At 36.5% G+C, this 72,089-nt stretch overlaps 1 long non-coding RNA gene and 2 pseudogenes across 1 annotated transcript; 2 read left to right on the top strand and 1 right to left on the bottom strand.

The window, feature by feature from the left end:
• The first annotated feature begins 22,856 nt into the window (after positions 1–22,856).
• On the top strand, positions 22,857–53,079 carry LOC120224842. Its single transcript, XR_005526678.1, has 3 exons — positions 22,857–22,999; positions 40,378–40,417; positions 52,879–53,079. It is a non-coding gene; the product is annotated as an uncharacterized LOC120224842 (long non-coding RNA).
• On the bottom strand, positions 40,577–41,515 carry LOC120224840 (annotated as a pseudogene).
• LOC120224841 lies at positions 51,641–52,516 on the top strand (annotated as a pseudogene).
• Positions 53,080–72,089: the final 19,010 nt, after the last annotated feature.

Here is a 72,089-nt window from a genome sequence, read left to right as displayed (position 1 = left end):
CCTCTCCCCTCAGCCTATGTTTTTATTTCAAAAGGCTTTAAGCTAGCTGTATCCACTATGTAAAAAGGCAGAAAGATGGACATTATGAGAAGATACTCAGTGTCAGTAGTTATAACAACAAATTCTCTGATTATTCTTCAGTTATCGAGAGAATTAAGGAAAGCAGTATTCACATTTCCCAAATACCCTACAACCTAGTTAACAGATTTTACTAGCAAATGGAGAGTCATTCCATAAAATTTCTGCGACTTTGCCACTTACTAGTTGTGTTATGTGAACAAATATTTAACCTTTCTGAGACTTAGTTTCCCTATCTATAAGTGAAAATTATGGTATCTACCTGTAATAATCCCAAAGATTAATAATGTAATTAGACAATATGTATAAACTGCTTTGTCCAGAGTAGACACTCAATAAATGGTAGCTATTTTTATATTATCACTATCACATTACTTTTGCCTTCTATTTTTAGAATCTGGAAGAATGGTGTAAAAAGTTGTCATTCAGTTTTTAAGACTAGCCAAGAAAAATAGGACATTGCTAAGTAAGCAGGAAAATCTATGTCTCTGTTTCATGCCTACATTAGCAATAATGTAAAATAGCTACAAAATTAAGTCTCTTTTATGGTAACTCCATGCTATCTATCTTTCTACCAATGATTTTCTATATTCTCGTGTTTTAAAGATTCTATCTGAATGATAAAACCAGTGAGGTATATCAGCAGAAGTTATAAAGTCCTAAGGGAGAGAATGTTCTTTAGTCACATGCAGATTCAGCATGCCTTTTCTATAACAGAGCAACCAAGCTTTACTGGGTTAGCTGCACATTTGACTGCAGATACTGCCCCTAAAGCTAGATTTTTACCAACCATGATAATGGTGTCTATTTCTGTTGCACCATTGCCATTCAAATATATATATATTTGCAATATATATATATGTATATATTTGCACACATAATCAATGGCCTAAAAGTCTTAAGTATGCAAAGTAGGCAGCCAGGAATGATAGAGTGGGAGGATGCTGAAGGAAGATTAAGATGGAAACATGGCACGACTCTGTTTTATCAGCTTTTCTTAGGCAAAGCTCTTTGGGTTTTTTTTTTTTTCTTCCAGTGACTGATTAAATGTTCGTGCCTATGGCAATGGGGATTCTTAAAAATAACTGAATACTGTAAAGTACAGAGTTTTTCATAACCATGCAGCATAGTCTTGAATTAATCTTTTATTTTTCTCATAATAGGTATCAGTATAAAAATAATGTCTTACATCAGCACAGTGCTCAAGGCTTTGCAAAGTGTTTTCATGTGCATTACCTCATTTTATCCTCCTAACAAAATAGTGATGGTAGAGTTCACATGCATCTCCCATTCTACGTTAAGATCGTACAGTTTGAGGCTTAATGTTATTACGTATTTTGCCAAAGGTCACAAAACTAGTAAGTGGCATATCTGGGATAGATTTTGGGGCCTAAGTGCAGTGCCATTTGGGCTACACCAGATTTCAAGGGTTGTTCAGTGCTCATTTGTCTATTTTATTTGTTTTAAAGCTCTGAATTAGAATATCCTCTTTGTATTAAGAAAGTCTTATTTCTTGGATGAATGCAAGAGAACTGCTTTGTTTCCATCCAAGTGAAGGAAGAGAATCAATTTACTTTCCTACCAGATCTGGCTCCTGTAAGATACTGGTTTGCCTCATCATCTTTTAATAAGCAGAGAGTGGCTATTTGGGAAGTATCAATAGCTGGCTTATAGCACATTCACTACTCCCTTACCAACTAAAGTCCTCATTTAAATTATACATCATAGGGGCAAGAGACTATGCAGCAAATCTAGCACATTCTTGAGGCATGTGTTTTAGAGCATTTGTGAGTTAGAAAATCCTATGAAAAGTTTTCCTGCCGTAAATTATTTAAGACCTATAAAATGGGTGAGAGAGAATATGTGCCACATACACATTATTTCTTTATTCATTTTTTCTTCTTTCTTCTCCTACTAGGTAGTGATAAGAACTGGATGAAAAGATACTGTGCTGAACTGGAATGTCTAGAAAAAATTGTCTGAACTAGGGGTGGTGGGTTGAAAATAGAAATACTAATAATTTTCTTAACCAAGTTCTTTTTGTCAATAAAGTGTCTTCCATTTTGTTATCTGCCTGATTTCTCCAACCACAGAATATTATTAGCTGCTACCTAATAGCAAATCCAGCCTATTATTCCAAGACCAAACAGTCCAAAGAGACTACAAACTCACTTTATTATTTTTTTTTTTTTTTTACAAACTCACTTTAAACAAGTGAAGGGCATTCCAGTCCATCTCAGTTCACCTGAGTGTGCTTGTTCCAGCTCTGTTATTGTTAACCTGGTTCATGTGGAAATCACAAGTCCTAAAAAAAGAAATGAAAATGCAAGAGATGTGCGAGATGTGGTGAGAAGAGCTAACATTTGCATGATTTCAATTTCAGAAAGGGAGAAGGGAGAGGATGAGGCAGAAGGAATATGTACAGATACAACAACGGTGAATTCTCCTAAGGAAACACTACCGAATTCAGATAAATTCATGTTATATTAAAATGGCCGAACATTAATGAGAGACTTGAGGGAAATAAAGGATTAGGGAACCATTGATAAGCAGAACTGGTTTCTAATAAGGAACATTCACTGTTCTTAGAGTTGTGGGCCTGACGACATGTCTTTGGCAGAACTGCATAATTGTTATGGACCCATGACTGCTATGTGCCTCTGTTCCTCTCTTTTTGGAATCCAAGTATCTTGTTGAAGTTACACTTTCCCTATCACACCAATGTATGTTGTATGTGTGGGCCTAAATAACAACTTTTTTAGTTCCCAAATCCATTGTTTAAGAGGTACTGCTCCTGAAGAGGGGCACTTGAGAAATTTCACCTGTGAAGCCTTATTTGCATCAGGATCTCATAGATCCTGGACTTTGAGCCTTACACAGTAATTGGATGATACTTTGGGGGTTCTTGGAAGGGACTAAGTACATCTTGCATATGGGAAAGGTGTGAATATGTGGAACCAAAAGAAGGACTAGAAGAGATTTTTACAATAATGTTCCCCAATGAATCAAACCTCCCAGCATCCACTTATATATATTTTCCTCCCAATTGATTCTGAGATTGGCTGTATGGCTTCTGGCCAATGAGGTATCAGCAAACATGATGCCAGCAGAGGCCCTATGAGAGCTTCTCCACTGAAGCTTGCCCTCTTGTAATACTTTGCTGATGGAGCCCAGGTGGAGACTTGGGGAAAGATTGGTTCAGCAATCACACCTGTCATAGCAATCACACCATCCTTAGGTTTCTTTTCTTTTTTTTTTTTTAATGTTTTTTTTTTTTTTTTTATTTCTAGGCGAGAGAGAGAGACAGCGTGAGCAGGGGAGGGTCAGAGAGAGAGGGAGTCACAGACTGAAACAGGCTCCAGGCTCTGAGCTGGCAGTCAGCACAGAGCCTGACGCAGGGCTCAAACCCACGAACCGCGAGATCATGACCCAAGCGAAAGTCGGACGCTTAACCAACTAAGCCACTCAAGCGCCCCCATCCTTAGGTTTCTTACCAGCTGAATCCAGCCATGTAAGTAATGTCAGACCAGACCAGAAGAAGAATCAATCAACCAACCTGTAATCTTAAGAAAAAAAATAAACTGTTGTGGTTTAAGTCATTAAGTTTTAGGGTAGTTAATCAGCAATATATAACTGAAACAATATGCAGTGAAAAAAAGCTCACTCAAAAAATTCCTTTAATGGAAGAAATTGTCATAACTTATCAGGAATGGTATCTTTTCCAACTATGTCTTGAGCAAAAGTTATCACAAATCTACTTTCATGGCTGAAATTTGTTAATTGTATAAAATTCTCATGAACTGTGTCAGTTCTGTAGGTTTCAGAGATCTTGCCTTTCCGCAGCTACTCTATCTACTCTAAGAAATCTTAGTTATCACTTAATATGAAATAAGAAAAACTCCTAGAAAATGCTTTACTGTTACCTTAATTGTTTAGCTTTTTTTTTTTTTTTTTGTCCCTGCCAATAAAATCACTAGTATGATCCCTCACAATAGGGCCCAAGGGTAACAATCAAGACTGGTTAGGGGCTCTTGGGTGGCTCAGTTCATTAAGCACTGACTTTTGATTTCAGCTCAGGTCATGATCTCATGGTTTGTGATATCAAGCCCCCACATCAGGCTGTGTGCTGACAGCATGGAGCCTCCTTGAGATTCTCTCTCTCTCTCTCTCTCTCTCTCTCTCTCTCTGCCCTTTCCCCGCTCATGCTTTCCCTCACTCTCTCAAAATAAATAAGTAAACTTTTAAAAAGGCTGATTAGATTAATAAACGCTTCTATAAAATGTACGGAAGATTTCTCTCTCTCTTCCTTTTTGTTTTTTTTTTTTTAATTTAGTTTAAGAGAGAGACAGAATCCCAAACAGACTCCGTGTCAGCAAGGAGCCTGATGGCCTGATGTGGGGCTCCATCCCGTGAACCGGGAGATCTAGACCTGAACCAAAACCAAGAGTCAGACACTTAACCAACTGAGCCACCCAGGGACCCATGGATGGCTTCTCTTTAATAAATTGTGGAATTGCATTTTTTCTAAGGTACCAAACCAATAGCAGGATGCAGACCCAAAGAAAATTATGGCCAAGGAACAATTAAGATCACTTTAAGACAGTTTGTAGCATTTTTCAAATAAATTGTATATGTTTCTTTTCAAAAAAAAAGAATACAGGCCTTGTTTAGCTTAGGTTCCTTGGATTTTCATGCTTTCTTAGAGTTAGTACAAAACATATAGTTAGTAACAACAGTCTTGTGACAAATTTATTTTAAACATAAAGAATGTTAAAAGTAAAGAGACGGAAGAAGGTAAAACAAGCTAGCACTCATCAACAGAAAGATGGAAAAGCTACCTTAATATCATACAAAGTAGATTTCAGAACAAGGAAGGTCATTAGTGATACTGAGGAACATCACATAATGATAATATGAGTCCATTCTCTAAGAAGATATAACAATTCTAAACTACTATGAACCTAAAAACAGACCATCAAAATTCATGAGGCAAATACTAATGCAACTGTAAGGAAAAATGGGCATGTCTACCATTATAGTTGGTAAAACATCTGTAGAAGTATACACAAGTTAATTAAGTTGTCATTTGGGAGGGAAACTGCATCTGGGGATAGATTGGAAGGAAACTTACTTTTATGACTTTTTTTTACCCTTTTTCACTGTACTATGTACATCTATTATGTATTCAAAAATGAATAAATTTAAAAAAATAAAGAAATCTTTGGAATTAGTTCTAGATTCAAATAGTGTGTCAGTTAATTAGTGCCTTAGTTTTCTCATCTGTGAAATGTGGATAATAGTACAATTCTTCCATAATTGGTGTGAGGATTGATTGAGATATGTCTCAAAGTGTGAATACAGTGGCAGATACTTGATGAGCCACATTTAATAACTCCTATTTTTTGTCTTCAGTATAATTTATTTAAAACTTGACTGTGGTTGTTCACCTTGCGAAGTCTGAGTAAGACCTCTGATATTCATTCTAAAGTTCTCTAAGTTTGGTAATTTCTATAGCATATGGTAATTCCTTTACTTTCTGCCACTCAAGTTCAATATTTTAGGAATTTATTCCTATGTCTCCAACTGACGTCACTACATTAGGCAACTGGAGCACAAATTATTTTGAGTCATCATAATTCTTTTAATTTTTTAAAATGTGTATTAATTTTTGAGGGGGTAAAGGGGCAGAGAGAGAGGGTGACACAGAATTCAAAGCAGGCTCCAGGCTCTGAGATGCCAGCACAGCACTTGACATGGGGCTTGAATGCACGAACTGTGAGATCATGACCTGAACCTAAATCCGGGACACTTAATGGACTGAGCCACCCAGGTACCTCTGAATCATCTTAATTCTTGGTTGGCTTCGTTGCCTCAATTCACTAAGACCCTATTGCTTCTGCAACCTGCCTGGCACAACTCTTAGTAGTGAGAAGCAGATGCCCTGTCCTTGGATTCCTTTTCTGCTCAAGCTTTCCATGGCCAAGTTTAGAAGAGCAAAACTCAATAGAAGCAAGGAGTGTACGCAGAAAAGAAAGGGCAAAAAGATCAGACAGATTTTCTTGCGGGCTCATATATTTTTTTCTGAGATCAATTCCAAAATCATTTGATTGATGTTTTAGGTGTTACAGGTCAATATTTGTTTACAATTGGCATTGTAGTCATTTAATCAATGTATAAATCACTTTTTAGTCTCCTCACTTTATCCTTTATAAGAAGTATAAGAGAGTTAATGAAAGATAAGATAGTTAGCTGTAATATTCACAGTCACTATCAAAAGGCACAGTGCAGATTTGACCATGAGAAGGAATGACATCATTTTGATTAAACTTTCAAAGCCTTTTGACATTTTGATGCTAAGAATTCATAAAAGGTCAAAGGATCAAAAATTAATTCTAAATAAAGGTTGATTCATGCATTTTAAGGTAGGTCAGCCTTATATAACATGTGCTATGATGCTGCTAGTGCTATGGAATGCAATGGCTTAAAAGGAAGACCTTTGTATTCTGTTGATTCAGAATCATTCATAATGTGCTAGGTCTTGCTTTTCTCCCCTAATCCCTGTGTCTTCATATTGCCCTTGTATTCTACAAAGTGGCACTTTAAAATGAGGTTTGTGTTTATATTTGTCAATCTTCTTATTCCAACATATTTAAAATAGCCATGCTTTCAGTTAAAAATCAGGAGGAGGTTATACTTTGATCAAGATATAGTGACAGGGACTGGGTCTACTCTCTGGCATGAAACTACAACTACAAAAAATGTACCAAATATATTGAAACAATAGTTTTCAAGGCTTTGTACATTAGATAATAAAGCACATTAGATTGTACATTAGATAACCTCTGAGAGAGAGCAAATGAATAAGATGAGTCATATGATTACCCTTCTTAAGCCTTTAGGATGCTTCCAGGTTGTGGTTTGGGGAGGGAAACCCAGGCAGAACCCAGTGAACTCCCTGAGTTGAGGAGACAATGCTGAGAGTCCAGGGAAAGTTTATTAGAATTTGCTGGACAGAATATTGAACAGAAGAGGTCTATACAGATGAAGAACTCTGAAGGTGCTCCTTGGGAATTAGGAGAGTCCTGATCAGCATACTCAAGTAAGCAAACTACTTGAGGTCCAGAAAATAACCTCCTGAAAAGATTTCAGGTAGTAGTGTCTGCACTTACACAAGGCCAGAAACAGCACCAGTGTCTACCTACCAGACTGGAAAGTTTCATAATTAGTAGGGTGTTGGGTAGAGTACACAAAGGCTTTCCTTCAGTTTTAGGTATAATTAGCTTTAGACTGAGCACTGCTCCAGTCCTGCCTAAACAATCTTAAAACCTAGATTTGAAAGAGTCAAACTGCTTGCAAGTAACGTTACTGCATCTTAGAACAAAAGCCAAGAATATCTACAAAACTATTCAGCACTCATTAAGGTAAAACTCATAATGTCTTGCATCCAATAAAAATTACAATGCATGCAAAGAAGCATGTAATTATGACCCATGATGAGGGTTATGTATGGATTTCTTAGTACACAAAATAGTGATAAATTCAACTTCATCAAAATTAAAAACTCCTGCTGTTTTAAAGACACCACTAAGAGATCAAAAGGAAAAGCCACAGATGCAGAGAAAATATTTGTAAATCTGCTAAAAGTCTTAGATTCAGATTTTATAAAGGACTCTCAAAACTCAGTATTAGAAAAACAACCAATTAAACAATTGGCAAAATGCTTGAACACACATTTCAGCAAATAAGGTATAAGGATGCTAAGTAAGCACAAAAAATAATGCTCAACGTCAGTGGGACTAGGAATTCTGTGCTGAGCAGGTGAAAAACAGAATAAACAAGATTGAATATTAATACTAATGTGGCCTCATTCTTATTCATGCATCGTTGAGGCCTAGGCATATTCAAGTTACACGAGAATCAAGCGAGAAAATAAATGTAAAAGGCTTATACTAGCCCAACTGTACTAGGTAGTCATTTTCTTTCTTGCTTACTCTTTTACATATATAAGAGCAAGATACATATTATTATATACATATATTCTCATATTCTAATCACTATTTTTTCAAGAGAAATAAAATATGGCGTAAAAGTTATTGAAATACTAGAAAGTCACATGAAAGAATGTATTCACTTCTAAATTAGATTTTTATCACATTTTGTCATATTTTATCATAAAAGCTCCATGAAGAAATGCTTTTTAGTAAGTTTAATACATGTATCTGATATTCCTTCAATAATTAATAATAGAAGAAGCCTTGCTAAATTTGGTATAATGTCCAAATAGATTTATTACTTTCAAATGTGAATAAGAATATTCAGTTCTTTAATTACTTTTCTCAAATAGACGGTAGAAACTACATTAATGTGGAACAGAATGATTTTCAACCTGTATTACACAGAGCCTGAGGGTTCCCTCAAAAAGGTGGCTCAAGGGCACAAGGTCTCTGAGGGTTGATAGGAGCCAAAGATCCTTTCTAACTTTTTCTGAATTCCAAGTAAGATTTCATGAAAAAATGATTCTGCTATTAGAAAAAAGGAAAACCAAAAGGAGGAGGAATAAAATCCACAGTCATAATAGAATTATAATGAACTGGAAATCAAGACACTTGGTGTAATGGTTAGTTTTATGTGTCAACTTGACTGGGCCAAGGGATGACCAGAAGGTTGGATAAACATGACTTCTAGGTGTGTGTGAGGGGGTTGCTGAATGAGAATAGCATTTGAATCAGTAGATTGAGTAAAGCAGATTACACTCCCCAGTGTGGGTGGGCATCATCCAATCTGTTGAGGGCCTGAATAGAACAAAAAGACAGAGGAAGGTTGAAGTCACTCTCTGCCTGATTGCATGAGCTGGAACATTAATCAGCTCTTGCTCTTGGCACTCCTGGTCCTTGGGCCTTCAGACTGGGACTGGAATCTATACCACTGGCCGTTGGGCTTTCAGACTTTTGAACTAGACCACCAGACTTCCTAGGTCTCCAGCTTGGAGAGGGCAGATTGTGGGACTTCTCAGGATCCATAATCACTTGAGTCATTACCCTATAACATATGTATACATGTATATATCTCCTGTTGGTTCTGTTTCTCTGGAGAACCCTGACCAATACATTGAGATTTTATCTAGTTATGTGATTTTGCACAAATATATACTTTTTGAATTTGGACCTGCAAAGTTACTATGAATAATGTAGTTTATTTAGCAATCAATAAGTAACTCTAGAGTAGGTCAACAGATGTTGCTGCTTTCACTTAAAAAAAAAAGTTGATTATCTGCATTTCAATACCCTAGTTATGTTCACATGACTTTTATTAAAACATTTTCTCTTAGACCAAATGTTTGTTTTAAAAATTATGCTGATACCATTACGTTCCTATCAATAAATTTACCATTTATCAAAGCATCATTTTATTTAATTGAATCCTTCCAACAAATGTTAAGAGTTGGTATTCTCTCTGTTTTACTATGGAGGATAGTGAAGCACAGAGATGTCCAATGACTTGCCAAAATGGCATGGTTCTTGGGGCCGCCCCAAGTTCTGTCTTTCTGCCCCACAGACAGCCTTGTTTTAGGATAGCTTTGAGGCAGTGATGGGGTTATTTGTGGGATCAATACCTGAGTATCAGGGATACTTCAGGGTTCTATTGTTTAATGAATCATTGTCTACTTGAGTCAAAATCTGGATAAGACCAATGACATGGTAATCGTGTGATCAAGATTTTTTGAGCAGACTGAATTGTAAGTACTTTCCCCGTTTTGTTCATTAAAGTGGTATTTCATTAAATACAGCTTCCCTAGCTCGGTGAGTGGCAGAGCTAGGATTTGATCCTAGTAGGTTCACTGTGACAGCCATGCTGTTATACCTTCCAGATACTTTTCATTCAGTGACTTTCAACACGCTCTGCAATTAACACTTTGATTTCAAACTCGTAATCCAGTTATGAAAATCCAACCTAAAAGAATCTTTACGACAATGAGCTTCCTCCTCTTTCCCTTTCAGCACTCAACTCATTTAAATGCTGCATCATTAATCCAAACAGAGATTCTGTGTCTGAACAGTTTCAAAAATAGTGTCTGTATTAATCCACTCCATAAATTAGTAGTGTCTGGATTAATGAGGTGTACTTATATGTACACATAGAGTTATGTAGAAACGGTGCATCAGTAAAATACATTTATACAGTTTATTAGGCATTCCCACTCTTGGGTTATTTAGTGATTGCTACATAAACTACATTAAATGATGGCTTTAATTATTGACAACCTGAAACAATGGGAAAATGTACACCTCTATTCGAATCGTAGTTCAAAGTTATAACACTCAATTATACCAGTTTAATGATTGTTACTTTAATTTTGCTTCTGAGGTGGAAAGTTATTTTTCCTGGCTGTTAAACTAATATTACAGCTGGATCTAAACTATCACAGATCCCTTGAGCCTAAATATTTAATATTTTAGGCTGGTTAAAATGCAGAGAGGCTGAGCTACAGACTTCAAGCCTAAGGCTGCAGATCGGATTTTCTTTCTTTCTTTTTTCCCTATAAATTAAATATTACAACAAGAGCCTGTTAACATTGGTTATTACTGGCTGTGAGATCTTTGTTTTCATGGAAAGAGAAGCTCTGCACATCACTAGGTGTATGGCAAACAAGATTGCTTGATGGCTATAATGAAACATTTTATAATAGGGGTTGTATTTATAACATTCAAAACTGACATAGGAAGAACTAGAGTATAGGATTGTACCCTCAAAATTCAGACTTGTATTAGTTACTAGTGCCACTAGAAATCCTGTTCTTATTCATGTCCAAAACAATTGTAATTTTATAATGTTATGGCAGCTCTCCTTGAAGAGCCCAAGGCACTTTGCACAGAGTAATTTTCCCCATGCTGCTGGGAAAAGGGGAGGAAACTTACCAGAAACTTCTCTCACCTGAATCCCATCCCACACCCTCAATGATCTAAATACAATTGTCCTTAGAACACAGGGGGTTAGGGACACTGACCCCTTGCACAGTCAATAACCTGACTTTACTAATTGTCTACTGTTGACCAGAAGCCTTACCAATAATAGAAACAGTTGATGACACATATTTTGTATGTTATATGTATTACATACTATATTTTTACAATAAATTTAGAGGAAAGAAACTGTTATTAAGAAAATCATGAGGGGAGAAAATATATTGACAATACTGTAACTATAAAAAAAAATCTGTGTATGAGTGGACCCACTCTTTTGAAGTGGACACACTTCAAATCTGTGTTGTTGAAGGGTCAACTACTATCTTGGAAGGATTATATTTTCCAACCCTGATAGGCTATACCTTATATCTAGTTAATATTATGATATTACACGTGATTGAGCGATTAAAATTAATATATAGATTATTTATTAATATTATTAAATACTATTGGGGAGGTGGTTTTGCTTGAGAGTTAAAAAGTCTGTTTTTTATTTTATTTTATTTTTTGTTGCAGATGGTCTGAAATGAAATTCAGGTGTTGGGATGAGACAAGTTTGATGGATTAATTATAATGAATATGGATGATCTCTACCTCTCTCTTCCTCCCTCCCTTCTTCTCCCTTCCTTTATAAGGAATGCTCTAAGGGGCACTACATCCTACATCACAGTGGAGTTGGTATAGCAGTCCAGCGATAATCAGGCTACCCAGTTCCTATTTGTAGTTCTGTGCCTCAACCCACTGCATGGTTTTGGCTTCGTCTCTAAAATAAGAGAACAAATTTAACATAGATTTTCTCTATTCATACTGAATGTGCACTCCCGGTTCAGCTACCCCCTTACACAGATGCTGTAAATATTATTCACTTGCATTCCCACAGATTCCTCTTGGTACAAGATGGCATTTGGATATTGCAATGAGATCAGAATTACAGAGTACTTCCTCTTATGCATTGTACCTCTTCTCTGTTTGTACTCTGGTTTCATCAGTCTGTAATGACAATTAGGACAATAATACTATTACCTACTTATTGGAAGACATTGCATGATGGATCTTAATTAGCCTGGCCAATCAGGACAATAGCCTGTTCATCCTCAACACCTGCCTTTGATGAGCATTCAAGAAAGTAGGTCAATGAGTATATATAGAATCATGTGACTAATCACAAATTCATATATACTGTAACAGATTTATATATAATGTGGTAATATGCAGCATGCCAAGTTAATATTAGAGGGTCCTGGTGCAGTGGAAAGAAGACTGGTCTGGGAATCAGAGGATCAAGACAGAGTTTCTATTTAGCCACTGATTCTTGTGTTGAATTTGGTCAATTCATTTCACCCCTCTGGGCCTCAGAAGAACAGAAGAAAAGCCATGTTAAAAACTGGCTGCTGTTTGAGCAGTAATAGTCATGGATGCATATCTCACTCATCCAACCCAGTGATTGTTGGACCTGTCTGCACATTAAAATCAGCTGCAAAATTTGTGACTATAGTTAACAATACTATATCGCATATTTGAAAGTTGCCAAGAGGGTAGATTTAGAAGTCTCATCACAAGGAAAAGATTCTGTAACTATGTACGGTGATGGATATTAACTAGCTTTATTGTAGTGATCATATCACAATAAAAAAAAATCGGCTGCAAAGGTTCTGAGACATACCCACACTGGGCCCCTTCCTAAGAGGTTCCAATTCAGCTGGACTGAGGTTGGGTCCAATCATTAATGGGCTTGAAAAGCTTTTCAGGTGATTCTAGTATGCAGCCAGGTTTGAGAATCACTGCTTTAAGAGGTCAGCAGAATCCCTCTCCCACTGGATTGTCCTTCAGAGGAGCAGCCTTGCTATCCTTGTTTTGGCAGCACATATACAGAGTTGCAGCCTCACTACGGTCAGTTCTGGTAGCTTGGTACTTTTGTCTTTTTTTTTTTCCTGCTGAACAGTTTGAATATTAACCCTGAACACAATTTCTCCTTGTATTTGGGAAGACAGCATGTTTCCTTTTAACATAAAAATAATACTAATAAAAAATACTCCATGTCTAATTTGGGTTGAAGAGGTGAAGACCAAAAGAAAGAGAAAATAACTCTGTAGGATAAAGTATTAGAATGCTGAGTTTTCTGAAAAGGTACAAATGGCTGGTTGGAGGCCTAGACAGGGACGTGAAGAGTTGTGCAAAAGATCTTTGGAGGAGACACTGGGTCTAGCAGATTCTATAGGCTCTTGCCTGCTCTGGCAGCAATGAAGGGCAAGGGACAGGATCTTCACTGCAAGGAAAATATATGTTAAGGGATTGAGACTAGTGTGAGAGGAACTGAGGAGTAGGGAGTGGTGGAAATTGTGGTGATGGTTAAGAATTGGATTAAAAGTAGAAGTTCAGCTGGGCACCTGGTGGGTGGCTAAGTCCATTAAGCCTCTGACTTCCACTCAGGTCATGTTCTCATGGTTTGTGAGTTTGAGCCCCTCTTCGGGCTCTGTGCAGACAGCTCGGAGCCTGGAGCCTGCTTCAAATTCTGTCTCCTCCTTTCCCTGCCCCTCCCCCACTCATGCTCTGTCTTTCTCTCTCTCAAAAATAAATAGACTATAAATGATTACCAATAAGTAGCTTTCCTCATAAATACCAAAAGGGTCCTAGGACCTCTATGGTTGTCTGGGATACACTTAAATTATTTTGTTTTGGAATGAATGGCAAAGGGAGAACATTAATTTTATAACTTAAGGGAGGCTGAACTATGATTTTTTCCAGTTGTAGAAAATTTTGTAATTTTTATATATTTTTATTTGGTTTTTAATTTTTTATTTATATATATTTTTATGAATATAATTTATTGTCACATTGGCTTACAACAACATCAAGTGCTCATTCCTACAAGTGCCCTCCTCAGGGCCTGTCATCCATTTTCCCTCTCCCCCAACCCTCATCCATCCTTAGTTTGTTCTCTGTATTTAATAGTCTCTTATGGTTTGCCTCCCTCCCTCTCTATTTGTATCTATTTTTTAATTTACTTTAATATACCATTGGTTTTGTAATTTAAGGCTGGAGCATACTGTTTTCCAGTGGTAGAAAATTTTGTAATATAGTTAAATGCATTTCCATCCTAAATTTGAACAAAAACTTCTATTTCTGGACCTATCTATATTGTTACGGAGTATTAAATATACCTATGAATGTATATGAAATCAATATTATAAATTTGAAAATAGTTCTTAAGGATGAATTATTATTAATGTGTTAGAAAGCAGGACCAATATTTCAAAAACATGCTTTATAATGAATAAATACATTATATATATCATACAATAAAATACATTACAGAGTAAACACACAGAATGGAAACACACAGTCATACTGAGGACAGAATGCTGAACAGGAATTCCAGTAACTATATTTTGCAGTTTTGTTTTCCCTTTTGCCATTAATCTGGGATAAATTACTTAATATTGTGTCTGACTCTTCCATTGGTGGAGGAAACCCATCATCAGCCCTGTTTCAATTGCCACTTAAGACTTGTCATACAACTTGGTCACAGGTAAACCATATACTTAGTAAACCTGAAAACAAATTGAACCTAAAGCAGTTAAACCTGAGGATAATTATTTCTTATCCAAGAGGTATATTATTCATTTGTTTAAGTCCAGACTAGGGATGTTAGTGGACAAGTATATGAAGAAAAATATTGTGGACAAGTATAGGACACAAGAAGGGTACATAAATATGCTGAAGACAAAGCAGACAATGTGTGCTTCAACACAGGTACCAAGTTCTAGAGGAATTAAAAGGGAGAAGCCTCAAGAGGCAATTTTACTATTACAATGACAATATAACCTAAGTTGGCATTGTAACCTAATGGCAAAGTAACCTGAATTGGCAAATAAAAATAATGAGTCCCCAAATACCAAAACCTGCAAAAAATTAGGTAATATTGTATTTCTTGAAGGATACCTCTTGAGATTATGTGAGTTGTATGTTGGGTGAACGTCTCATTTACCTTCTAAACAGGGACAGTTTTAAGAATGAAATGAAGTCTATTAATTATTCTGTATGGGAGGTGTAAACTTACCTTGGGCAATCTAGGATATAGTGTTAAGCCTGAAACTGGGCAGAATTTGAGATATTACCCTATTTGCAAGTTAACAAGTTATACTGCCATATATGAATCAGGAAAAAAGGGCTCTTATTTCCTCACAGAGACCTGTTCCCCATGTCACAGTTCCCCCGCATGATAGCTCTGGAAGAGCTAGCACACCTGCACAGGAACCTCATGAGAGGAACACCACATTGTGAAACTCACAGCTTGTACAGGATATAGGGCAGCTGACATGTCTTCCCATCCTCTTCTCTGGGAAGACCGGGGGTCTTTGCTCTGGAATGTAAACAAATGCTCTCTGAGGGTAGGAAGGTATCTATATTACTCCTTCATTACCCTGAAATGTAAAAAAGTAGCTCCACAGAGACAAATTTCTCTAGCTCTCTGGAGGGCTCTATATTTAGGGTTGCTATTCAATCATCCTTTAACCCAGGTTCCAGTGCTGTTTGCTCAGAAATATTACAATATTTTTGGAACATTTTTCTATCAACAATTATGTTGTCCTAGTTGACTATCACTTGTATGCATCTATCTTTTCAAGAATCAAGCAGTTAAGGTTAAATTCTGGGTTTTCAGTGTGACCTAACACTTTCTTACATTTCTAAGATAGCCTTTTTAGGGCCATATGTATATATATATATACATATATGTGTGTGTGTGTGTGTGTGTGTGTGTGTGTGTTTTCATATTTGAATTACACATCCAGAGTTTATCTACTTGAATTCCCCAAAGAACTCTAGGATGAGAAATCTAGACATTAGCTCTATTTGGGGTTGCAAACTACAGAAATCTAACTTAAGTTAGCTTAGGGAAAAAAAGTAGAATTTGCTCTAAGGCCATTGGATGTTTCAGAAAACTCAAGGGAAGAAGCAGCTGAACTTCAGGGATTCTGATTTTCTGCATGTTTTCCTGGTTCTTTCTATGCCTCTGCCTCATTCTTCTGTCTCATGGAAGATCAGCTTTCTGTGCATCTCTGTTCCTATGGTTTCATATGTAAAATATAGGGTAATTTTGTTTTAAAACCCTAACAGAGATCTTAATTGATAATTTACATTTCTCTTTGTCTCAGTCCTTGGTTGCAAGTAACAGATGCCATTGAGTTACTTAGAGACACTCATGTAAGAGATGTCATTGTGTTACTTTGATACACTTCTATCTATAATAGCAAATGAGACCTGTGGGTCCTAAGGAAGAGACATGGGTTCCCAAATAAAAAGGATTCAACACTGAGTTAGACTCTAGAACTAAGAAAACTTTGTGTCCATAGAAAGTAAAATTTTGTTGAGCTTTGCCTTTACCATGACTTAGAATTTAGATTTATATTTACTGCTCTGCTTTTGGAACTTCTACTGTGCTACCCAGCAATAGTTATATCACTATTAGGCAGTCTTCATGAAAAACATGCCCTTCCCTGGGTGCCCCTGGCCTCCCTCTCTACACTTTTCAGTTTCCTTTCAGTGACATCTCTAGAAATTCTGTTTAGATGGGGCTTAGGGGTAACAATTAGGTTTGAAGAAGGACCTTAAACTTGAGTTTTCATGATTAAGGAAATTGTCCTTTTTAAGAAATTGAGGTTGGAGTGATAAAGATTATGAGGTAGAGGTGAAGCTCTTTTTAACGTCAGCTGTCATAACTAGAAATGCTCAAATTTCTAAAAGACAAAACAGAAAGTGGCTCCCATCTCTGTGTGGGCAAGCTTTTGTACTGCCCTAAAGTCATGTGCTCTACCTGGCCCAATCAGGGGTGTCAAGAAAAGCATGGCCATATGTCATGGTCCATAGAAGGAGCTATCTGGACCGTATCATCTAAGGCTCATGTATCATCACCACCAGTATTCCTCTCATTAAAGCCAAGGGAAGCTTATAAGAGTACAAACTCGAGCCCATTGGTTTGGAGGGTTGGCAGCTTATGAAAGTTATTTCCTCTCTTTAAGCTTTAGTTTTCTTGCCTTTAAAATGGGGGTATTGTCCCTAACTGTGAGCTGTAGTGACAAAATAGTGACAATCAAATAAGACATTGTATATAACAGAATCTTGTGATTGGTAAAGCTGTGTAAAACTAAGAAATTAATGTCTGTAATGCTGTAAAACCTTTAAAAGACTTGGGTAATGTTAATAATTAAATAGCCAACAGTTCCTGAATGCTTCTGCTTTAAAAACTTTATGCATATTATTTTTAATAAATCATCATAATTACTCTATGGGGCATGTATAATTATTTTTTCTATTTTCAGATGACAAATCTAATAGATGCAGAGGTTAAGAATTTGTTCAAAGTTATACATCCAATAAGTAAAGTTAGGATATAAACCCAGATGATCTAACTCCAAAACCAGTACTCTGTTCTACCAAAATCTGCAATATTGTAGTAAAATTCCATGAAAATAGACACTAGAAAAGGTATAAATTCAGCTATTGGGTACAGAAATCAACTTTCTATAGTCCCAAAGAGCCAGTGATAACCTTAAGAACCTAATGAGTTCTTACATGAGAAAAGCCTCTACTTTATACACATCTGATATGGCCAAAGTTTTGTCACTTGTTCGTTTGAAAGATTGACTTCATTTGTTTTACTTTGGTTTCCACACTTTGGTTAGGAGAATCTCTTTATTCTCTTATAAGTACCCATAAATATTAGTGAACTCTTTGACCTGCAGATTAAATCCCTTGATCTTTTGTAAAGAAAACAGGTCTATAATTGTCATATCTCTTTGTTAAGAAATTCAGTTCCTTTCAAACATGTGCCAAAGCAAATATTAATTTTTCTGAATTCTACAATTTCCTAGTTAATACTTTGATGTATACATATTGATTTCTGGAAATAACAGAAAAATTATGTTTTTCAAAACTGTTCCTATTATGTACCTTTTTAAAATGAAAGATTTGTTGGATGGTTGGTTCTTAATAAGAGAGAGGAGCCTAATCCCAGAATTACACAACCACCTCATCAGCCCCACAGTCCTCCATCAGAGAGAAGTAAACTTCCGTTTCATTTAGGGCGCTGTTATTTTCCCACTATTCTAACTAATGTGATTGGTATCAACACCCTTCTTACTTTAATGCTGGGTAAACTGAGGTATGCAGAGGTTAAATGGTTGAGTAGCGGAACCAAGGTTTGAACCACAGAGTCTGGTGTCAGAGTTTTCCCTCTTAACCACAGCACTCTACTGCCTCTGATAAAGTTTCAGATATATTTGTACTTAGTTAATTTTAACACATGTCACTTTCTGCCATCTGTGACTTAGGATGTTAAGGAGTTTTTCTTTGTTCTTCTGCATTTTGGAACAGGTAAGGCTTTAGGGGTATGGCTGAAATGAATCTGGATACGGCTAGATTGATGCAGTTAAGGATGATAAGGCTGATCATGGAAAGCAGAAGAAAGAGTAGAAGATTGTGATAGGGAGGTAATTAAATGGAGAAGGGAATGTGGTTAAAGACGTTTGATTCCTGCACAGCTAACATGGTGAACAAGTAGCAAGTGTGATGAAGAGGAAGGAGATAAAAATGAATACTGTCATGTCTCTGGCTCCTCTGGTTCCATGTCAGGTGAGTCAAAATTGCCTAGCATTTTGCAGCTGGTTGTATAGGCTCCAAGTTCTACAGGACAAAAAAGATGATCTGCTCTAAGGTCTAAAAGAGCATATGATGCTCTCAAAACTTGAGTTTCAAAGTGACCTTCTCCACAGCAGTCTTCGGTTTTAATGCCTTCCTGGCTTCCTGGAAACCACCAGGAGCAGCATCTCATGAAACAGCATTTAAAACTACAGTTTTACTCTCCTGTCTATCCTGGACTGTCCTTCTGTCAGTTTTTTTGACAGCAAGGGTAAGATAACTCCTGGGATCAGAAAAATATGATGCCTAAAATTAGAAGATTCTGGAACCATCTCAAACTGACCCCTTGCTTTCCATATAGGTTGGCCTAAATCCATCACAACAGAAATGTTGGCTCTCACCACAAGATTTTTGAGCATGTTTCTTCACTTCTATGGATTTATTCTCCTTAAGTGTGAATGAAAGGATTGGACTAAGAGAAGAATTCATTCACAGTTTAGCCCTCCATGGTTTGCCCTTCTCAATAGCTTTGAATTCTCAAAACACTGAAGAAGTCATAGACCATGCATTTTCTTGAATGCTTGAATGCTTCCTTAACTCTCCACTGTCCCCAATTACTTAGACAGTTGGGAATTTATGCATTCATGTCTTTGTCTAAGGAACCATAAAAAAGGAAATGTATGTCGCATTAGGAAAGGTGACTATTTGTTTACACTATGATTAAGGCACAAAGATAATTCCACCTTTAGGAAAGTGGAATTGTACTAGGGAGAAAAATGAGAAGTTGTATCTCGGCTCCACATGTCTGCCATCCAGGCAAGTCTTCTCATTGAAAGAAGAATTTCTGAACTTCTAACTTTATGAACATTATTCCCAGAGAGGAGTGGTATTGACCCTCACTAACAAAGAATTCAATACGATTCAGCATATGCTTGACGCAAATCATCATCAAATTGATAGTGCTTTTTGCATGGCAAACTACTTTCACGGTGCAAGGCCCTCTGCCCAACGTAGGTGAGAACATGAATAAAATATGATCCCTGCTCAGAAGGGGTCCATAATCCAGGGTAGAAAATAGACACATGCATAAATAATTCTAACACAAGATAGACCCTGATATGCACTTTATTAGATTCACAAAGGAAATGCTAGGAGAACAATGCAAAGGGAGAGATTACTTCCCATGGGGTTGTAAATGAAGGGTTTTCTTGTTTGTTTTTTGTTTTTGTTTTTCTTCAAAAGCGAGTATTAGTCAGGCCTATTGCTAATAGTAAATGTAATCTGTCACTTATTTAACGTAGATTATTCTTTTATGTTTTTTAATTCTCATCACCCAAGGTGGAAGTATAACATGAAGAAAAAAAATTGAAACATGCAGGAAATTTATCGGGTTACAGGCACATGTAGCAGGAGTTGATGCTAGAGCAAACCACAGAGTTGCCCATGTAAGAAGCGTCTAGATTTTAAATCACTGCCAGTAATTGAAGAGTGTGCCCTATGGCTTTTGATTTGGGGCTCACAAAGCAGATTTTATGCATGCCTCATAGTCTATATTTTTGATGATACCTAACATACCTTTCAGATTTGGAAAAGATCCTTCTCAAGATTTTCACATAAAATGGTAGCCAATAAATGGAAAAATGGAAATTTCATTTTATTGTGTTGAACCTTATGAAATTGTTACCTTTGTAGGAATATTGACAAATTTAATATAGTTCAACCTAAATGTACATAGATAACATTTGGCAGCCATTATTTGACTTCAGGACAAAGAATGACATGATCAGATTTGGGTTTTGAATGGGTAAGTATGGGACTGTTCAAGGATACACTAGAATACAAGGGCCTGAGGGCAAGAATGATCTAATACAGTGGTATTGGTGAGAGATGATAACACCTGAATGAGTCTTCCCCACTTGGTGTGGGTTCTCCAAGGCAGATACTACATTTCTGGCAAATGTCTACTGGAAAATGGAGTTGGTACCCAAAAGAGCTTAAGTGCATAAGCAAGAGGGTGGGATAGAGAGGAAAGGAGGGACATGAAAGATATGCTATTTGTAGGACTAACAGACTTTTGTACTTGAATGTAGAAATAGGAATAGGGAGAAACAAAACAAGAATGCTTTTAAGGCCCCAAGGTTAAGAAGGAAATATACAAGAAGAAAGGAAGTATCATCAAATAATGCCAATGGTTCACTTTCTGCTAGTAATTTCTCCAAGCTTCTTTCATTGGCTCACATCTCTGACAGGGACAATCTTGAAATGTTATGTTAAACAGACACTTTAAAAATTAGGAGGATGGAGTGCTGAATGCTGCATTTCTAGATGTAGTTTCCAAGTGCATAAAGTTCCACAGTGCCCCCACCTTCCCTCTCACTTCTGCCCTAACTAATCATGGAAGCTCCTTGTTCCAGTGTCTTTTCCTGTTGGGTATTGTATGGCATGGGAAGTCCGGTCTAATAATGTTGTCCTTTAAAATGTAGCACTGGAAAGAACTGGGATAGTGAATTCCAAAGTTCCTATTCCAAAAGGCATTAATAAATGTTAAATATTTTTTAAAAATTTACATGTAAATAAATTTAGGAAATGTTGGGTTAAAAAATTTAAAAGATGTTTTTCCTTAAACACTTCTCTCAAAGTTTTGCAAAGTGCATTATGAATCTCAAAAATGGAATGAGAATCTGAAATGTTTCCTAAACTTCTCTTACCACTAAACCTTTTTTATTTCTTAATAAGCATTTCAAGTGTCTAGTGTTTTATGGCATGGGAATGCCATAAAGGAAATGTTGATCTAAGATTATTCAATATATTTATTAATCCTTTAGTTTGGGGCTATTCCCTTATTATTGACTATATTTTTAATAATAACTTTGGGTAATTACAGCAGAAATCCACCAAAGACTTGTACTTAGGTACCAGTATAATTATAATAATTTTTAAAAACCCTAAAACTCAAGGGAAAAAAAACATTCCACATTATCAACAGTAGTCATTTTAGTATAGTGGGAATGTGTTACTTTTTCCTGTATTTCTTTCCCAAGTACTATTTAAGACTACGTCTTTAATAGAAATATAAAAAAAAAATTAAAAGGAGGAAATAAAACATTTAAGAGTGTTACAAGAGAGTAAAAGCAAGACAGTGAGACTCAAATTTTTGAAGATTTTTTTTCTTACATAGGTTTCTTCCGTTTCATTTTTTATGACTGAATGTATTGCAGTTCTTACCTTGATCCTCAAGACTGCATATTGTAGTTATTAGTAGACACTGGTGGTAAAGAGGCCTGGGATTTGGAGACTTACAGTATGTAGGCTTTAATCCTCGCTCTCCTGCTTTAAACAAACAAACAAAAACTCTGGTAAGATATACTTATGTGCCTGCCAGTGTTCTTCTGGTTTTTCAGTATAGTTCTGTGATCTGAATAAGCTACTTAACCTGAGCTTCAGGTAGCTCTTCTGTTAACTCTCAAAAGGATTTTATAATACCACCCTGCTAAACATAAAATCTAATATTTATGTGAAGTAGCTTTTTAAAATATATTTTCCTCTTTTTAAAAAATACTTTTTTTCATTACTGGGGTGCCTGGGTGGCTCAGTCGATTAAGTGTCCAAATGTTGGTTTTGGCTCAGGTCATGATCTCTCCATTTTGAGAGTTCAAGCCCTGCATCAGCTGCCAGCACAGAGCCTGCATGGGATTCTCTCTCCCTCTCTTTCTGCCCTTCCCAACTTGCACTGTCGCTGTCTCTCTCAAAATAAATAAATAAACTTAAAAAATATTTTTTTTTCCATTACAAAAAATACATTTTATTGTGGATGACTTACAAAACACAGAGAATTAATCACGAAATTATAAACATCACCCATGACTTTACCACCTAGCAATATCTACACTGCATGTCCTTCATTGAATCTGCTTCATATTTGTTTGTCTGTGTCTCTAATACTCTGTAAGAAAGATAAAAGCAGGGAATCCATCTGCTTTTATCCTCCTGTGTGTTCCAAGTACCTGGCAAGGTGAGGAGGTACTTAATAAATTTTTTGAACGTATACAATGAAAACATGGTTTCCTTATTGTGTTTCTCAAACTTCTCTTCTTTGTGACTTAGGCTGCATCTATTCCACATTCTTAAAAACAGGCTTTCTCAGACTTTATACCCTTCACTTCTTTTCAGAGCCTGGCTGCCATTTGCCACCTGGTCCCCCAGCCACCCAGTGAGGCTTCTTCCATGGCTCCAGTGTATACTTGTGGAGTGATAGAATTTTAGATATGGATGGACCCAAGGAATCTTCCAGGAGAAAAATCTACAGCATCAAGAAGGAGGTAGGTCAGAGTTATAGTGATGGCTCTTAGTGGAGAACTGATTCACTTTATAACTCCTATAGCTCCTACACTAGAATATAACATTTAGAACTTGATTGTACAGTCAGTCTTCAGATATTCCTATCCACATGTAGACAGTTCAGCTTGAGAAGGACTTTAATTCAAATCCCTGCTTCAGCGGGATTCAAGGGATTCAAATCCCTTCCTTCAAAGACATGAGGCATGTCTTTGCTCATTCAAGAACTGGTTGAGGTTTTGTAGGCTTCCCTCTGCTGACACTACCCAGGAGAGCCCCCCAGGGTCATCTTCACAGCTGTGACATTGGCATCTACTGACTTTCGTTTTCTTCTCTGAATATTCTGGCTTCTTTCTTTACATTCATTTCAGGCTTAACTTTTAAAAACAAATCTAAAATGTTGTATTATATAAACAAAGAGTTATCATCTATGTAAGTTTTTGTGAGCATAATCTTTTTTTTAAATGTTTTTTTATTTGTTTCTGAGAGAGAGATAGCGTGAGCAGGGGAGGGTCAGAGAAAGAGGGAGATACAGAATCTGAAGCAGGCTCCAGGCTCTGAGCCAGCTGTCAGCACAGAGCCTGACATGGGGCTCAAACCCACAAACCATGAGATCATGACCTGAGCTGAAGTCAGACACTTAACTGACTGAGCCACCCAGGTGCTCCTTTGTGAGCATAATCTTAACAATAGCCAGGAAAGCTGAAGGAGCCCAGTCGGCACCCATTTTATAAAGCAACTTATGAAGGGAACTGCTTTATTACAGTGTTCTAAAAACTCTTATTAGTGCCTGAAACTACTGTGTCTAATAATGGAATTGATATAGTTTGGGCATAAATCAACGCTATTTTGATGGTCAGGTCCACAAAAAACTTTTCCTCTTAAAGCTGATAGTAAGTTTTCACATTCAAGATGTTTAGTATGGAAACACGGGAGATTCTGTCATCTCTTCATGCCTAATTTTCTGTCATTTGTCTATTGTGAAGCCAGCAGTCACTTTAGTGATCTTCATCACAGGATTTCCAAGCAGCTAGGATGGCTGGTCACATGAAAATACACAATGTGGACCATCTGGATTCTAAAAAAACCAGGCAGGAATTCTGGGAGAGTTTTAGAAACATTTCTGCATTGCAGAATGTTTCATTCACATAACACCCTGTTTCTAACGCGTTCTAGCTTCCTTTTGTACAACAATCATGCTTATATGCATTTTTGTGCAATTTGTGTGTTGTGTTTTTATTGTTCAATATGGTACATTTTCGTGTAATGCATAGATCTTTACTGTATTCAGGTGTCAGGAAACAATCAAGTTAAGTGGTATATATTGTGGACCACACATCAAACACAGCCAACATGCCCCTTTGCCACTCCTCCCCACCCCCCAACGAGTTCACGGAGCAACTTGCTCCCTCCTTGCTGGTGCAACCCAGCAGTGGAACCTGAGTCCCCAGAGCACTTCTCAGCCTGGGGTTCGCTAGAGAGGTGGCTCCGAAGGCAAGAGAGAAAAGGGGGCAAGGCCCTTGGTATACTGTACTGGTGGGAGAGATTGCACTCTGTACTGTAGACTTCTCCCTGAAGCACCCAGGGCTAGACAGTCAGATGCAGCGGGGGATCTGCCAGCCTATTTCTCACTCGCAACCACAGCTCAGTTTTACAGAATTCTAACTTCACTTCCAAGACCCACCACAGGCCTCTCCATTTATTGTTATGATTCACTTTTTGTTTTAAACCTGTAGTTATCATTTTCCCACTGTTGCCACTCCTAAATAACCTTTTGTTTTTGTGGAACATTGCACCAGATTTTGGGGTCAAACTTCTCCAGACAACCTACCTACCACTCAGCCTCTTATTCACGGTGTCCTATAATCTAGCGCGTTTAAAATTCCTCAAATATACCACTGGCTCTGTGAGCTCACATATCGGGCACTCCCTTTCTAGTATTAGTGTGTTTGATTTCATGTCAATATGTAACAATTATTATGCAGTGTAAAATATTGCGTATCATTTAACCTTTTCCCCCCACTAATATGCAGCATGAATCACACTAAGAACAGAGCTAGGGAGTTACAACCTTGTTAAATAATATATTTTCATCACTTCTGTAAGTCATGATTATGTGAAACTTGCTGAGAGTTAGAAATAAAGTACAGAGCACATACCTTTTCTAAATGGAGATGAAATAAATAATATTAAATCAATCAACCAGTCAACCAATAAATATCCTCCTCTTTCCATCTCAGTTTCTCTGAGTATTAGTGAGTAATACTTTAAAAGAGTGTAACTATTAGAGATGGGGACACACTCATGAAAAAAATTGCTGACTGATTTAATTCAGTGCTCTATCAATTCAGCTAATTAACAAAATAATAATAATAATGATACAAATTGCAGACATATAATGGCTGCTTCCATTTGCTGCCAGGGAGCAAGTTCTAAGTGAGGTGTGACCAAAGATGAACGGACACAAGTAGAAGATGGAGGGCCATGGTGCCATATTGGAAGGAAGGGCCCGGAGTTTCCAGCTCCCCTTTATCTCCCTGAAAAGGAAGTTAGCTGAAGATGTCCCACTGCCTGCTCCATCTTTGGGGTGGGATTCCAAAGAACTTCCTACCAGGATTAACTCCATCTAGCAGTTTCTTCACAGCTCAGTGCCTCACTCTCACCTCTCCAGCTGGCCACAGGGCTCCACTCAACCCTTCTTGGTCCTCAGCCACAGGGGTGCTGAAGCAGGAATATCTTCTCAAGCTTCCTGGAGACAAAAGGTGTCAGTATTCCAGCTTCTCCTTTCTTGTTCCAAGCAAGTGTCTGGGCCTTTAAATTGTTTGAAGTCCTTTCCACCCCCTGCTTTACCATGAAAATATAGGAAATGGGGAAGCTATGCTATTTTTGTATAAAACTTACCTGGAACTGATAAAATGCTTTGTACTTAGGGTTAAATTCTAGTGGGAATGTGAATATGATATCTAAATAAGTGCTATTTAAGTTTAGTTATATGAGCATTGAGAAGAGGCATAATGATACAATAGTTCAGAGCATAGAGTCTGGAGATAGGCTGTTGGGTCCAAGCCCAAGTGTAGCCATTTTTTCATCATGTGTCTGGGAAAATTGGTTTACCTCAATTTCTTCAAATGCAAAATGACATCAGTAATAGTAATAATAATAGTAATTATATGCAACTCATGGAGGATCAACTGAGTTAATATATGTAAAGTATTTAGAAGCATACCTGACATGTAATTGGGATTCCATAAACATTAACCTTTTTATGATCCTGGAACCTTGTGTACGATGAAGATAGAGGACTGGGGAGGGTAAGTGGAAGGAATTTGGAATCCTGCATCCATAGGCTGGCCCTGTCACTTATTAGCTGTGTATGTATGGGCAAGTTACAAAACCATTTCAAGTCCAATTTTGTACATTTATAAAATGGGAATAATAGAAATATGTGTTTCATCAGATTGTGGTGAAAAATAAATGAAATACTGTATACAAAGCCCTAAGACATAATGAGGTATCAGTAATTATTATTTCTCTGGCTCTACTTCTTATAAGCTGTATTACTTTGGGTACAGCTCATTCATGGAGTGGGGAAGGGGGAGGTAAAGTAATACTTATTTTTAGAATTATTGTATAGATTAAGTTAAAAAATTATAAACACCTAAAACAAGGTTGGGCAGATAGTAAATGCTCAAAAATGTTAGCTTACAGGGGTACCTTTGTGGCTCAGTTGGTTGAGCGAACAACTTCGGTCATGATCTCACAGCTCATGAGTTTGAGCCCCACATTGGGCTCTGTGCTGACAGCTCAGAGCCTGGAGACTGTTTCTGATTCTGTATCTCCCTCTCTCTCTGACTCTCCCCCACTCAGAATCTCTTTCTCTCTCTCTCAAAAATAAATAAACACTAAAAAAGTGTTAACTTACTGTATCTATCCAGAGGTGCTTAGATTTGCCCCTGGGAACAAGTCAGAAGGAAAATAGAGAAGAGGTGCCTAGTGATGAAGAAAGGATCACACAAACTTCTTTCAAGTTCTCTGGGAAGCTCTCTCCTCCTCAGTGTCTACTATCTCCTTCCAGTCCACCTCCAAGAGTTTGCCATATGTCTTAGTCCATTTGAGCTGCTGTAACAAAAGTACCATAGGCTAGGTGGTTTAAACAACAGACATTTATTTCCCATAGTTCTGGAGGCTATGGGACCAAAGTTCAGATTTGGTGTCTGGTGGAAGCCACTTCCTAGTTCACAAATGGCTATCTTCTCATTGTAACTTCACATGGTGGAAGGGTGCAAAGCAGCTTTCTGAGGCCTCTTTTATAAAGGGCATTAATCCCATTCACAGCAGTTCTACCCTTAAGGCCTAATCATCTCCTGAAGGATCCACCTCTAAGTACAATCACATTGGGGATTAGGCTTCAACAAACATGAATTTTTAGACTATAGTACAAAACTATTTTATTCTTGGGTCTCCTGGGTGACTCAGTAGGGTAATTTTCCCACTTTTCATTTTGGCTCAGGTCATGATCTCACAGTTTGTGAGTTTGAGCCCAGTGTTTGGCTCTGTGCTAACAGTGTGGAGCCTACTTGGGATTCTCTCTCTCCCTCTCTCTCTCTCTTTCTTTCCCTTTCTTATTCTTTCTCTCTCTCTCTCTCTCTCTCTCTCTCTCTCAAAATAAATAAATAAACATTTAAAAATTCTACTTTATTCTCTGACATGAGGGAGAGTTTAATTGGAGGTAGGTCCAGTGTTTTTTCTAGCCCTTAATCAAGGACTATAAGACATTCAGGGCACACTTAACCAGAGACTAAACCATCTCTAATTGTAAGTGACATGGAGTGATCCTTGAGCCTTTGCTGGTCTCCTGGGACTCCTATGCTTCTGCCATCAAGCTGATTGATCATTGAAATCCACCTCCTAATCGTTATCACTTTAGCTTGAGACTCTGACACTTGTTAAATCATATAAGCCCTTGGAAAGATGAATATTTTCAAGTTGTCTTCAGTCAACATTCACTCATTTCTTCACCAGTATTGACTGACTATCTGTTCTGAGTAAGGTCAAATACTAGAGCCCAAGGTCATGCAGAAGAACAGAGCAGACATGGTTTTCCCATTCTACAGACCTCAAACACATAATTTAGGTCATTTATTGGGATTTATTATGTAGACTTTGTAGTGGTGTGGGCACAGAGAACCAAATGGTACTGGATTTTCCTGAAGCGGGGAAGAAGGCAAGACAGACTAGATGGAGGGGTGAAAGCATGGTACCAAAAAGACCTTTCTGGACATTGCTCTAGGGCTAGCTGGTTTTTCGTAACTGGATGCTTAAATTCCAGGCAGGCACAAGAGACTCTTTTTCCTTCTGCCACCTTCCTAAAGTTTTCTTATTGTACCAAAATATACGTCATACACTTTTGAGATGCAAAACTCAGAGTTTTACTCTGTGGCCTGAGGAAAAGAAATATCCTTTTACACGGGGAAGGGCACTTCTTGCTAAATGTTTAAGGAGATATTTCTCTCCATAGTATTTTGAAAATGGTATCTAAATTGTTTATTTGACATCAAGGGAAGGCATTTGGAATCAAGAATATATTTCTATTACAGATTTTAAAATGTTTAAAAAATACTTAGATGTCATCTCCTTAGTTGCCAAATTCTTTGTTCAACTTTCTCTTTATTTTCACTAAAATTGAAGGTTTTTTAAAGATAGAAAACAGAGTACTTCCTAACATTCATAGATTTTTTTCATTATTAGCCAGTGTTTTAGGGTTCAAGCAGGATATATTCTGGCCATAGGTGTTTAAGAAAGTAAAATCTTTCAACAAGTTTAGTTTCTGGGGGAAAAAAATCTGTTGATTTTTTTTTTTTTTTAAGGATGAGGAAAGGTGGAAATGAGGACTAGTTTCTTAGAAAAACCTGACAAGCAAACTGCCAGTGGCACATGAATCCTTGTTTCCTAAGCACAGGAGGCTACTGAGTGTTTTAGATACAGTGATTACACAATCTGTTATAACATAAGCAGATATCAATTTTAAGCTCAAAACAGATTTTCCTGGTGTGTCGTGTGTAAAAGCTCTTTCCAAATGAAAAATAAAAATCTGATTGTAGCTTCCTGTGAAATACTTTAGTGAATAGAACTATAAAAGAGATTGATTCAGGTATGGTTTCCATTTTTCTCTGTCACCAAAAGCATTTTTTTTCCTGTATATGTGGCTTAGCTACCTGATTAATCCAGGGAAAGATCTGTTTTGCTGGTGACGGTTATTTGCATTAAAGTGGTAAAAATTAAAACACTTTTTAATGTTAAGATTGTGGTTTTACTTTCATGGAAAATAGGCCTGTACACAATGAGTTTGGTTGTCTGTAGGCAAGATTTTATATAGCACTATTGTTGGAGAGTCAAATTCCTGGAAAGGCCTGGCAAAGAGGCCTGGGACCTTCAATACACTCATAAATTTACTTATCAGATTCATTTACAACATATCTCAAGATTTATAGGAACTATGCAGATTATTTGGAACCAGCACTATTGCTAATTTCCAAAGAGAGGAGTAAAAAGGCTTTGACCTAAGTTTCTGAAACATTTATGTGGCTGCTGTTTTGAGTTCCAGAGATACTTTTGCAAAAGGGAGAGGGCTTCCAGAAAGACTCCCCATTTCCACCCCATCCAGCAGCTTCTATTTACTGACAGAATTTTGAAGTAACATTAAATAATTTATAATTTTCAGCCACATTTAATTAATTTTCCACCTCATTACTATTTACAAGTGCTGTCTCATATTGAATAATGACTTTGTATTGTTTGTTTGCTGGATACACCACTATGGTGAGAATAAAAGCTGCAGATTTGCAAATGTAAAGAAATGTTGTTTAAAGAACCAAAGAAGGGGGAGGAGGGCTTCACTTATTCTATAGCCTTTAATTGTATAATTAAGAATGTTCATAAAAATTTGAAACCGAGGTTCTTAACCTGGCACCTGTGGAACGTAGGTCAATTCTTAGGCTGAGGAGTCTTTGAATCTACTGATATTGTAAGCAGAATTTCAAATGTGTGTGCATATATGCTTTTTACTATATTTTTCTAACTATTGTAAGCAGAATTTCAAATGTGTGTGCATATATGCTTTTTACTATATTTTTCTAACTTTTGTCAGATTCCCAACAGTGTTCAAGGTTCAAAACACCAATTAAAAATTCTGCCAAATTTTAAATAAAAAAATCAATGAAGATACAGATGATTTTTAAAAGTTGCCATAGAATTAATTTTCTCCCAAATGATAATTTAAGGATGTCGGGGAGCACCCCTTCAAATGAATATATTTATCAAGTGTGTTACAAGTAAAGAATCTTTTTACTCTGCACTCTCTTGGTGTAAAATACTTATCCTAGTATTTAAGGCATAGTATTTCGTATTGAATAGGACAGCCATTTGTAAAATTGATGTCATGAAAAAATAGAAAAAACTTGCTATTTCGCAGGGAATCAAACATTTTGGTTATCAAAGCGTTATCTTACATAATTTAATAAACATGGAAAAGCCATTTAATATAATCTTTCTCTGTCACCTTTATTTAGCACTTCAGTTTCCCAGTTATACTGTGATTCATATGTGGCAGGATTTATGGTGCTGTTGTTGTCATAGATGAGCAAAGTGAAGTTGTTGCATGAGTTGCCTACAGCTAATAGAAGCCAGATTTGTTGTCGGTCTTTTGACTTCTAAAATTGTGTGTGTTATTGCACTGCAACATGTTGCCTTTCCATATGTATGTGATTGGTTATTATTCTCACCCTAATAATTCAGGTTATGTTGGTTATTTCTATGACTTATGTAATCACTGTGCAATTCAAAATAAAACTTCTCATGAATTAAGCCTTCTTATAACTTGGATTCTAAGTTAGGTGACATAGGCTGACACAATATTCTTTTCTAATAATAAAAGTGGTTGTAAAGCAAACAAAGTTCATTGTACATCATGTGGCATGTTGCAGGGTCATTTTTAGTCACATCAATAAAATCACTAACTTTATCACCCAGTCCCTAACTTACCTAGTCTAAGTAACACTTTCTTATGTTTTGTTTGTATGTCATGTGTAATAAGAAAGGATATTAATTTCTGCAAAAATGGTAGTACTAAATAAATGTTTATGGAATAGAGATGTGGGAAAATTTTTCAGACGATTTACATGTGCTTGTTTTGTGTTATAAAATGATCAGTTTAGTTCAAAATCATTGATTGAGTACCTAAATTGCCAGATACAGTGATGGATTCTATGGATACAGTGGTAAATATGATGAAGTTTGTCCCACATCTCAAGGAACTTATAGCTGGTGGAGATTTGGCTTGTGTCAATCCACAGGTTTTTTTTTAAATATGCAATACTTCTGTGGTCCATATGTGTGAAGTAGTGAAACTATCTAAGGATTGGTATAAATCTTTTTCCACCAACTGACTTCATGTTATGGATGGAAGCTACAGAAACTCCATGTTTGGTCTTTCTAGTTATTAGTGTTTTGCAAAGTTAGAAACTTCCCCTCTTGCGGACAGTAAGTTCTCTGCTATGCAAGGTGTTTCAACAAAGATTTGATGAGCTCTTAGGAAGGATTGTAAGGAGGCATTTAAACAGTGAGTAGTCATTCTAGGGGCAAACTTTTCTTCCAATTCCGAGTTCCTGTGACTTGACAAATACTTTAACTCAATGCTGCCTTAGTTTCTTCCCCTTTTGAAATAAACTAAAATATTTTATCTATTTACATTATAGGATGGCTCTCTAAATAGTTTGACAAATATATAGTGGTCTAAAATTGTTGAAAATGAATAATTTTTCTTGCAGATTTTTTGCTTACTTATAGTTTCATTTTTTACAAAAGAAGAAAATCAATTTATATACCTCTGCAAACTAAAAAAGGTCCAGATTAGCTATTTCTTGAAAGAATTTCTTGTTACTACTGAAAAAAAAAATCATTAGTACAGTCATTACATTTACTTTTGTTACTAGTTTATTTAAGGTAATCTGGAGGAAAAATAAAAATAAATATTCATATAGCCTTTTTATTTTTATTTATTTATCTTTTATTTATTTAAAAAATTTCTTCTATGTCTTATTTATTTCTGAGAGAGACAGCATGAGCAGGGGAGAGTCAGAGAGAGAGGTAGATACAGAATCTGAAACAGACTCCAGGCTCTGAGCTAGCTGTTAGCACAGCTGGAACCCATGAACCGTGAGATCATGACCTGAGCCAAAGTCAGACGCTTAACCGACTGAGTCACCCAGGCACCCCTCATATAGCCTTTTTAAATAGACTTATTATGGCCTATTATAATTTATATATAATAAAACCCCCCTTTATGACAATTAAATAATTGTAGCCAATTTATAGAATTGTGCATTCATAACCCAAATCTAATTTTATTTTATTTTTATCTAAAGTTTATTTATTTTGAGAGAGAGAGAGAGACAGAGAGAGAGAGAGAGAGAGAGAGAATCTCAAGCAGGCTCTGTGCTGTCAGCGTAGTGACCAACCTGGGGCTCCATTTCACAAACTGTGAGATCTTGACCTGAGCCGAAATCAAGAGTCAGACACTTAGACTGAGCCATCTAAGCATCCCCCAATCTAATTTTAGAACTTTCCACCACCCAAATAGCCCTCAAATCTATTTGCAGTTACTCATTCCAAATCCCAGGTCCAGAGAACCATTGATCTGCTTACTGTTTACATAGATTTATTCTTACTGGATGTTTCAGATGAAAGGAATTACATGATCTAGTTCTAGCAGTATGGCTAGAGGATCGCCTGTGTTATAAGCATTCATATTTCACTCCTTCTAGTTGTTGAATAATATTCCATGGTATGGATGTGCATATTTTGCTCGTACATTCATCCCTTCGTCAACATTTGCATTGTTTCCAGTTTTTTACTATTCTGAATATCAGTGCTATGAACATTCACTTGCAAATCTTTTTTGGACATTTATTGTAGATAGGTAGATACCTAACAATACAATTACTAGAATGTGTGATGAGTTTATGTTTAACATTTTAAGAAATTGCCCTGTATTCCAAAGTGGCTATACACTTTACATTCCTATCAGCAATGCATGAAGATCCTGGTATCTCTACATTCCTACCATCACTTGACCTTGTCAGTCTTTTTGGTTATAATAATTCTAGTGATATGTAGTTATATCTCATTGTGGTATTAATTTCTATTTCCCTAATGACTTGAACATGAGATCGAATGTCTTTTCAGTACTTATTAGCCCTATGTATATTTTTCTGAAAATATATTTATTCAAATCTTTTCCCCATTTTTAAATCGGGCTAATTATGTTTTTATTATTGAGCTGAATGACATGTTTATATATTCTGGATACAAATTCTTTTTCTGATACATAACTTGATAATATCTTTTCCCAGGCTGTGGCTTGTCTTTTAATTTTCTTAACAGGGCCTTTTGATGAGCAGAAGTTTTTAATTCTGATGAAATCCAATTAATTAAAAATTCCCCAATTTTAGTCTGGAGAATTCTGCTTTTGCTCTAATCAATCTTTACCTAAACTTGAATAGCAGTGATTTCTCATGTTTTCTTTTATAGCCAAAATCTTATAGTTTTTGGGTTTACATGTAAGTCTGTGATCCATTTTGAGTTAATTTGTGCCTATAATATGAGGAAGGATTTAAGTAGGATTCTTTGTCATGTTTTATTGTTTTGTTTTGTTTTGTTTTTACTTTATATATGGAAATCCAATTGTTCCAGCACTATTTGTTGGGAAGAAAAAAACCCAAAAAACGCAATGTGTTTTCTCCTTTCACTAGCTTTTACATCTTTGTTAAAAATCTGTTGTCCATAAATATTTGAATCAATTTCTGGACAGTCTATCATGTTTCACTGATCGATTTGTCTGTCTTTATTCTAAACCCACATGGCTTGATTACTGTAGCTGTATAGGAAGTTTTGAAATCAGATAATGGAAGTCCTCTTCTGTTGTTCTTTTTCATAGTTGCTTTGGCAATTCTATGATATGTTCTTTGCGTTTCCATACAAATTTTAGTATCAACTTGTCAGTTTCTAACAAGTTTTCTGGAATTTTTAATCAGGATTGTGTTGAGTCTATAGTAAATTTGGGAACAGCTGGCTCCTTATTACTGAGTTTTCTGATTAAGGAACAAGGTGTATTCTGTATTTATTTGGGTCTCATTGTTTTGTAGCTTTCAGTGTACCAGTATTTTATATCTTTTGTCAAATTTATCTTGAAATGTTTCATATTTTTGGATCGTATTTTAAGTGACATTATTTTAAGTGTTAATTTCTGATAGTATTATACTGGAATAAGTAAGTAATATTTTTTTTTTAATATATTCTATTGAATCCTTTAACTTAAGTAAACATCATTTTTTGAGATTTTATCAGATTTTCTCCATAGATGATTATGTCTGAATAAAGAAATGTTATTTTTTTCCAGTGTGGATATCTTACATTTCTTTGTATTTCCTTGTTAAACTGGCTAAAACCTTCAGTAAGATATTGAATGAAAATGGTTAGATCAGAAGTCCTTATTTTGTTTTTAATCTAAGGAAGAAAGCATTTAGTCTTTCACCATTAATATATTAGTCATAGGCTTTTCCTTGATGTTCTTTATTAGATTAAGAGTGTTCCCTTCCATCCCTACTTTACTGAGAGCTTTTATCAGGAATGACTGTGAAATTTTGTCACATACTTTTTCTGCATCTATTAAGATGGTCATTTAGGTTTTTCTTTTCTTTTTTAAAGTTTATTTATTTTTGACAGAGAGAGAGAGGCATGAGCAGGAGGGGGGCAGAGAGAGAGAGAGGGCGAGAGAATCCCAAACAGGCTTTGTGCTGTCAGCACAGAGCCTGACACAGGGTTCAATCTCATGAACTGTGAGATCATGACCTGAGATGACATCAAGAACAAGACTCTTAAGTGACCTAGCTACCCAGACATTCCTTTTTTTCTTTACTTTCATAATTTTTTTAGTTAATATGGTGAATTATATTGATTGATTTTGAGATATTAAACCAACTTCGTACTCTTAGGATAAACTGGTCATAATATACTATGCTTTTTAAATATTGTCAGATTCAGTTTGCTAAAATTTTTCTAGAAATTTTTATTTATGTTTATGAAGGATGCTAGTCTATAGTTAAGTTTTTCTTATAATTGTTTGGTTTTAGCAGGATGTAGTATGAGTTGGGAAGTACTCTCTCCTCTTCAATTTTCCTGAAACAGTTTATGTAGAATTGATATTATTTTTTTAATAATTGGTAATATTCACTATTGGTAGTATTCACTAATATTTGGGCTTGAAGTTTTTACTGTAGGAAAATTTAAAACTACACATTCAACTATTTTAAAAGATATGTGATTATTTGTGTTATTTTTCACTTCTTGGTTGAACTTTGATAGTATCATTCAAAGAATTTGTCAATTTCCTCTTAGTTGTAGATTTTACTGGTATAAAATTGTTTATGTTATTTATATATTAATGCTCTCACATCATCATTTTAATATCTATAGAGTCTGTTCTCACTAATACTTTATTGATCCTGATATTGATAATCATGTCTACTGTCTTTTTTTCATCATAAGTCTGGCTAAAGGTTTATTAATTTTACTGATTTTGATTTTCCCTAAGACCCAATGTTTGGTTTCACTGATATTCTCTATTGGTTTTTTGTTTTCTATTTCATTATTTTTCACTCTAAATTTATTATTGCCTTTATTCTGCTTATGTTGGACTTAACTTGATCTTCTCTTTGTAGTTCCTTAAGATGGAAGCTAATAATGAATTCTTTCACCTTTTGTAGGTCTGAAAAGGACTTAATTTTGTCTTCCTGTTGGATTCTGAGCATAGGACCTTAGGTTATGAGGGACTTTTTATTGTATTTCAGTTTTTTTAAAGATGTTGCTCTATTTTAATTGTTTCTGATAAGAAGTTGGTATTTTCTTTGCATTTGTTACTCTGTAGGTAATGTGTCTATTCTCTGGCTGCTTTTAAGATTTCCCTTTTATCACCAGCTTTGAGCAATGTGATTATGATGCAAGCCTTGGTGTAGTTTTCTTCATGTTTCTTGTACTTAGAGTTGATTGAGCTTCTTAGATATGTGGATTTATAGTTTGCAACAAATTTGGAAACATTTTAGTCATTTTTTCAAATACTTCTTTTTCCCTCTGCTTTTCTTTCATTCAGGGATTTTGATTGAAATTGTCTCACACTCATTGATACTTTGAGCATTTTTAAAAAAAGACTCCTTGTTCTGTGTTCATTTTGGTTAAGTTTTATTGCTGTATCTTCATGGTCACTATTTTTTTTCTATAATGTTTAATCTGTCCTTAATCCTATCCAGTGAATTACTCATCTCACACATTATAGTTTTCTTCTCCAGAAATTTGATTTGGGTCTTCTTACAGAAATTCTGTCCATGTTTCTTAACTTTTAAATATATGGAATGCAGTTATAATGACTTTTAATATTCTTGTCTAACAATTTTAACATTGTTATCAGTTCTGGGTCAGTTTTGGTTGATTGATTTTTTCCTCATCATGGTTTCTAATTTCTTTGCTTCATTCCATGATTAGTGATTTTTTTAAATTAGTTCTCAAGCATTGAAGTTTATCTTGTTGTTGGCTAGATACTTTTGTATTCTTATATATATTATTTAGATTTATTCTGTGACACAGTTAAGCTACTTGTGAGCCATTTGATCCTCTCAGGCCTTGCTTTTCAGATTTGTTACGTGGAACAAGAGCATGTTTATTCCAATGCTAGCTATTAACCACTACTGAAATAAGACCTATTTCAGTACTCTACACAATGCCCTGTCAATTATGAGAATTTCCAATCTGGCTGCTATGGGAAAACACAATTTTTGATCTGATATGAGCCACATGTACTGTTCCCTTTAATCCTTTTGGGTAATTCTTTCTCTAGGCTAGAGTAATTTCCTCACATTCATGCACTGAACAGCACTCAACTGAATATTTTAGGGGATCATTTGCAAATATCTGGAAATCTCTCTTTGTATATCTCTCTACTCTTTAGTACTCCCTCCTGAGAACAAACTACCTTGGTCTCCCCAACATAAAAAGTTGCCTGTCTCCATTTGGTTTTCCCCTCGCTGCCACATCACCTGGAGTATTTTTCAAGGCAGTAAACTGGGGGAATCATAAGGTTCATCTCTTTATTTCCTATCTCTCACGGTCACCGTATTTTGTTGCCTGCGGTCTAGTCTTTTGAAAAACATTTTGTATATTTTGCTCTTTTATTGATTAGAGGGTAAATTTTGTCCTTAAAACCTCAACTTTGCAAAGCATAAGCGCCCTCAATCTTCTTTTGTAATAAGAGTTCCTTATTTTCCAAGAGACAGAACAAGGGCTTATTTGGCCACAGAATTTGGTCCTTACAAATTTTCTTGCTAAAGATACGATTTCCTAAGTTAATCTCTTGAGGAATTTTCTTGATCAATTTTCTAAACACTGGTAAAACATCTTTTCTTTAACCCCTATTGATCCTTTTAAGAACACAATTTAATTGATAACATTCATTTTATTGCACAGTTTTCAATTAATCCTGGCAGCTTTCTTTTCTCTGCTTTTCTCCTTTATAATTCTACTGCAGTGTCAGCAAAGAAGCCCTATTCCTTCTGGCAAAGATGCCTCTGTGCAAAGGCTTTGTGGGATGACTAGCCTAAAGATGGTTTCTTCCAGCTGCGATTTAAAGTGTTAGGCTGAAGAGAGAGCCTAATTCATTTGATTTCTGATCTCTATGATAGCATATCCTTCCCTATGCAGTGTGAGAGTCAAGGTCAGCTGCAGCTAATCATCGCAGGATTTGAACTTCAAAAAAATGGAAATAGAAGGTTTTCACAGAGAGTCCTTATATCCTTTTGCTTCCTTTCCAAGACTTACAAGAGCATTTTTTTTTCAATCTCAGGGCAGAATGAAATCATTATTCAATCTTATCCTAAGGGGTAAGAATCTAGCTAAATATTCATTTAAAAATATTTCCTTTTCTTAACATGTACATTCCTCAATGGATTTTGTGAGGATTACTGAGCTCCTGTTTTTGTTTCTGTTTTTCATTTTTCCTTTTTGTAAAATAGCCGAGGCTCCTTAGAGGAAAGTAATTCAATAAAATACTTGTCTAACGTGTGAGGTTTAGAAGACATCTGTTTAAGAAGGCTAGACTAGGGGGAAAGGGAGGAAATTACTTAAACATCAAGGACCCTACATACAAGCATCCCCACTCATTTTGTGGATGAAGACTTACTGGCAAATCTATTAGGCCTACAGAGAAAACTTTGGGCTCTGGGCCAGGTTGCCTGGATTCAAATCCTGATTTTTCTCCTTACTGGCTGAGCAATCTTGGCCAAGTTACATAACTTCTCTGAATCTCTATTTCTCTATCTATAAGTGGGGGAGGGGTGGTGGTGGTAGTGGTAGCACCTCTTTTATAGGTTTGATATGAAGATAATTCAAGTTAATATTCATAAAACACTTATAATAGTTCCTGGTACCCAGAAAGTACTATATAAATGTCATATAAAGTATTAATTTTAAAATATATTTACTGGGAAATATAACTATTTGCTGACCCAAGAATCACCCCCTGTTCAGAACTGTCATTTTATGCAAATATTATAAAGGTTGAGCTCTACTGGGAAATGTAATTCAAGTTTCTGTAAAAGTACTTGTAGAGAAAAGTTTCTTGTCTCCTACTACAATAAATTAACAAAGCATTTTTTCATCAAAAATGTATTGAGGGCTTCCTGGATATTAAGCACAATGCAAGGTGCTAGGAATTTAAAGATGAATAAAGCCTGCATTTCACTTAAGGAACATTACAGTTAGCAAACCAGTAAATGGATCATTTTAAAATGGTGTGCAGATACAGTAGCAAGACTGTTTCCAAGGAGCACCAGATGAAAGTTTCTAACCCAGGTGTGCGTGTGAGTATGGGGCAGAAGTTGGGAAAGTAGGTCAAAGGAAACCTGCTGGAGTTGGTGAGTGTACGTCAGTCAAGCCATTAGGAGAGAAAGGATGTTCCTGGTAGAGGGAGAGAAACAGCATTGTGTTTCAGGGAACAAAGTAAGTCATATGTTTAGCACTGCTGGAGCTTAGTAAGAAAGCAGCAGCTCTGCAATTTGGGGAACATTACCCTTCTTTTCTAGCAGATTTTACTGTGATCTCTTTAGATAGGGCAGTGTTGTCTTTAAAGAGCTAATAAGCAAGAATGGGACAGTGGTTGCCAATGTGGAGGCTGGGTCCTGCAGGTTAGCCAGATCCTGTTGGGTCATTCTAGGCTCTGGAACTGGACTCAAGCTCTGAAGTTCAGCACACAATTTTATTACTTCTCTGATAGGTGAAGTGGGTCTCAGGGTTGATACATAATAACTAGATTTATAAGAAGCTGATTTTCAAGCAGATAATGTATTATGAATACACACAGAACTCTAAATCTCACACAATAGCAAACCTACCACATGGTCATAGTATTTCCAGTCCCCATTGTGTTGGGCAAATCCACTTAGGAAATCAGATTAGAGATCAGAATGCTGACTGGTTAGCATCATAAATGAATAAAGATCATAGACGTTCTTGGGAGACATTTCCAACAATCTAGATTAGTGGAGAACCCACTCATTTTTCAATCTGCAAACATCTCTACCTCAATGACATATATTGTCCCATGAGGATGAGAAAACTATCTTTTTCTGGAGACAACTGAATAAAATTTGATAATGTGCTGCTTCATGGCTTCCTAGTTTTAGAATTGTGCAATATAATTGACTTACTTTAACATGCCCTTATCTCTGAACTATTATATTACAATATCATTGACTTAGCAACAGCTTTCTTAATATCAGATTCAAATTATGTATGGTATGTTGTACTAAAGAAATGATGTGTTCTTTTTTTAACATTTATTTTTGAGAGGGAAGGGGAAGGTAGGGCAGACAGAGGGAGACAAAGTATCTGAAGCAGCCTCCTTGTGGTGAGTGCACAGCCCCATGCAGGCTCGAACACAGGAACCATGAGATCATGACCTGAGCCAAAACCAAGTGTCTGCCACTTAACAGACTGAGCCACTTAGGTGCTCTGAAATAATATGGTCTTCTTGATTGGATGTGGGAAGAGAGGTTTCCTTTGTTTCTTGAAAAAAAAAATTATAAAACCTCTTCCATTGTAAATTACTACTGTAATTTGATATCATTCATCATCTGTTGATTTTTTTGTTAGATTTCAAGAAATAATTTTGTCTTTACCCGATATCTCAAATCAGAGGCTTTTTTTTTTTTTTTTTGGTAGCTAACTGCTTACTAATTGTAGCTTTTACATGTACTTCTAGGGCCAGGCAATGAAGAAACTGCTTAAACACGCATCTCTGGGTAAGTAGAGAGTATTAATGATAAAAACCAAAATACTATGAGAAAGTTACTATACCTCTTTTGCAAACTTCCAAAGCAGAAGAGAAAAAAAAGGTACTATATTTTTTATTTCTTTTTTTAATGTGCAAGTATATTTTAATTACTTATATATGAAGGTTATTATTTTTGGACAACAGCAAGGCATTTTGTTATCTGCTCTTTCCATCCCCAAAGGTGTCCACAGGTTTTGGTAAATTCCCATTATCCTCATGACTGTGTTCTGTACTCACTGCAGGGCTGGTACCAGGTTCATCATCAGTCCATCTCACCAGTGCTTTGTACACTGCAACTCGCATAATGAGATAAGGGCAAGGTTGAGGGGGCCCCATCAGCTCCTTCCAAGTGGTTGGAGTCTTGCAATAAGCATGCAAGCCACTGGCAGTGTCGAAATCCAATTATGTGTTTGATCTCATGGGTGAAACTCTACCAGGACTGACACAGCAAAACACAAGTCACTTCAGGAGTATAACTGTTATCAAAAACTGAATAGTCACTGGAAGATACTTTCTGTAGCTTGTTCACTTTGTCTTCGTAGCGTGAACTATAAAAATCACTGCCATACCTGGCAAAGCTAAATATCCCCATACCATCTGTCAAAAAGGCCTGCCCAAAGACAAAATTCTAGGAATCTCTTCGATAAAGACCAGTCATTGTTATTCCCACAATACAGAAGGCATCTCAGGTCTTTTCTTTTTTAAGAAATACGGGATGTGCTCTGCATGAATTTGTAGGTTTGTGTGTTCTCGTTGACTCTAAAGGAGCTCCTCCTTGCACAGACAGGAACTGATTCTAGGAGTTTTACTGTCAAGCCATGGAAGGATGCTTCACAGTAGCCCTTGAGCCATTTAATATATTTATTACTGATAGTTCTGGTGTTTCCTAGAGATCCAATGCACTGTAAATAAATACTGCATTTCTCTGGAGAGTTGTGCCTTTCTGTAAGGAGCACTGAGAAATTGTTTGAAGTCTTGGGGAGCCTGAAATGAGAGATGATCCAATCTGATTGCAAATGTAAGGTAATAGGTCCAAAGAGATCATTGTCTGGCTTGAAGGCTTCATTCAGCAAATGCTGTTTGCCAGGATCTAACTTCTCATACCATCACACAAGCGTTGGGTTTTTTGAGATTGAGAGCTGTTTTTAAAAGTTTCTGTTCAGAGTGCTTTACTGTTTGCATAATGACAGGTCTCTTCCATTCACATCGTGTTCCTATATAGAGCTGTCATCCTTCTGAATTGTCAAACAGCTGTTCCACCACGAGGCTTTAGGGAGGAAGGCTCCCATTGAAGTTTTTGCCTTACAAGGATGGGCATGCCTGGGCTGGTTGGGAAGGTGCTGTGCCCGATGCCTTCACCCTGAACAGACCTCAACTCTGTCCCCACCTCCAGGGCTGGGGCCACCCCTGTGTGCCTTATATTTTCATTTCTTCTTTCTTTCTTTCTTTTTTTGGTATGTTACTTAGGACAAATTAATGCTTTGATCTCATCAGCATTTTCAAGTTACTCTCTTCCCATATGAGCTCATTGAATATTTTCCATGTCATTTGAATTTCATAGTGCTTTAATCAATAAGTCAGTAATGTTTCCTTGAGTCTTGCAGTGTAACATCTGCTCTATGAGACAAATAATTATCTATAAAAAAACATAGTTGGGGAAGTAAGATACAATGCATGAAAAATATCAAAATATTTTTATTAAAAATCAACATGTAAAATTTGTTTTACTGGAGAATAAAATCATTCCTGAATTTTGCAAAAGAATTATAACAAGGATTAAGAAGAGTTAAGATGTAATGATTTGGATGGGACCCATAATGACTCTTAACAAATGGGTAGGTTAATCAAGTGATGATGCATGAGACATTTTAGAAAAGGAAAAGTATGAGAAAAAGCAGATGGGAATGAGAAGTGTGTGTGCATGTGTGTTGTTGTTGTTGTTGTTGTTGTTGTTTTAGAGTAGGCTATAATAATAAGTAGTCCTATTGGTAGGGGGAGTGTTCCTGTTATGAAATACAGGTAAATATATTTGAATGGGTAAAAATAGCTACCATTTACAAAGCCCTTACAATGCTAGGGATCCTGTGTAAGTTATCTCATTTCATTCTTAATCAAAAACCTGTGAAGTAGATACTACTGTTTTCATCTCCATTCTACAGATGAAGAAGCTGAAGCTTAGTGTCTAAGGTCACACAACCAGTGAATAATGGAGTCAGGATTGGTACCTAGAGAGATTGTCTACTGAGTCTGGGCTACTTCTGTAAGAGAATCAGGACACGTATTTCAGTGTCTTAATTAGAAGAAACATGAATTTTGACTCGTATTAAGGTGGCAGAGCTCATTATAGTTCTCTGAGTGATTTGGGATGAGCTCATGAAATCAGTGGGGAGAAGGGTATGCATGTGAGGACAAGTGAACAATAAAAAAATCACCATTGTCTTATCTGTCCCTGCATTTTTGACTTACTACTGACACATGTTTTGGATATGTAAAAAGATGAACAGCATAGATTGCCCTCACCCCAACACCACCCATTTTCCCTTCGAGCTCTTTCTGGTTTAGCTGAAGGAACGAGGCTGGCCTCCATTTGTGGGCACTTTAAGAGGTTTGGGTAATTTAGCCATCTGGGAGGGAATTATTTTCTAAACTAGGAAAGCAAGTGAATAATACCCTCAATATCTGAAGTGGATGTAATTTGTTGCTTACACATGCGTCATACTCACCTTAGGGCTCATTTGATCTGGCTATAATTCAAGGTATGCCATCTTTTTATGAATATATGCCATAACCTCAAACATGTTTCCTGTCTGAGAGGAAGGATGACAGTATGCTATGACATCTGACTTTCTGTTTTCTTCTTCCATTTACACCTTGGCTCTTCATGAAATCTCACTACTCTGATGGTGTTTTTGGATGATTCATCTTTTAATTTTTCTCAAAGACTTGAATGTGCTTTAACATTGGTAGTTCCATAAATCAATAAAATAAGTAGATAAATTAGCCCAAGCAGCAATATAATTTTTCTTTCATGTGCAGCAGACCGAAATAGTTTACTAACTTCCTAGTCAAATCAATTCAGAAAAACATATTCTTGTTAAAAAAGGAAAATGACTTATACTCCCACTCCTTCTGTTTATATTTAGGTGCTATAGTCTCTGAAATTTTCTGTAACAAGAACAACAAAATAAGCGTGCTTTTGGTGTATATATATGGCCAAAATATATTGGTTAAAACTCAATGAGCAGTATTATTTCTGAGAGTAATTAACTTATTCAGATTTTGACCATATGGAATATAGATACAGTAATTGCTTTAATGTTCATTTTCTACGAGTTCTTTCATCTATGACATTTTGGAGGCTGTTTCTACTGATTGAGGTTTTTCCATCAGTATGGGTCATATTTTCCCACTTTGAAGATCTTTAATTTTTGATGCCAGATATGAATTTTATGTTGTTGAGTGCTGATATTTTTGTTTTCTTTTCAATATTCTTAGTTTACTTTGGGTTGCAGTTAAGTTACTTGGAAAGAGTTTGATCTTTTAAGATGTTCCTTTTAAGCTTAGTTAACTGAGATCAGAGAAGCCTTTAAACATAGGGCTGAATATTCCCCACTGCTGAGGAAATACTGTTCTAAATACCCTACATAATGCATTTTGCATTATGAGGTTTTTTTTTTTTTTCCTATTTTGGGTGTAGGAATATAAACTATTTTCAGCTCTGTGTGATCTCTGAAGAGTGTTCCCCCTGATCTTTTCTGGTGGCTTTCTTTCTGCTTCAGGTGGTCTCCTCACACATGAGTGCTCATCAGCACCCAGCTGAAAAGTCAAGGGAAACCCTTAGCCAACTTCCACATCTCTCTCTTTCTCTCTTATTCTCTCCTTCCCTCTCTCCCACTTCTCCCTCTTTTCCTCTTCCTCCCCCTCTCCTTCTCTGCAGTGCTTCTCTCTTGGTGCAACTTTTTCCTATCCAGTATTTTGTCCTGCAAGTTCTACCCATGTGTCTTTGCAATTTCTTACCTCTGTCTCTTAGCTTAGGAAGGCTCTCAGACTCCCTGCACTGTGTCTGGACACGCTTTGCTGGCAGTGAGCTGGGGGAAATCCCATGGCTCACCTTATTCCTTTTCTATCTCAGAGATCACTTTCTCATGCTGTTGTTCAATGTCTAAACGCTGTTGTTCTTTTTTTTTAAATTTTTTATATGTTTTATTTATTTCTGAGAGAGACAGAGAGACAGCATGAACAGGGGAGGGTCAGAGAGAGAAGGAGTCACAGAATCCGAAACAGGCTCAAGGCTCTGAGCCAGCTGTCAGCACAGAGCCTGACACAGGGCCTGAACCCAGGAACCGTGAGATCATGACCTGAGCCGAAGTCGGACACTTAACCAACTGAGCCCCCCAGGTGCCCCTAAAAGCTGTTGTTCTGTATATGTAGACTGGTCTTCTAGTTGTCTAAGGATAGAGGGTAAATCTGGTTCTGGTTACTGGTCTTGGTTGGAAGCAGAAGTCCAGTTATTCATATTTTAGATCTGTCAAAAAATAAAATAAAAAATCGAAAGCTTATGGAGCTTACAGTAAATTATGAGAGACTTTATTGTGCTCAAAAGTGAATCAGGAATCATTTAGATGTTTTGTAAGCCCTGTGAGCAGAATGTGGATGTCTTCTAGATCCTCATTATGTTACTTCATTGCAAAAATGATGTTGCAAAATTCTGTTGTAATATAAATCAAATTTTTGTAAGGAGGAATGAGCCAAAAAGAAAAAATCAAACAAAACAAACAAACAAACAAACTATTAACTGCATTTGTGACCAAAACAGTGGTGATATGTATGTTTATATGCATGCAAACATGTATACACTTTGTTTTGAGTGATGTTATAGCTAATAACTGACAATAAAATGAGTATAATAGGTTTTATGATTAGTTGGATTCTTGGTTAAATTAATATTAATTTGATATATCTTGTGTTGTGCTTTGTGTTGAAAATCTTCCTAATATTTTATTTATTTACCTGGTAAATAAAGAAAATTCAGTGTAATATAGTATTTCTCATATATCTATGATTCTCATAGTATTTCAGTATTCCAGTAGTATGAATATTAATAATCACTTTGTCCTACAAAGATGTGGCCAGTATAGTTTAATGGGAGCTCAATTGTAATATACTGATCGGATAAAAGATATTTAGCCTCTAGAAAACTGAACACAGACATATTCTTGGATGAAGCCTGACATATAGTTAAAGGAAAGTTCCAGTAGGAAGGTCCTGGCTAGTGGGGATTTGACAACCAGGAACTCAACCGAATGCAATAGGTGATTTGCAAGTAAAGAAGAGATTTGACAGTAAGTTGAAGAGTGCTCCAGATCGAGAAAGAATGTGCTCTTTGGAAGGTATAGGCATAAGTCATATGGGTAGACACATGAGAATTAGAACTTTAGTTTCTGAGGAAAATGGAGGAGAGAGGGAGAAGAAAGGCCCTTTTCTTCAAGGTATTGGGAGAATGAGAGGAGGGAACCTAGACGAAGAACAAGGAATTAATATCCAAAAAATGTAAAAAACTCTTACAACTTAGTAGAAAAAAAATCTGATTAAAAAATGGCTGCAGGGTCTGAATAGACTTTTCTAAGGAAGAGATACAACTGGCCAGCTGATATATGAAAAAGTGCCCAACATTAAGGGAATGAGAACCAAAAACACAATGGGTGAATCAAAGCCCCACACCTGTCAGAATGGCTATTATCAAAAAGATAAGAAATAAGTGATGCTGAGGATGTGGAAAAATGGGAACCCTCGTGCACTGTTGGTGGGAATGCAAATTGGTACAGCCACTATAGAAAACAGTATGGAGGTTCTTAAAAAATTAAAAATAACTACCATATGATCTAGTAATTTCATTTCTGGGTATTTAGCTGAAGGAAACAAAATCCTTAACTCAAAAAGATGTATGTACCCCAATGTTCATTGCAGCATTATTTATAATGCCAAGACATGGCAACTAACTAATTGTCCATCAGTGGATAAATGGCCAAAGAAGAAATGGGGTGTGTCTGTGTGTGCATGTATATATACATATGTAATATATATAATGCCAAAGAAGAAATATATATTTATGTATAAAATATATAATGGAATATTATTCAGCCTTAAAATAAATAATGAAATCTTGCAGTCTGCAACAATGTGGGTGGACCTTGAAGGGCATTATGCTAAGGGAAGCAAGTGAGCTTGAGAAAGACAAAAATTGTATGATTTGATTTATATATGCGGAAACAAACAAACAAAAAACCCTTGAATTTGTAGATACAGAGAATAGCTTGGTGGTTGCCAGAGATGGGGGGTGGGGTGTGAAATGGATGAAGGGAGTCAAAAGGTTCAAAATTCCAGTTATAACATACAGAAGTCCTGAGGATGTACTATGTAGCCCAATGAATATAGTTACGAGTACTGTAGTATATTGGGGGCACCTGGGTGGCTCATTTGGTTAAGCATCTGACTTTAGCTCAGGTCATGTTCTCATGGTTCATGTGTTCAAGCCCCACATTGGGCTCTGCACTGACAGTGCATGGCCTGCGTGGGATTCTCTATTTCTCTCTGCTCTCCACCAAAATAAATACACTTTAAAAAAAGAGTACTGTAGTATATATTTGAAAGTTGCTGAAAGTAAATTTTAAAAGTTCTCATCAGAAGAAAAAAATTGTAATGGTGTATGTATGGTAATGTATGTATGGTGTATCTTTGTATGGTGAATAGTGATATATGTATGGAGATGGACTTTAAGCATGGTGATCATTTAACAAAATATACATATACCAAATAATATTGTTGGACATCTAAAACCAATATGACACCTGAAACTTGTATGTTAATTATATCTCAATTTAAAAAAAAAGAGTAAAAAAAAAAAAAAGAGTAATATTACCCAAGGAAGCTACTTGGGTAACAAGGTACTTAATGCAAGGCTGAGAATTTCCCCCAGAATCTGGCCTAAGGCTGTGGCGCTGACCTGCTCAGTTTTGATTAGGCTCAAACCTGAACATGTAAATGACTTTAGACACCAGTGTGAGACTCTTCAGAGGCAGTGAGCTAAGCAGATTGTTATAATATTGGAGGATGTGCTGAATGTGTCATTCTAGAACCTTTAAATCAATTCAATGCAACTCCATAAACATACACTGAGAAGGTATTAAAAAGATGTCAGAGGTGTGTCACTCTGGGCTAATCCCTCTAACCTGCTCATAACAGTCTTCTGTATTAGCTCTTCTTGTGTTTCCAGACTTCAAGTCTTTCAACTACATACTCCCAATTTTATTTGACACTTGTCATCTTGTCCTTGATTACTGTTCCTATTTGGACTAGCTTTTTCAAGTATGTTGGGCCTCCTAGGTCATGGCTTTGGAAATTCATCTCTGATCCTTTGCACATGGTAGACCTTATATACCATGCTATGAAGGGTCTAATGGGAATTACTGGTGTGTGTCCTTTAGCCGCATGATCAGCAGTCTTTGACCCTGAGTTATATCCTGGAAATGACTTGTTTGAGTAGATCCCTGATATGGATCTGTTCTCTTTCATTTAGTTCAATTCTCTTACATTAAAAATCTATGAGCAGGACACAGGCCTAGCTACAAAGATGCATGAGTAAGACTCAGTCTCCACAATTGCAAAGGTTGGAGCTCTAGGGTAAGGGACACATAGGTAGCAGGTAATTATAATTTAGAGTGTGATGCTTGCTATGATGAAACCCAAGATGTCTTTGCTAAGAAGATGGCATTTCACAAAGGGAGGAGACATTTATCCCAGCCTGAGAGTGAAGGGAAGTGTAGAAAGCATAGGATAAGGGTAAGTGATCTTGTCATTTCTTTTTCTTAACAAAATGGGTGCAGAAAAATTCTTATCAGATGAAGTTTTACCATATGATCACAAGAAGTACAATTAAGTACAAAATACTGTAAGTGGGCAATTTTCATCACACTTTCATCTTGAGGTGTGGTTAGAGCCTAGTTTCAGGAATTATCAACCATTTATGGCTCTGAATATAATTTCTAGCTCTGGAATTTAGTGGCTGTATTCACCTCTCTGAACATTGGTGTCCCCGTGTGTGATTATAGATAATAGTTACTCTACAAGTGTGTCAGTTATCAATTCATTGTTTCTCAGTTCCACATGCATCCTTTAATACATGCTCTGGGATAGAGGAATTCTTTTTTTTTTTTTTTTTTAGCATTAAATTGGGGCCAATGCTAAATTTTCCTGATAGAGGGTACTAGAAGGACACTAAGGAGAAAGAGGTTTCTTAGGATTTTGGTGTGGGTTGGGGAGATCAGCAATGTGGATGTGAGGACATCTCGTGCAGCCTGCTCCAGTCACAGGCCCAGAATGCCATATCTCTGATTTTGCAGCTCTGCGTAATGATATTCTTTCTGCAGACCTCTCGACACAACCCAGAAGTCTATCAGCCTGTATGCAGCCACCAGGGGCAGGGCAATACATAATAGGTAGTGTTCCTTCTTCAGGTCTCCTGCATTCCTCACACCCTGATGACCTCTGCCCTGGCCAGCACCAGACTCTCACTGCACACCCAGGCCAGTTGCTGAGAGTCTTTCTGCCTACACTATGGAAGATGGTCTCTAGACCTACTTCAGCCTGGCCAGATTAGCAAACTGCTCTGCTGTCCAGTGACTAAACTATATCTTTTCCAGTAAGGGCTGATCCTCCTTCAAGTTTGTCCTTCCTTGAGGATTCTCCCTCAGCCTTGGCATACTATGCAGAGTTTCTTCTGATATTACAGTTATTCTTTCATCTTAGTTTAATTATTCTTTATATTAACTTCCCCTGTTTAAACCACTGTACTATCTCCTGATTGGACCGAGGCTGCTACAACAGCAAGTTTATCATAAGGATAACATAAAACAACATTTGGCATATAAATGATAGCAATTACAGCTAATCTTGTTTCTTCTTCCCTCTCTCCTTATAACACAAACCCAAAAGCTTTTTTATATGAATGTGTGTGTGTGTGTGTATTTGATATCTGCTGTGTATGTGTGAGATTCTGTTTACAAAATGCTGGATGTGTTTCCCCTTATTCATTTTCTACTGTCAATTATTAACAGAAATGTAGAATTTAGATTTGGAAGTCAGATTTAAGACCATCTAGTCCAATTGCACATAAATAAATTGAGTAACTGGAAGGCTAAGGTTCTTGTTCAAGGTCACACAGTTAATTCTGGGTGGAACCTGTATTATAAGATGTTGTCTATCCTGAGGAAATGTCCAGTGGTTTTCTCTATAGCTGGAACTCACTCTCCATACAAGTTTAAAATACATAGTAATCTAGATGGCTATATTAGTTTCCTGGGGCTGCCATAACAAATCATCACAAGCTGGGTGGTTTCAAACAACAGGAATTTATTCTCTTACAGTTCTGCAGACCACACCTCAAACTCAGGCAGGGCTCTGCTTTCTCTGGGTGTCTAGCAGAGCATTGTTCTTTGCCTCTTCCAGATTCTGGTGGCTGTCTGCATTCTCAGACTTGTGGCTGTATCATTGCTTTTGTCTTCAGATTGTCTTTTCTTCTATGTGTTTGTTTCTTCTCTTTGTGCCTCTTATAAGGACACTTGTTATTGGATTTAAGACCCACCTGCATAATCTAAAATTATTTTCTCAAGATCCTTAATTACATTTGCAAAGACCCTTTTTCCAAATAAGTTAATATACAGCTTCTAGAATTTGGGACATAGAATATCATTTCTGTGGCCACCATTCAGCCAACAGCAATATATTTTTTAAACAAAGTTAGATTCCTGAGGTACCATAATATATTACTCCATTAGCTCAGTTAATAAGCCCAGAACTGTTTTCCCAATAGTTATTTATTCCATAGACGTATTACTTACCGAAGTGATTTTCTTAGGCTTTGTGCTAATAGTCATGCTATGTGAACTTAAACTAGGAAACATTTAGTCTTTTCACTATTATGCATTACAGCCCAGTGTTTCATGTCACAACAAGCTGATCCTAATGCAAACTCACGTATGAGGGGGAGTAGGTAATGATGCAATGTCATCTACCCTAAATTAATATTTTTCCCATATAGTCAGGCAGGTACTTCCTTCCACTAATATATGAGACTAGTTAAGATTTAGAGAATATATTTGAATATCCGAGAGCTTGTATGAGGTATTAGGATGTCTGGGAAGAATGTGGGTTAGGTATCACGTGGACTAGTCTGTTGGTATATTCTATAGATGTTTAACCACCAAATTCCTTCAGTGCTTCAAACTTAACTCATTATTTCTGTACATGTTAAACTGACAGGCTGTAGATTTCCTCTTAAATTCCATAATTTTTCCCGTTTTCTTCCTCTTATATCACTTCATATTAATCCCATTTAGGTAGAAGTGTTTTTTAATATTCATTAAATTAAATGAGGTTTATTTTGAACATAATAAGCACTGCTTGAGCATTAAGACTATGTGCTCTGGCCGTGAAAGAGGAAGAAACACATGTTTCTCACATAGAAAAGTTGGTTTAAAGATATGTGTTAGATTCAGGAGAATACTTCTATTATTACTAATTAATTCTGGAATGTAGACATTTGGGAATGCAGGGAAACTACCCCTTCTCACCGCCCAAACTGGCTACAACTACATAAAATTGTGTTCTCTGTTAAGTCATTTTGTTCTATTTCTTACTGGTACTGGTGGTAATGAAGGGGTAGGATTTTGAAAAAAATATATTGGTGGCTATCTTTTCTTTCCCATATGTTTGTGTTTATTATTTGAGCATATGTCAAGAGTGATGACTTTTTCTAAGCCAATTTTGACTTTTAAGATACAAATTAAGCTGAATTGACTGAAAACTAAATTCTGATGATTGTATTTGTCAAACTAAATGTCAAAGCACAGAAAAATGTATCTTCTTGTAACAGCTAAAAACAAAAAAATAAAATAAAACTAAACCCTGCCTCCTAGAAAACAGAATTCCATGCATGGAATATTTTTCTTTCTTTCTGACAGTTAGATGACATTGAATATCACCAATTATTCCTATGTATGTTTTTGAACAAGAAAAACTCAGAATCCGTTCTCCATGCACTTATATTCAAAAGACCTCAATAAGGACAAAGCCATGAGTATTCATTCTTGACACACAAATGCCTTGGACATCTGCCCTCTTTCTGTCTACAGGGGTCTCTTGAAATACAAAGCCCTTTTGCTTTCCATTTGCCTGTGGCTGCAGCCATGAGCATGCTCAGGCTTCAGAAGAGGCTTGCCTCCAGTGTTCTCTGCTTTGGCCAAATGGATGTCTGGTTGGACCCCATGAAACCAATGAAATCACTATTGCCGACTCCTGTCAGCAGATCCAGAAACTGATCAAAGATGGGCTGATCATCTGTAAGACTGTGACTATCCATCCCAGGGTTTGCTGAGGGAAAAATGCTTTGGCCCACCAGGAAGGCAGGAACCTGGGAATTGGTTAGAGAAAAGGTACTGCCAAGGCTCGAATGCCTGAAAATGTAACCTGATGAAGAGGATGAGAATTCTCCACCAGATGCTTGGAAGATACTCTGAATCTAAGAAGATTGACTCACATGTATCACAGCCTCTACTTGAAAATGAAGGGTAGGGGCACCTGGGTGGCTTAGTCGGTTAAGCGTCCGACTTTCGCTTAGGTCATGATCTCGCGGTTTGTGGGTTCGAGCCCCGCATAGGGCTCTATGCTGACTGCCAGCTCAGAGCCTGGAGCTTGTTTCAGAGTCTGTGACTCCCTCTCTCTCTGACCCTCCCCTGCTCACGCTGTCTCTCTCTCTCCTAGAAATAAATAAAACATTAAAAAAATTAAAAAAAAAAAAGAAAATGAAGGGTAATGTGTTCAAAAACCAGCGGATTCTCTGGAACATATCCACAAGCTGAAGGCAGACAAGGCTCATAAGAAGTTTCTGACTGACCAGGCGGAGGCCTGCATATCTAAGACCAAGGAAGCATGGAAGCATGGTAAAGAGCAGTTCCAAGCCAAGGAGGAAATCATCAAGATTCTATCAAAGGAGGAAGAGACCAAGAAATAAAATCCCTTCTCTTTTGTCTTTACATAGTGGCCTCAGCAATTACACAGATCAGTTATTCAATAAAACAAACATTTATCTGGGGAAAAAAAGAGAAATACAAAGCCATTTTAATTCTTATGATTTCAGGGACACTTGGCTGGCTCAGTCAGTTAAGTGCCTGACTTCGGCTCAGGTCATGATCTTGTGGTTCTTGAGTCTGAGTCCTGTGTTGGGCTCTGTGCTGACAGCTCGAAGCCTGGAGGCTGATTCGGATTTTGTGTCTCCCTCTTTCTCTGCTCCTCCCCTGCTCATTCTCTGTCTCTCTCTGTCTCTCTCTCAAAAGCAAATAAACATTTTAAAAATTTTAATTCTTATGATTTCAGATGGAAAATCCCTATCAGGATCTGTAACTACCTTTTTCCACAGGAAGATGTTGACAAACAACAGCAATACTAATAGTGAGAGATTGAAGGGAACCTAGCAAGGAGGAGCTACTTGTGTTTGAGAACCTGGAAGACTTCTCTGTTTTGCTATGTTCACAGCCCAATTGATGAATGGATCTCCAGGAAGATGAGAAGGGGATGGGTCAGAAAATAGAGGTTCTCCAGGTTGAATAAAGATATTATTCATGTTTTCCAATACTGTGCTCTCAGACCCTTGCTTTCCCCTTTCCTTTGCCTGTATCTTTTTCCTATTCTATCCTGGCCATGATCCTTCTATAGCTCCTCTTCCACTGCATACCAAGAAAACCTAAACATTCATTCATTTAACAAATATTAATTGGGTTTAACTATGTGCTCTATACTATGTTAGATGATGGATATAGAATAATGAGTAAACAAAATGTTAGTTAACATGGAGTTTCTAATCTAGCAGTTAAGTTAGATTCTGAAGTGAGAAAGTTTAAAGAGATAGACAAATATCTAAAGTGTTTTCTTGGAAAGCTGTCTGCATAACACACTATATAAATCCCCTGGGTTTTTAAAGATAAAGAAAATAAAAGTAGTGGTTTTTAAAATTCAAGTTTTCTATATTGGGATTTGTGTATCTGGGTAACAACATAAGATGAATGCAGTGACTGAGAAAAATCAGAAGACTAGCCTACAAAAGGTAGGGTAAAGGGGCTGCCCCTTTTCCCCCCGATTAACTCATCATCTCTCTCTACCTTTCTCTCTGGCAAGTAAATGTATAAAACTTTGCTAAGCAATTGAAGCTAAATTATTATCAGCTTAATATAGATTGTTATAACTATTAGATGTATTATGAAAGTCTCATGGCAATGACAAAGCAAAGCCTATAATAAATACAAAAAATAAAGACAAAAGAATCAAGGCTAACACTACAAATATAATCAATTCATAAAGACAGTAAGGGAGGAAGAAAAAACAAAAGAACTACAAAACAATAAGAAAACGATTAACAAAATGTCAATTGAAAGTCTTTACCTATCAATAATTACTCTAAATGTAAATGGCTTAAATTCTTCAACTAAAAGACATAAATAGCTGAATGGATTTAAAAACTCAACTATTTTCTGCCTATAAGAGACTCAAATAAGCTTAAGGACACATATAGACTAAAGTGAAGGGATGGAAAAATGTATTCCATGCAAGTGGAAACCAAAAGAGAGCAAGGGTATCTATGCTTATATCAGATTAAATGGACTTTAAGTCAAAACTTCTTACAAGAGACAAACAAGGTCTGATGTAATGATAAAAGGGTCAGTTCATCAAGAGGCTATAACAGTTTAAGTATATATGCACCCAATATTAGAGCACCTAAATATTCTCAACAGTTATTAACAAATCTTAAGGCAGAAATAGACAGCAATGTAATGATAGTTGGGAAAATCAATACCCCATTTCAACAATGGATAGATTATCCAGTTAGAAAATCAGTAAAGAAATAGTGGACTTGAACTACACTTTACACCAAATGTACCTAACAGACATATACAAAATATTCTATCCAATAAACATCAGAATACATATTCTTCTCAAGTATACATGGAACATTCTTCAAGAGAGATCATTTGTTAGGCTTTCATAAAACAAGTCTTAACAAATTTAAGAACGCTGAAATCATATCAAGTGTCTTTTCTGAACACAACCTAGGAATTAATATTGGAGGAAAGCTGGAAAATTAATAAATATGTGGAAATTGAACAACGTGTTTCTGAGCAACTAATGGGTCAAAGAAGAAATAAAAATAATCTTGTGACAAATGAAAAACAATTTATGGGATGCAGCAAAAGCAGTTCTAAAAAGGCGAGTTAATAGCAAAAATACCTACAGTAAAAAAGAAGAAAAATCTCAAACAACCTAACCTTATGCATTAAGGAACTAGAAAAAGAAGAAATTAAGTCTAAAGTTAGCAGAAGTAAATAGAAAGTTAGCAGAAATAAATAGAAGCTAGAAAGACAATAGAAAAGATCACTGAAACTTTTTTGAAAAGATAATTAAAATTGACAAAACTTTAGCCAGACTAAGACAGAAGATGACTCAAATAAAATTATAAATGAGACATTATAACTAATACCACAGAAGTACAAAGAATCATAAGAGACTACTATCAAAATTATATGCCAACAAATTAGATAACTTAGCATAAATGGATAAATTCCTAGAAACATACAACTTACTAAGACTAATCATGAAGTAATAGACAATCTGAACAGACCTCTAATGAGCAAGAAGATTGAGTCAATAACCAAAAATCTCTCAATAAATAAAAGCACAAGACCAGACAACTTCACTGGTTAATTCTACCAAACGTTTAAAGAATAATTACTACCAACCTTTCTCAAACTATTCCAAAAATTGAAGATAAAGGAACACTTCCAAACTCATTAAATCCCTGTTACTTAAGTCAGGTATGGAAATCATAAGAAAAGAAAATTACAGTCCAAAATCCCTGTTGAACATAGATGCAAACGTCCTCAACAAAATACTAGCAAGCCACATTCAAGAGCACATTTAAAAGTATCACATACCTGGGGCACCTGGGTAGCTCAGTCGGTTAAGCATCCGACTTCGGCTCAGGTCATGATCTCATGGTTTGTGGGTTCGAGCCCCGCGTCGGGCTCTGTGCTGACAGCTAGCTCAGAGCCTGGAGCCTGTTTCAGATTCTGAGTCTCCCTCTCTCTCTGACCCTCTCCTGTTCATGCTGTCTTTCTCTCTCCCAGAAATAAATAAAAAACATTTAAAAAAAAAATATCACACACCTGATCAAGTGGGATTATCCCTGGGATGATGTAAGGATGGTTCAACATATGTAAATCAATAAATGTAATATACCACATAAAATGAGTCATTTTAATAGATATAGAAAAAAAGCATTTGATAAAATTCAATATCCTTTAATTATAAAAACTCTCAACATATTAGGTAATAAGGAATATACCTCAAGATAATTGAGGCCATATATGACAAGTCCACAGCTAACATCATACTCAGTGGTGAAAAGTTAAAATCAGGAATAAGACCAAGATTCCCATTCTCTCCACCTTTACCTCTACTGGAAGTCCAGCCAGAGAATTTAGGCAAGGGAGAAAAACAAAAACAAAAATGAAAGACATCCAAATTGGAAAGGAAGAAGTAAACCATCTTTGTTTGCAGATGACATGATCTTATATATAGAAAACCCTAAAGTCTTCACTGTTACAACCAATAAGCAAATTCAATATAGGTGAAGGATACAAAATCAACATATACAAATCAGTTGTGTTTCTATACACTAACAAGTGTCTGAACGAAAAATTAAGAAAAGAATCCCATTTACAATGGCCTCCAAAACAATAAAATGCTTAATCAAGGATGTTAAAGACCTGAAAACTATAAAACATTGATGAAAGAAATTGAAGAAAACACAAGTTAATAGAAAGATAGCTCATGTTCTTAGATTGCAAAAAAAAAAAAAAAAAAAAGATGTTAAAATTTCCATACTAACCAAGGATATATAATGCAATGCCTACAAAAAATTCAATGGTATTTTCCCCAGAAATAGAATAAAACTATACTAAAATTTGTATGCAACCACAAAAGATCCTAAATAGCCAAAGCAATCTTGAGAAAGAACAAACCTGGAGGCATCACACTTCCTGATTTCAAACTCTATTGCAAAGCTATGGTAATAAAAACAGCATGGTGCTGGCGTAAAAACTGGCACATAAACCAGTGGAAGAGAATAAACCCATGCACATGCAGTCCACTAATCTTTGACAAAGGCACCAAGAACATACAGTGGGGAAAAGATGGTCTCTTTAATAAAACTAGATATCCACATGAAAAAGACTGAAACTGGACTGCTATCTTATACCACTCAACAAAAATTAACTTCAAATGTGTTAAACATAAGACCTGAAAGTGTAAAACTCTTAGAAGATAGGAGGCTGACATTGATCCTAGCAGTGATTTATTGAATCAAACACCGAAAGCACAAGCAACAAAGGCCAAAAGAAACAAGTGGGTTTACATCAAAGCAGAGAGTTTCTGCACAGCAAAGGAAACAATCAGCTAATTGAAAAAAAATAACCTATAGAATGGGAGAAAATATCCAAACCATATATTTGATAAAGAGTTGATGTCCAAAATATATTTTTAAAAAACTCATACAACTCATTAGTGAAAAAAGCAAATAATACAATTACAAAATAAGCAAAAGGCCTTAATAGACATTTTTCCAAAAAAGACATAAAAGTGGCCAGTAGGTACATGTAAAAGGGGTTCAGCATCACTAACTATCAGGGAAATTGAAATAAAAACCACAATGAGATATTGCCTCACACCTGTTAGGATAACTATTATCAAAAGATAAGAGATAACAAAAGTTGGTGAGGATGTAAAGAAAAGGGAACCCTTATGCATTGTTGGTGGGAATGTAAATTGGTGCAGCTACAATGGAAAACAGTATGAAGTTTCCACACAGGAATAGTATTCAGCTACAAAATGGAAGAAATTCTGCAATTTGTGACAACATGGATGAATCTGGATGACATTATGCTAAGTGAAATAAGCCAGACAGAGAAAGACAAATACTTAATCTATCACCAACATGTGGCATCTTAAAAAAAAAAAAAAAAAGAAAAGAAAGAAAAAAACTGATTTCTTAGGAATAGAAAATAAAATAGAATGGTGGTGCCAGGGGCAGGAGGAAGGGAAAAATGAGGAGATAAAGATCAAAGAGTACGCACTTTGAAACATTCAGTTAAAAAAATAAGTTCTGAGAATCTAATATACAGTATGGTGACTATAGTTAATAATATGGTATTGTATACTTGGAGGTTGCTGAGAGTAGATCTTAAGTGTTCTTACAACACACACCACAAAATATTAATTGACAATGTGGAGTGATGGATGTGTTAATCATCTTGATCTTGGTAATCATTTCTCAATATATACGTATACCAAATTATCACATTGTATGCCTTAAATGTATACAATTCCATTTGTCAATTATTCCTCAATGACATTTGAATAAAAAGAAAATAAATACAAAGTATGTACAAAAATGTTAAAGCAGCTTATGTTACTTGATATTTGTAGTAGGATGGCTTTGCATAATCAGAGAGGCAAACAAATATTCATTTAAAGATTTTCATTATAGTGTTCATAACAGTGAGAAATAAGAAACTCTAAAGTTCCAAACATAGGGTATTATTTTAATAAATTATGCAGTATGTTTACTATAAAGGCTTAAGAGTATTTAGAGCAGTACATAGAATTTTATGTGTTATATATTATTCCAATCTTATATTTATAAAAATTATTGATCCTCGAAAAGTTTTAAGAAAGTAAAAGGAAATATAATAAAATTTTAATATCTGGAGTGAGTGGAATTAGGAGTGTTATTTCTTTACATGCTATTTAATTTTAATATTTTAAAAATCATATACATTATTTGGATAATCAGGAAAAACACTGTTACAAACACTATAATAACACTCATGAAAGAGTGTTTCCCTTCATATAGCATATCAGGAGCTATTATATTGCAGGTGTTTTCTGTTGTTGTCAATGTCAGTACCTCACTGTTATCAATCTTCTACTGTTTTTTCTTTCTTCTTATATCCTTCTACTGCCTATTTATTTGGTGGTCTTATTTTTCACATTTAAATATATATATAACCAATTTCTTTAATTGTGTTTCTTTGACAATACATAAATTGTCATTTTTTCCTCTTCTTTCTTAGATATCTTGACTTTGTTGCCTTTGTTTGAAGCTTTTCATTTATTCACTTTAGAGCATGTGTCTTACTTTTTTTTTTATTTTGTTTTTGTGGGGAGGATGTCTTCATATAGTAATTCAGAAATCTAAGAATACAGAATATAAGCTCAGTTTATTTACTGTATACTTTATGTTTAAGTAATTCTTTAAGTTTTATAAGTAGGAAATATTTTGGATTCAACCTATGTATTCTTGCTTTTGTGTCTTGCATTCAAAAGTGAATGAGCTTAGGTTTGGAGGGGCTAGGTAATTAATTGGCCTGGAGTCTGAGACTTTGTTAACTGCGAAGATGTTGAGTATTGCAGTGTTTCTTCTATATCAGATGCTCCTGTTCTTCCTTCCTCTGCAACTTCCCTTCCTAACCCATAAAAATGGTGTTAACTTTCAGTTCCCTAATAGAAAACATGTTATCATGCCATGAAGTCTCTTTGCAGGATGAGAGGATTATCATTCAACGGGCAAAATCTTAAAGAGACATATGTAATATCAAAACCAAATGCTAGAATGTATGTTATATTTATCATCATCAACAAATTTATTGATGCTGATTATTTTAATGCCAAAAAATATATATAAGGGTTTCTACTGTGATTGTGTCTGTTTGACTATGACAAAGACTGATCTCATTTTCCTACCCACCTCACAAAGCTGCCCCATCTAGCCTATTGAACAAGCCAGAAATCGGGTATTCTTCCCCTCCCTCTCCTTCACCCTTTTTATCCAGTCCACCACAAGGCACTGACAGTGTTAACTCCCAATGATCTCTTGAATCCATTCACTTCTCTGCCTCCTTTATCACTGTCTCCCCTCCCACCAATTCCAGCCCTATCATCTCCTAGGGGCCCCTGTAGAACCTCCAGACATCCACCTTCACTCCCAAAGTGTTTTTCGGGAAATGCAGATCCCATCACTAGACTCTCCTGCCAACAAATTCAGTGGCTTCCTTTGCTCTAAGGGTAAAAGGAAAATACTTAACATGGCCCTCAAGGCCATGCTCTGTTCATTTTTGTCTCACTCTATCCTTGCTCTTGCCAGCGTTAGGTTTCCAGTCCTTGGTACTCACTGTGTCCCCCTCGCTTCCAGCATTGTGCATATGTTGTTTTCTCTGCCCAGAGTACATTTCCCACATCCTTTCCCTCTAAGGGACTCCTACTCAGTCTTCAGATCTTTGTGTAATCTTTGCTTCCATCCTGCCATGGGACAAAATTTCACTATTCTATGCTGTTATAGCTCTTTGCCTCGTGCCTTTCCAGTGGGCTCACTATTGCCATTTTACATTTATTTGTGAGCTAGTTTGATTAATGTCTTGTTTCTATTTGACTGCAGGCCCTAGTTTTGCTCCTGGCATGTAGATGATGCTCAGTAACCTTTGGTGGAATGAGTAAATCAATGACCGTGTATTTAGTATTCCACAAGAACTACATTTATATTAGAGAGCCACATTTGCTTCCCCTGGTGCTTATAGGAAGGGGTGATTTCCAGACAAGCAGATATTTATCCTTTAACTTTAGGGTTGGAGAAAATGACTCAACCATGTGGGCTGTTGAATCCCAAGGTATGCACTATCCAAGCTCAGATGGGTACTGAGTGACACTCAGTGATCCTTAACACATGCTTGTGCAGCATCCTCTCCCATTCCCCACAGCAGCTCATCCACCTTCTTCTCTTTGGCTTGACGACTATGTTCACATGGCCTTCATCATTCTCAGCTGTAGTCATCTCCCTAGACAAAAGCAACTCTACCAATTTCGAAATCCCTCCCTGTACACACATCTGCACTTGTTCCTGTCCTAATCCCCTTCCCGTCTGTCAGATACTAGTCTGTGTACTTGTGTTCTAAAGCCCACACCCTTTCATTCCCTGAGTGCCTCCTTGGGTCAACGTATCAGTCTTTCTTGTGTTATTTTCATCTCCTCTTCCACTGGCTTTAATCCCCCAATATACGTACCTTATAAACAGAAATGTTACAAACAAAACATAATATATAAATACACCATAACAAAACCAGAAACTCCTTTTTGTAAGGTGTGAGAAAATTAGATGCACCTTATTCTTAAAGTCTGAACATTTGAATTTTGCTAAAATCATCTTCACCAGTTGTGCCGTAATATTTTCTCTCTCCTGAACCCTCCAGCTTCTCTTCCCCACTCCACTGTTCTTAGTCATTACCTTTATTTACTATTTTACAGAGAAAAATAGAAGCCAACAAAAGAAAACTTAGAGAAATTCTGCACTGTTGACCTGTCAGCATCTGAGTCTGTATACTCTGCCTACTTCCCAGTAAAGAGCTGTCCCTGATCCTAGTTAAGACTAGTGCCCATAACTTGTGCAAAAGATCCTATCTTTGCTTTCTTTAAGGACATAATTATTTTCTGAATAATCAATTTTTTTCATTTTTTATTTATTCCCATAATCTGGGAAATATTTTTGGCAATATGTCCCATCTTAAAAAACAAAAAACAAAAAACAGCACAACAGTAAACTCTCTTAACTGCATAGAACTAGTTCTCGCTGAGGCCATTGCTGACTTCTGCATTGCTAAATTCAATGCTTAATTCTCAGTCATCCATGTTCTTGAATTATGAGTGGCATTTGACAGAGTTGATCTCTTCTTCTTCCTTAAAATATCTTATTCATTTTCTTTCCAACACACTACTTTCTGAGTTTTTCTCTGTCCTCTATTCATAGACTCCAGTGCAGGTTCCTTCTCATCCCCCCAAACTCTCAATACCGTGGTGCCCTGTGACTCCATTCGTGTATTTCTATTTTTTACCATCTACCCTTGCACTAGTCAGCCTCATCTAGCACTCTGGCTGAGGATAATATCTGTATGCCAGTGACTTCTAATTTTATATCTCCATTCTCTCCCCTAAAGTCCAGGTTTGGGCATTCAATGACCTACATAATTAGTAACTACACTTGGATGTCTAATAGCAGTCTCAAACTGTATCTGGTAAAAGTCAGATCCTTGATTCCAGACCTCCCTTCTTGAAATCTGTTTCTCCTCTAGTACTCATTTTTGCAAAAAGCAATCCCGTTCTTGTTGTTCAAGCTAAAAGCCTTACAGCTTTTCTTGCCCTCTGGTTTTTTTTAAATCACATCTCACATATGATCCATCAATAAATCTTTTTGGCTAAACCTTAAAAACATATTGAAAATCTGACCACTCTGGCCACTTTTGCTATTACTACCTATCATCTGAATTATTATAACTTCATAAGTGGTCTCCTGCTTTTGCCGTCCCTCCCCCCACCCCAGACACACACACACACACACACACACACACACACACACACACACACACACCATCTGATCTTCACAAAGCAACCAGAGATATTTTTGAAATAATTATAAATATTACTGATACAAAGATGTGTACAACACAATTTGCATATAATAATAAAATACACACAGAATGCTTTTGATTTTTGGCAAAACCTATAACTGCTTAGTATTTCCACACTATTAAAACAACTTAGTTGTTAAAGTCTAGATAAGTTATACTAGTAATAAAGGTGATAGAGTCATTTAATGTGATGTCTTATGGTACCAGGAGTTCGCAAATTACAGACCACAGACCAATTGCGTCAGAATCACTTAAGGGACCTCAGAAGAAGATAGGTTCCTAGGACCCACTCCAGACTACTGAGTCAGAATCTCTAGGGTTTGGGAACTAAGAATATGTAATTTTTTAAAGTCTACAAATTTAAAAACCACAGCCCTATACCATGTCCCAATGACTGTTATCTCACCTTTATTTGAAATACTTTAGTGCTAAGAAACTTGATCAGAGAGATCTTTTTAAAACGTAAGTTAGATATTGTCACTCGTATACTGCAAACCTCTCAAATGGCTTTCTATAAAGTAAAAGCCTAAGTTCTGAATTTAGATGCTTTAGGTCCCTGCTACTTCTCCGGTCTCATTTCCTTCTACTTTCTCCCTCCTCCGTTCTGTTCTAGCCACATTAGTCTCTTTGCTGTATCTTGAACACCCTGAGCACAGCCTCAGCCAAGGGCCTTTGCATGTAGTTGCTGATTTCCTTTCCCTGGAACACTCTTCCGCCAGATAACTTCATGACTTTACCTTTACTCTGGTATTTTTTTCAAATGTCACTTTATCAGCAATGCCTTCATGACCAACAGATATAAAACAGCCCCCCTCCCACTCTACTCTCAGGGTATCCTAATTTCTCTTTTGGTGCTTTATTTTTCTTTGCAGTATAGTATTTGTCCTAAGCTGCTCTCCTCTAGAAAGATTTACTTTTTTTTTTCCTTTAATATTTATTTATTTATTTTGAGGGAGAGAGAGAGAGCATGAGCAGGGATGGAACAGAGAGAGAGAGAGAGAGAGAGAAGAGAATCCCAAGCAGGCTTCGTGCCATCAGCACAGCCCAGTGTGGGCTCAAACTCATGAACTGTAAGACCATGACCTGATCTGAAATCAAGAGTCAGATGCTCAACTGACTGAGACACCCAGGCACCCCAGATTCCTTTTTCTAAAAAAAAAAAAAAAAAAGAAAAAAAAGAAAAAAGAAAGATTCACTTCTGCTTGCTACTTGATGAGTACTTTCTTATCCTTAAAACTACTCCAGGTCAAATCCTAGAATTTCAAAATTCCCTTCTCTACCCACAACCCTCCCATCTGTTCACTAATCATGCCTTTTCATAGTTCTTGTGGTGATGCCTCTTATTTCCACATTGTTTCTTTCTTGGTTGGACTTAGCTGCTTGACTGACTCCTACCTATAACCCCACTCTTGCATGCACCCCTCCCTCACTATTTGTTTCCCCAGTGTAGGGCTCATGAACATTCCTACAAGAAGGCCCAGTGCTAATTGTGCCCAGTGGTTATCCCCTCGCTAATCAGTGTTTGGCCTGAGGCCACACTTCTTCGTTACTGGCCGGTAACGAAGGCCAGTCATCTCCCTGACTTTCTGTAGTATCCTTTTTTTACAGTGACTATTCTCAACCTTCCCACTCCCCCTATGGATCTAGTTCTAGCAGGGGTGCCTGGGTGGCTCAGTCAGTAACATGTCCACTCTTGATTTTAATTCAGATCATGATCTCACCATTCATGAGATTGGAGCCATGCATCCGGCTCTGTGCTGACAGTGTAGACCTGCTTGGGATTCTCTCTCTTCCTCTCTCTACCCCTCCCTCACTCTCTAGCTCTTTTTTTCAAAATTAATAAATGAACTTAAAAAAATAGTATATAGTTCTACTCCACTGTTTATGAAAAGGTCCCTTCTGCTTTATCTCATGGGTGGATAAAGATCACCAATTCCTTGATTTCTTTGTTCTACACAAAATAAGATAACAAACACTAAGCAAAACAAAAAATCCCTGGACATTTGCGGCTGTCTGTTGACTCATACCTCAACAGAAGTTGTTTCCTGTGGGGCACCTAGGTGGCTCAGTCAGATAAGCAACCGGCTGTTGATCTCAGCTCAGTCATGATCTTTTAAACCTCTGTGCTAAAAGCTTGGAGTCCACTTGGAATTCTCTCTCCCTATATCTGTCCCCTTCTCCCACATGTGCACATGCACTCTCTTTCTCTTAAAATAAATAAACTTAAAAAAAAAAGAAGTCATTTCCTGTGATTTGTTATCACATTCTTTGATTACCTTCTGCTCTCAATCACTTTCTTACCACACTGATTCTTCTTCACAACCTTTGGAAGGATATTTTTCAAAATTAATAAATACTCAAACCAAAGACCAAAACCAAACAAAATTCCAGTACGTTCTCTCTGCCATGGCCAAGAAGATTTTCCCAAACACAATGTGGCTGTGTATCAGTTTGCCCTTCCATGTACCTCATTTCACTTTTCAAGACTTAGGATGCATGTGAAACTCTCATAAGATTGGTCTCTATGGCCCCTCTTTTCCCAGCTGCCCTTCTTTGTTGATTCTACACCTTTGTCTCCCTTCTATGATAGTCTAACTTCTTAAAAGAAAAAGTTCCACTTCCTAACTAACCTCAATCCCCACTCCTTCCTTCCTGCCTTCTTTTCTTCTTTAGCATTCCAGAAAGTCTGCTCTCAGGAAGGTCACTAGTGATCCCAAAGAATGAGTCATAGCAAATCTAGTGGTCTGTGCTCTATTCTCATCATTCACTGTGCTGATGACACTGTCCAACTTTCTTCTTAAAATTTTTCTTTTCCGTTGATTTTCAAAGAATGAATTACTTTTTTGATTTTTCCTCCTATCTCTGAGTTTATGCTATTTATGTCTTCTTTCTGGGTCATCTTTCTTTTTTTACCCCCTAAATATAGATTTTCTCTCAAAGTTCTCTCCCATGTACAGTTGACCCTTGAACCATGTGGGAGTTAGGAACACCAACCCTGTGTGGTCAAAAATCCACATATAACTGTTGATTCCCCAAAAACTTAACTACTAAGAGCCTACTCTTGACTGGAAGTCTTACTAATAACATGAACAGTCAACACAAATTTTGCCTGTTATATGTATTATATACTGTATTCTTACAATAGAGTAATCTAGAGAAAAGAAAATGTTATTAAGAAAATAAGGATTCTGGGGTACCTGGGTGGCTCAGTCAGTTAAGCGTCTGACTTTGGCTCATGGGTTCAAGCCCTGCTTCGGGCTCTGTGCTGACAGCCAACTGAGAGACTGGAGCCTGCTTCAGATTCTCTGTTTTCATCTATCTCTGACCCTCCCCTGCTTATGCTGTCTCTCTCTCTCTCTCTCTCTCTCTTTCTCTCTCTCTCTCTCTCTCAGAAATAAATAAAAACATTAAAATAAAAAAGAAAACAAAGATTCTAAGCCAATGTTGTTTAAGGGTCAACTGTATTTTACTCTCTATACACATACCTGGATCTTTATTGCCTTTTTGTACTTCCAAAGGTCTTTGCTCTAAAAAGATTGCACTTGGTCAAGTCAAGTCTGCCTTTGGTAGTTCTGGACAACTTATTCCCTTTATTTCTAAGATTTTTTGCAGAAGGAGCTGAGAATTAATAACATTTATACCATCTTTCATGGCTACCAGTGTGGCTACTTATGCTAGATGCTTAGTATTGTTCAAATTGAATTAATGGATCCTAAGAAAGACAAAGTGATGGACTACGGAGTGCCATCTTGTTTTTTGATCATTGGCCAGGTCAGGGGTTTCAGGTTTTTGCACTCTCTGAGCCAAATTCTGGAATGGGTAACAAAGATGAACAAAGTAGCAAAACTTAATCATAGACCTGGCAAAATAAATCAGAATCATGTATCTAAACATAAATCAAATATACAGCCTATAGTGATCAGTCAAATTTAATCAGCATTTTACTTGCAAAAACTGTATATCATTTTTCTAATACATAGAGTAGAGCTCCATTATCACTTGATCAACCAACCAGCTAAATCACAAGGTTATTTTTTGTATGTGTTTGTTTTTGCTTTAAATATTATTTTAGCTTTCTGACTCTCTTACTGCTGCTAATGAATCAAGAGTTGGGAGATATAAAAGAATACTATTTTATCCTAGTTACTACAGCTATATCCCAGGCATGCGCACAGAAATTCCATTTAATCTTCATACTGCAGCATGTAAGATATTATAATTTGCATTTTACAAATGAATAAAATGAGGCTTAAAAGGTTAGAAAAGCTCACCCAAGGTGAAACAGCTAGAAAAGGCAAAGCTCCAACACAATTGGGAGCTACCTGATGGCAATGCCCATGATAGAGTATAGTAGGAGTCAGAAACTCAGGGGCTGAATCCTTTTTTTTCAGAAGCGTTCTGTTTGGTTGACAGACTGTTTACATGTATTTCCACTTAATTGGAATATTTTTGGGGTGAGGGTTCCTCCAGGCCCAGGACTCACTGTTGTTGTCAACTACTGATTCACACATTTATGTTGCCTGACACCTTCAATCATTTGAACTCTCCCCTTCCACATGATGAGGCATCCTCCCTGCCCTTACTGAATCTATTTTAGTGTTGGGGAAGGAAAGATTCAGAACAGAAACCAAGAAAAGATATACAATATTACAGTTGTAGTAGATGTTCAGAACTGTTTTAATGTTCCCCTTAAGTGCAAGAAATGTACAAATAAGCTGTAGCTCACATTTATCAAGCCACGTGCTGCAACCTGCACTATTTTTCAATCATCATTTGATTTATGCTTCCCATAACTCTCTGATGTGGGACTTTAATAACCCCCAATTTACCAGTGAGGCACCTGGTATCTGGAGATATTGGGTCATCGCCCAAGGCCACACACTGCCTAACTGATAGAGGCAGGGCTCCAACTGAACTCCAAATCCAGACTTCTAGTAGGATTTTTAAAAATGACATTTTCTCGAAGCATAATATACATACAGAAAGATGCCACCTACCAGAAGTATGTCCTACAGTGAATTTTCACAAATGACCATACCCAGAGAATCAGGATCCAGATCAAGTAACCCCTTAATTCCCCACTTGTTCCTACTATCAAGGCTAAACACTATTCTGATGTTCAATAGCATAAATGAGTGGTGCCTATTTTTCTGACAAATGGATTCATACAATATGCCTTCTTTTATGTTTGATTTCTCTCGTTTCTTACATTTGTGAAATTCATCCATATTGTGTGTACTTGTAGATCATTTCTTTTCATTGTGTTATAGTTTAATGGAATTTTATTATTGGATTTTGATTTTGTATTAAATAAAGAAACTACTGATTTTTCTCTCCTGACACAGAAAAAAAATGATATTCAACTAGAGATTCCCCAAATACTATCATTTAAATAGATGCAAGAAAGTATTAAAAGGTGAAAGCAGACCATGCCAAAATAGTGCCCATATGTAAATCTATAGCAGTTTTGATGGGGAATGCCGTGTTCTGTTTTGGAAGACTAGAGGTTAACATTTATTTTCATAACCTGTTATGCATACTTATTGTACTTAAGAGGAATTGTTTATTCATGTATGTTTTGAAAGAGTCTTTGTATTCTGAATGAGTCATATATAATAGAATGTAAAATACTCTAAACAAAATTAATTATAAAATTTAAATATTAAAGTAAATCTCACATCCATGTTTTAAAATAAATTCTCTAAAAATAGGAATGATAAAAAGGAGTGAGTGATATGTTTTTGTTTAAATTTTTCAGATTGTATAATCATTTAAATTATTTTTCAGTTTTCTAATTGAAAAGTTTCCTTAAATAGTCCTTAAACTACCCAAATATGAATCTAAAGGAAATGAAAGCCATATTTCATCAGCATTGAGTTTTTTTTTTCTTTTGTTAATATGCTGTATCCTCTAGATGTGTCTTTAACTGTAGACTTCCACCCCTCCACACAGAGGTCTAGTTTAAACCAAACCAATAGAAACGAATAGGTCTTCTAGTTGTAAACATTTTTTAGCAACAACTCATTCAGGCACAGAAAATGCATAGCATACAACAATTCTCATTTTAAAGTAATATCTCCACCAATTGCCCTGTTTTTAATTTTTGGTGCATGCCCATGACCCTACATGAACCTCTCTCCTAGTTCTGACCCACAGCTGTGCCCTAGTTACTGGTGTCCAGAGAATACTTAGGCCAGGTTTGCTCTGTGGCAGTCTTGCTTTGCTTGTTCTGGGTTAGATCCTCTGCCACAGCCCTGGCCTCCTCTGCCTGACACTGGTGTTTTGAACATGATGTTGAGCCTTTTGGTTGTATCAGCCCTCTTCTTGTCCACAGTTCAAAGACAGCTGATTGGTTGACAGCCTGGGAATTTGGTTTCCTTCACAGGAAACTTCACAGGAAGTTTATTCTGGTTGCTTGTCACACTAGAGCAGTCATTCTCAACCCCAGCTTGTAATTATAATCACGTAGGGTGTTTTTTAAACCTTCTGAAGCCCAATCCCAGATATTCTGAATTAATTGATATGGGGTGTGGACTGGATATTGAGATGTTTTCCTTTGAGAGAGAGAGAGAGAGAGAGAATCCCAAACAGGCTGCACACTGTCAGCTCTAGGCCCAATGTGAGACTCAGTCCCAGGACCCTGGGATCATGACCTGAGATGATATCAACAGTCAGAGGCTCAACTGACTGAGCCACTTAGGTACCCCCAGATATTGGGATTTTTTTAAATGCATGTAGCTGTCAAAGTCAAACAAATTGGACACTAAAGTAAGGTCAGATTTTAATCAGTAATATACTGTTGCAATAGGGAAGAGTTCAGTGTGAATAGAACTCAACTTCCGTTTGTACAGAGGTGACTGGGCATTTTAAACAAAGAATGAACGAATAGAGAGTGAGGTGAGTGGGGTCTCACAAAAGTCAAGGGAGTAAAAATTACATAAAGTGGGAAGCAGGGGTTAGTCTATGTGAAACCTATCTGGGTTTGTTAACTGGCCCTTAAGGAAGTTAGGCCTGGAGACAGGGCCTATTTTTAGGTGTTGGCTGGAACAAACAGTTAATTCTTGTGATAGCCTTGAGTTTTCTCAGGTAGGCACTGTAAAGGGAGTTTGGCTCATCCTAGGTGTGGTGTTGAGCTGTTAGAAACAAGTTAGTGGTTTGTTCGAGTCTTCATAGGCCAAAGTTAAGGCATGGTAGAGAAGAAGGCTCAAAGGAGCCTGGCTAGAGTTTGGTTGAGAGACTCTTTGTTACAGCCAAGTTTCAGAAATACTGATATAGAATTGTCACACTTGCCCTTCCCTTTACCTTGAAGTCCAAATTATTCTAAATATGAGATTAGTTCCTGCTATGACAAAGACTTTAGTATTACAGTGTTTTCTTATTTCTTAGTTTCTTTTTCCTCTCTTTGTCTATAAATTTTTTTGCCCAATTCTGATGAAGAATATACTTGCCTTGTCACCTAAGTTTCTAATCCTATTACCTATCTATTTGGATTTTCCTCCCATTACCTTGTTCCATTTTAGGATTGCACTTTATTCTTCATACTTGGACCTTCTCAGGGAGCATTGATTCCCTGCTGTCACCATAGACCAAACCCTGATCCCATACTTGTAGCTCTTCTGTGAGCACTGGCCTCCAACCATTTGTCTACATCTCTCCTATACCTTGTTTGACTCACTTCCCTTCTCTTGGGTTCTTCCCTCTTACACTGAACTTTCTTTCTATATTATGGCTTAATGACATGGGGAGGCCTTACAGTTCACTGTAGAACAGTGAAAGTAGAGTTTCTCATTGGGGCTTCTCTAGGACTATTGGGGTTATCTTCTGATCACCTTTCCTCCTAATGTAGTACCTTACATTGACAGAGTTCTTGACAACGTCAACTTATTAATTCAAAAATAAACATTCATTGAATGTCTCATGAGTATATGCTTACTTTTATAAAGTAATTAAAAGTTGACGGTTATTACAACATTTTCAGCAAGAAGCAAAGAAGTCCATCATGTATAAACATCTTTTCTGAGTCAATTATCTACTATAAATTAAAAACTACAACAGAAGTGGTCTACAATATCCTTGATACTATCAAAACGTTTTCTAGAATCTGGACTGCTTAGGCAGGGTAAAGGTTAGTAGTATTACAAAAAGAATATAACCTTTTTGTTATTGAGTGTACATCATTTGGCAAGTGTTGTTTCTGCCCTTAAAAATATAGTTGAGTGGGGCACCTGGGTGACTTAGTCAGTTGAACATCCAACTCTTTGTTTTGGCTCAGGTCATGATCTGACAGTCATGAGATTGAGCCACACGTTGGGCTCCGACCTGTGAGTCTGCTTAAGATTCTCTTCCACTCTCTCCTTCTGCCCCTCCCCAACTGGTATGTGAGCTCTCTCTCTCTCTCTCTCAAAAAAACAAAACAAAACAAAACAAAACAAAACATTATATGTATACTGTTGAGTGTGATATTCCTGCACATCATAAAATAGTAACAGAATATATGACACATGAACACATATATGAGAGAGGGAGATGACAGGTAATGTAGAAACACCGAATCCCACAAAAAGTAACTCAGGTGAGGAGTGATGGATTTAGAAAAGTCTTATTGAGGATGCACCATTTAAACTGTGCCATGAAGAGTGTGTAGAATTCCAGCAGGTGTGAAAGTGTGTCATGGACATTCCAGACATGGAACGCCAAGTTTAAGGGCAAAGGACAGTAGAAGGGCTGATGGGAGAAATTCACTGGGCTTAAATATTAAAGTGAGTGGTTTGAGAGAAATGTGTACTCAGTACATAACATAGAGTAAATATTCCCATAAAAGGCTGTCAAATGAGTTGAATGGACTGGTAGGAAAGATTCCTTAAGGAATTCACTAGGTGGCACTCTTTCTTCTTTGGCAGCATCTTCATGCTAAGTGGCAGAATATTTGGCATTATTGCTGACTTTGTGTGCTTCCTCCAGATATATTATGTAAATAGATATAATCTGAGGTAAGGTAGCCTTTTTGTCTCTGTGGATGGGTCACAGAATGCTAAGAGTGAGGATTTTCAGGTAACATGGAAAACACTAACAGAATAATTGAGATTCTTAGTGTATTTGTATTATGGTCTCGAATTCTTTTTGCCTTGATAAATTTTTGTCTCTATGTAAAAAACTCCGTTTCAGTTCTTCATTTAAAGACGTCTTCTCCTGGGGAATGATTGTAAAAGTTTTTTGTGTATCTTGCATTTGTTTGAAACTCAGCTACTGAACCTGTTAGAAATAAAATTTATACCACCCTCCATTTTGGAAGCAGGAATATTAAAAAATAAGTTACTATAATCCTAAAGCCACACAGTAAAAAATATAATAGAAAAGGATTTTGAAAATACTTGGCTAATAACTTATAGTCACAATCAATTTGATGTGTTCTAGAAATAGCTGAAAGATATAAAATCCATAAATAAAATTTTATTACTTAAAATTTTTATTATTTAAAAATTTAAAATTTAAAATACATATGCTAGGTCACGTGTTAATTTTGAGCTATACAACTTCTCAAATCAATTCATCAGGCATTATTTTTGCCATTGATTTTGACATCTTTGGGGAAAGATTGGCAGGTATTTTAATAACATATGCAGTGAAGTGACTATTTAAATCCAAATTCTCTGGAATAATTATATTTCTAATTATCCCTATTAGTACTACTGAGCACATTTTGTTGTTATTACTTCTTAACGAAACAAGAAACATTGTCCTTATGTGGCCTTTTCAGGTCCTTCACTTACTTAGTTTTAACATTATTCAGGAAAAATATTTTTTAAGTTATGTATAGTAGAAATTTTCATTTTAGTAAGATCATGTTTTCATGGAAATGTGATACGAAAGTGGCAACAAAATTTCTTCATAAGATTCACAGATGAATTCTCCAAGATTCTCCTCATTGAAGATTAAAAGACAAACTTGTGGGGGTAGGGAAAAATAAAAAACAAAATAAGCAAGTAAACAAACTTAAAGAATAAGTCTGTGAGTAGTATTTCT

Source organism: Hyaena hyaena, unplaced genomic scaffold (assembly GCF_003009895.1).
Source record: "Hyaena hyaena isolate Hyena2069 unplaced genomic scaffold, ASM300989v1 scaffold_1265, whole genome shotgun sequence".
Lineage (NCBI taxonomy): Eukaryota > Metazoa > Chordata > Mammalia > Carnivora > Hyaenidae > Hyaena > Hyaena hyaena.
The sequence above is the reverse complement of the archived record's forward strand: the minus strand, read 5'-3'. Positions and strand labels throughout refer to the sequence as shown.